Source organism: Hyaena hyaena, unplaced genomic scaffold (assembly GCF_003009895.1).
Source record: "Hyaena hyaena isolate Hyena2069 unplaced genomic scaffold, ASM300989v1 scaffold_580, whole genome shotgun sequence".
In the NCBI taxonomy this organism is placed as follows: Eukaryota; Metazoa; Chordata; class Mammalia; order Carnivora; family Hyaenidae; genus Hyaena; species Hyaena hyaena.
In genome coordinates, this window is record NW_024081213.1 from 1,205,901 (window position 1) to 1,277,989 (window position 72,089).

Here is a 72,089-nt window from a genome sequence, read left to right on the forward strand (position 1 = left end):
GGAGGAGCAGACAGAGAGGGAGACGCAGAATCCGAAGCAGGCTCCAGGCTCCGAGCTGTCAGCCCAGAGCATGACCAGGGCTCGAACTCATGAATCATGAGATCATGACGTGAGCCCAACTTGGACACCTAACTGACTGAGCTGCCCAGGTGGCCCTGCATGTTTTTTCTTCTGATTGGAGATCGCACTGTGCTACTCATGGGCTCCTCTTCACCTGCATGGTAAAACTGCTGTACAAACAATATACAATTTCTTCAGTAAACATTATTACACCGCTAGGTGAGTGTTTCAGAAACTATTGGAAACAGGCCTAACATTTCTTGATTTTTTCCCAAACCTTTAAAAACACAACCAAGGGGGCGCAAGGGTGGCTCAGCTGATTGAGCATCTATCTTTGGCTCAGGTCATGATCTTGAGGTTCATGAGTTGGATCCCCTCCACAGACTGTGCTGACAGCTCGGAGCCTGGAGCCTGCTTCAGATTCTGTCTCCCTCTCTTTCTGCCTCTCCCCTGCTCTCTCTCTCTCTCAAAAATGAATAAACATTAAAAAAAAAAAACACAAGCAAACAAACAAACAAAAAACCCACAATCAAATCCAAGAGAGAGTTCCACAGAGGTTCCCTTCCAGGTGCACTGGGTGTGACCCTTGAGTCACCCAAGAGGTTTGTTATTTCTGTGGTTCTTCAGAGGAAAGGAAAGGTGTCCCCCAAAGCCTCTCAGCAAGCCAGTTCAACAAATAAAGTATCGATTAACCCATTCAACTACCTCACAAACTTTCTGAGACTCAAATAGCTTTTCCTACTCTTTCAGGATGTTTTAAGTAAGCGGATTAACCTCCCTCACATCTGCTTCTCCAGATGATTCTGCAGACACATCATCTGAGAAGAGAATCTGTCTGTACCAAAAGTATACAGACCTGGCTTTCTTACTTTCCCCTGGGGTTTGAGCTCCATGCCTTTTATCATAGACTGGAGAAGAAAAATTAGGCTGGGGTATATCTATAATCACCATTCCTTAGAATTTCTTCTGTTAAATTTGCTAGTGTCAGTTACACACACACACACACACACACACACACATACACACACACACACACACTTCATCATTAGAAAATCCTACTTGCTAAACTCTTTTTTAGTAACTTAATCAGCAATACTCAGAGGCTAAGCTGCATCCAGCCCTTGCTACATCCAAGATTTTGTTACAATCCCTGGACTTGTTAGATTATTTTCTGGTGAGCCCCTATTCTGATTTTAGAAATGATTCAGTAATGTGCATAGCTGTGACCAAGTTTACATAAAAGTTGGCGGATATGCGTGTGTGCATGTGCGCATGCGTGTGTGATATCCTCAGGGTTTCAGTAGACATTAAACCACAACCAGGTGAGGGAGTTTTTGGAAAAAATGAAGGCTTGCCAGAGACTCGGGACTTCCCAACTTTCGAGGTCTCTTCTTTTATGACCCCATATTAACTGTTTGTGTGGCTCAGGTGACAGCAGGCATGAAATGATTAAATACAATCCATCACTGGGGTGTTGCACTTTAGGTGAGTATTGAAGGGCTGTGGCTATCTTAGTCCGTTGGAATTGCTCTAACAGCATACCATAGACTGGATGGCTTACAAACAACAGAAATGTATTTCTCACTGTTCCAGAGGCTGGGAGTCTGAGACCAGGGTTCAAGCATGTCGGGCCCTAGTCTGGGTGGCAGACTTCTCCTCACATGGTGGAAAAAGCAGAGAGAGGAAGCAAGCTCTCTCATGATTCCCAAGGGTTCCATCCTCAGGATCCTATCTCATTCGAATTACCTCCCAAAGGCCTCATCTGCTAATACCATCACATTGAAGGGTAGGGTTTCAACACAGGAATTTGTCTGTAACAGTGGTTTGCTACCCAAGAGCCTTCCCCTCCTTTACACACAAAGTCCATTTCCAGTAGAGAGATTGGTTACTCTCTCAGTTGCCTTATAGGCAGCATAGGCATGTGACCCTATCCTGACCCATAATACTAAGGGGAAACTTGGTAGGGGTATATTTTTGGAAAATATTTCCTTCCATTTTTTTCTTTTTGGTTTTTAAAAGAGAGAACTCTAATGAGATGGGCTTTCTCCCTATCTTCCTTTGAATGCTGTAGTATAAAGACAAAGAATGACTGATAAGTCAATCTGGAATCCGGACAACTTTGTTACTATATCAATCATGCTCAGAAACAGATACCTCCCTGTTTAAGCCAGTAGTTAGTTAGATATTCTGTTTACCGTATCATGTGATTTGATGGACTGTGTGTTACAAAGATAGTTCTATGTCTGTGTCTTTGTAACACTGCAGGAAATCCATATTCATCTGTAGTTTACTCTTCTCTTCACAAACAAAAAGGTGTTTATTCTTCTTTTCCTCATTGCGTGGAAGGCCAAAGAAAGAATACAAGGAGCAGGGCACCAAGACAAAGATAAAGAACATCGAGTGCTGGGTCTGGAAAATCACAGGATCGTCACAAATGGGCTGGCAACTCAACACAATGAATAGCCAGTATTCTGCCATGCATTAGAATGAATCAAGTTCTCCTTTGTAACTGAGAAAGGTTGTGTATAAAAGGAAGATTGGATAAGAGCATAAACAAAGACCAAAGACCCTGAAGATGGTATGAGTCCAGAAGTAAGAAAGCAATCGCCCAGGGGAGACCAGAGTGGGATACGAACAGTGTTGGCTAAGAAGGGGATCAATGGAAGCCAGAAAAAGAGAAACTTGAAGTTGTCTTCTCTCAACTAAGCTCTGTGGGTTTCAGTAATTCTGAAACACATTTTCACTTTTCGTGTAAAGACCCAAGGTGAAGTGCCCCTCACATATTGCTGTAAATAGATACAGGATATGTGTGGGTCTGCTTTGATTGTTGAAATAAAGATTCTGGTGCTCTTTCTTCAGATTTTTCCATCAAGGTGAACATCTTTCTGGAGGTATTGCAATTTAGATGTTTATTAAGCACTTGTGTTAGCTGGTGGTATAATAGCTACCTCCAAAGGTGATTAAACAGACACAGTCAGGGAAGAGAAGGCTGCTCCATCTGTCCACTAATGATGCTGGCAGCCCTGAAAGAGAGGTCCAGGCATCAAGACCAAGGTGCTATACTAGTCCGCTGGCCTCAAAGAATGAGACTCCTTGACCTGAGGTATCTAGAATTAAACCATTTACTTCTCCAAAAAAGAAAAAGTAGATTCATCGATATGGCCTACCCCCTTTGCTCACTTTCGTATGCCGTTTTTTTTTTTTTTAAAGAGAATCTCGAGTTCTTAACAGGAAACAGATCCCAATGCTTCGTAAAAACATCATGTGAAAAAAGAAACAAACAAAAAAAGATGGAAAAAAACAACCTTCAGATCTGTGAATGAATGCATACAAATGTCCTCATAAACTGAAGCCCATGTGAAATATGGCTGATCCAACCCATCAGGGAATAGTGAATCTTCCCACAAGGCCCAGCTTGCTTTAGAGCTAAAGATGGAACTAGAAACTCCAATTCATATCATCTGATTGTGATCAAGGGCAGAGTTTTTTGGCCTTCCTCTCAGCATTGAAAGATGGTGGAATTATTCCCTCGATAGCACACAAATGCTCCATGAGTCGCAGAGTCCCAGTGGGGATGTAAGTCTCTGGTGAAAATGGGAATTTCCATGGAAAATGTGACACAAACACTACCTTTTGGATCTTGAATGAATCAGGTTTTACACCAGAAAGACTTTTCCCATTAAAACTGTACTTTGGGGAAGTGGCTTTCAAAAGCCTGTGGGCTTCCTGTTGGTCCTCTAGGGCCTTCCTGGGGCCCCATGACCTGTTCTGTTCAAGTTTAGAAGGGGGAAACAATGCAGAACAGTGGGAAGAGTGTGGGCTGCGGAGTCAGATCTGGGTTGAAATTTGGAGGCAGCTGCTTCCTCATTGTATGGTATTGGACAAATTAACCAATTTCTCTGAGCACCAACCACATACGGTTGATGTGAGATAATATATGTAACATATCTAAGGCAACACAAAGGATCAGAGTACTAAAGGAGACTCATAAGAATAGAGATATTATCCAGTATCAAGCTTTACTAATAACATCAATGAAGTAAGCAATCGCAAAGCTCAGGTAAAGCAGCCAGGAGTCTGGGACAAATGCAGATCCCCAGGTCTTTCATGCCACATCAAGATACCCTCTCGCCCAGATTAACCGAAAACCTTTAAGTCATGTATGCAGCCACACCACCTACCCAGAAAAGAGCCATCATCAAGTATCTTCACATTATATTCAGATAGTTACATAACTCACTTTGCCTTTTCCCAGGACCCAGGATGCTCAATACATCCATAGCTTCCGGGTTTGCCACAAATGAGCAACCCAGGCAGGCCAGGGCCCTCCTTCTAAAAGCATTTCATAGATAAGAACTCTGCACTAGCCATATCTAATTAGTGTGTTGACATGAAGATTTGACTGTTACCTTCCTTCTTCCTTTCCCATAGGCCTCCCCCTGTTAAAGAGAGAGGTTGGATTGCAGCCTTATTGCTAAACATTTCCTGCCCAGCACCTAACCCCAGACTGGAGTGTGAAGGGTAGTGGCTTTCATCATATTATTTAAAATAATAACTATAATATGATTCTGCCTCTATTTCCATTTCTGCTTGACCTTCCAGGTCTTGCAATAACCCCACCTCTCTATTTCCTGCTACCACGCATCTAGGCTTCCCTTCCCCAGCTAGTGTAATTCTCATCTCAGCCTTTTCGCCTCTTGTTCTATTCCATCGTTCTACCCATTTCTCAGTGGGCCCCTCCCTCCTGGAAAACCTCCGTGCCCACCTGTGTCCTCTGATTCCACCCCTTCTACCATCTATAATCCGTGTTCTAACACTGAACCTGGAGCATCTCATAACACACCGTTCCTTACTTTTGCATGTGTGACAGTGTTCTCTCTCCAAATAGATTATAAATCCCATTAGAGCTGAGAACTCTGACTAACTTCATCTGAGTCACTTATCCCAGGAAGCATTCCTTGATCTACCTTCCCAGCAAGCATGCTCTCTGGCATTGACCTCATCACTTACCATATTATGATGTTATCATAACTTCTTATAATTTCTGATTTCATTGTTGCCTCTCTTTATGAGCAACAGGCTCCAGGAAGACAGGGTCATGTCTCTCTGGCTCACCGTTATATCCCTAGTGCCTGATATAATAGCTGCCAAAGAGTAGATAATTAGTATTTTTTAGAGAAACAGGTTTTCCAGTAGTACAACTAATAGAGCAAGGAGTCCGTTAATTTAGACACTGAACATATTGAACATCTATGTTGGGTACTCGGGATGCACAGACGAACATGATTTCAGTCACCTGATCTCTGGACTGAGCAAGTTTGAGTGAATTTCTTTACTGCCACTCTCTGCGGTCTCCGCATATGTACAAAATAGCTATGCAAATATAATCAAAACCAGATGCCCCCAGTTAAGCCCGATGAGTAAGTGGGATAAAAGGAGGAAACCAAAGACATGTATTTCTGAAGGGGTACTTTCTGGGGTGCTTTCCGGAAGTCTTCCTGCTCCTGCCGGCCCTTCTTCCTCCCCAAATGGCCTTTAAATAAGATTCACCATTGACCCCGGTCCGTGTGAAAACCCCGTAGCAATCCTTAAACTGAGTTTTACTTAGTAGCTAGTAGACCCTTCTCCTGCCCCTCACTTCCCTGTTCCTGTGAGCAGTATTACATTTATGTAGGCATATGCTAGGGCACCTTTCTGGAAACTTATTTTTGACACAATCTGAACAGCATTCCAACTTGATTTTGGCCATGAGCATAACAAATTCAAAGCTATATGCTAATTTACTACAATGTTCAAACTAGATAATATATATTTAATGTTATACATCTTTATTTCACCCTATGTAATAAAAGACAGCATACTGCCGTTGCTTTTCATAAGATAGTACACTTCTCATGGGTTTAAGGCAAGGTCAGTCCATTCCCCCAGTCTTCTGAGAAACAAGGCAAACAATGAATTTGGTGTCTATTATTTGTAACTTATAAGTTTCTCTTAAAGAGAAACTCTGGTGGGTTAATATCTCAACTCTTTCTGGGAAGAGGGGTTGGAATTATGGAATGGAGGCAGACAGACTCATATATGATATTTTCCTAAGCATATAAGGGATTTCCTTTCTTCCTTCCCTCCCTTCCTCTCTCTCTTCCTTCCATCTTTTTGCTCTCCCTTCCTCCCTTCTTTCCTCCCTCCCTCCCTTCTTTCCTTCCTTCCTCCCTCCCTCCCTCCCTTCCTTCCTTCCTTCCTTCCTTCCTTCCTTCCTTCCTTCCTTCCATCCTTTGCCAAATGACTATGTAGTGTAGCTCAAGATGAGAAAGATTCTTCTATTCAGGCTGTCACCTACTGAGGCTTCCTTCCTGGTGCTTGACTAAACTTGTCTGCAGTCTACAGTCACATCACCAGCTGCCTTCATCCATACATCAGAAAAACTGATTCTCTCAAAAACAACCTGCATACTGCTTCTTTTTCCTCATTTCGTCTTTCCTCCCACTAATGCCCCTCTCTTTTTCTTCCCTCCTGGAAGGTCACCGCCATATCCTTTGGTACTCTCTTCAAAGACTTTCTCCATGCTCTGTCCTCCTCTGTGGTCATGTGTTAGGAATGAATTCTCTGCTCTCCCATTAAACAGGAGCTCTTTGAAGCTAGGATCTGTGTCTCATTTGCCTTAGCATCCCCACTGCCTTTAAAAGGGCCTGGAACCTGGTGAGTGTTGAGTAAGTGTTTGGGTTTAATGAATATGTTGAATCAACATTGAATCAAAGAATACTTAGTGTCTGGGAGACACAAAAAGAAGTGAATTTACTGATCCATATTTTAGCACCTCATTCATCTGTGAGAGAGGAATAAATGGCAAGAAATCCTATAGGCCACAACATCATACCCTGTGAAGCCAGAGTTGATGGAGAGGCAGTAACAGCAAAGGACAATAGAAGTTTCAACTGTGCCTTCTGTCATCTCTGAGGACAGTTGGACAACACTGATTTGAAGAAAAGCTTGAGGGGGAAAAAAACCAGACAAAAGAATCCCTTCAACTGCTTTCAATTAAGCCAATGCAACCCCCTTCCTATTAAGAAAAGTCACATTTTCCCCTTCTTTCTACACCATTTAAAACTCTGACCAATGATCCCAGATGGTTCTGTTTTCCCAAATGGATTTATGGATTTTAGTACCATATCCAACGCATGAATTTGGATTGAAAATACAAACAAAGAGAGCTGTATTTGCTTGAGAGGCCTCTTCTCCCCCCTCCCCCACCCGTTCACAGGAGGTCTGCGGCCCAGAAGTCTGCTTGGAGGGGCCAACAGAGGTGTCCTGAGGAATGTAAACAACATTAAGAAACCAGAACCTCAGAGGTGTAGTGAAAGAATAGAGTTTGGGGAGGTCCCTTGCCTTCATGTGCCCATGAGTCAGAGCTAGCTGTACTTCTAAAAGGCCATTATTAGTTAAGGCCTGCTTGAAGTAAAATCTGTCTTGTACTGTAAACTCAGCCCTGCAATTCCTAAAACAGACCAGCCTGGCCTGCTTCCAGACTGCAGAGCCTAAACTACAGAGAGGGCGGGACAGACACAATTATTTTATTAGCGCCCCTTTGTGCACGGTCCTGGCTTCAGGCATCGGGCCATCTCAGACATTCCCTTCGCTCATCCTCAGGACACAGACATTTGCCTGATGGATAAGTCGTTGGCATAAGCACATTAAGTTCCTCAGAGGAAAGAGGCAGTCATATTATTTGACACAAATCATTATGCCTTATACACAGAAATAGGATTGGAAAACTTCAGTGAGTGTGTGCGGTCTGCCTTCGTTCTGATGTGCTCAATTTCTCGTCAGGAGCTTAAAGGGGATTTTCAAACTGCTGTTGGTATCAGCAGTTCCAGATTCTTTCTCTTCTAGAAATGCAGGTATTCTTATTCGATGCAATAGTAATGACAACAGCTGCACTTAATGAATCCCCTTCCGCCTTGTGTCAGGTTCTGTAGCAAAGCCCTTTTGATGAGTTACTTCCGTATTAGTCTACTAGGGTTTCAATAACAAAAGTCACAGCCAGGGTGCCTTAAGCAACAGAAATCAATTTTCTGACTGTTTTGGCAGCTAGAAGTCTAAGACCAAGGTGGCAGAAAAATCCAGTTTCTTGTGAGACCTCTCACTTGTGTCCCCACAGGACACACAAGGAGACAGAAAGATCTGTAGTGTCTGCCTCTTTTTATAGAGAAGACACCAGTCCTACTGGGCTGAGGCTTCGCCCTAGGATTTCATTTTAACTTGGTTACCTCCTTATAGGCCCTGACTTCAAATAGTCAAAAATAGAGTTAGAGCTTCACCCTACAAACTTGGCCGGGGAGGCGGCGGGGAGGGGGCACAATTCAGTTCAAAACAACCCCACTGAGTCCACACTACGAGCTCAGGAAGTCAGGGAGATTCTTTACTTTTTATTGCCTAGTAAACTGAAGGTGAGGTCATTTGTCCAAAGTTTCACTGCCAACAAATAGGTTGTGGGGGTGATGCTGATCTTTTTATAGAAGTGAGAGGGCATATGAAGAACTCGGTGTGAATGTAGGGTTGCTAATAGAAACGTCCAAAAGGAACTAGCAGGTGAAGACGAGAGCAGGGAACTGAATTCACGGCAGTTTTACTCAGTGAGGCAAGTCACTCTGCTGAGCTCTAGGGACACAGACGAGAAGACACGGTCACTGTCTTCCCAGAGCTCTCCATCACAGCAGCAGTGAAGGTAGTCTTCCTTCCCAGGCCCTGATCTGGGTAAAAGTAGGAAACAAGAAAATGTCCCTTTGGGCACCTTCCTTGTCTGGGAGACCCTTCTGGTCCCCCTGGGGCCCACTCTCCTTAGAGGCTCCCCTTTGTGTCCACGTGCGACCCGGTAGCCAGCACCACAGGTTAGGTACGGTCTTCCATCATGGTGAGTCGTTTCTTCATGTTCTTCTGTTACTCCCACCCCTGCCCAGAAATTGTTGTTGTTGTTGTTGTTTAATATTTCTTCCATTAAAATATCTTTGTTCCAAGTCTCATAGTCTAGAGGCAGGTCTCTCAGCCAGGAAAGGACAGGTCATAGCTCATCTGTTAATTCTCTTGGGTAGTGTACTGACCGACATTTGATCGGTGGCTTCCAGAGAACTAGGGTCTTGCAACACAGATTTCAGACACCTTGGCAGGCAGCACAGTGGGAATGTTTTTGAGGGTAGGCAGGTCTGTCCTTGGATCAGTGAGTGAGATATCATCCACCTTGGGCTTTTCACAAATAAAACTATTCCTGCTTCTGCACAGAACTGTGCTAACAGGTGACATGTCACAGATCCTGTCTGTGCTTCACTCATATCGCTTAGACCTCACATTTCAGAATGAGGAAGGCCATGCTGCTTCTGGTTGCCTGCCAAGGACAGCCCTAGGAGTCATCCTCAATCGAGGACTCTCCAGAGATGGAGTATAAATACCTCAGCTCTCTCATCCCTTGGGTGGGAGCATTCTGAGACATGTGTTTTCCTCTGTGACTCACATTTCCCTGTGGAGCTTCAGTCACTCACTGTGGGAAATAGCATAACAACATACCTACGAACGGCTGCCTTCCCTTCTCTGGATCTCTTCTCCACTGCCGAATGGCAAATGATGTTTCCTGTGCTTCACCGTTCAGCTGTTTGCACTAAAATCCTTTTCTCATTGTCAGCATCTGGAGGGGCCCGAACTGAGACAGGAGTGCCATTGGCTAGGGTGCACAGGACTGGCTCTCTCATGATGCCATGTGATTGGCAGCTCTCCACTCTTCCCTCCTCTGTGTGGCTATGGAAAGTGGGTGGAGAGCCCACACCAGCCCTGGTCTGCCTGTGGAGATGTCTGCAGCAGGTAGCCCTGGATTATGGCGTTTCCTTAACCATAGACCCTAATTCTCTGAGTGGGATCTCAACTAGGGTTGGCTCTGCTGGGGCACATACAGGGCCGTGGGAATTGATCTGTTTAACAGAACGCATGGGGTTTGGAGTCAGAAATGCCTTGTTTGGATTCCGTTCTACCACATATGAGCTATGTGGCTAAACCTGCCTTAGTTTCTTCATCTATAAAATGGGATAATAATTACACTCTCAAAAGATTGTTCCAAGGATGACAGTAATAGCTAATCAGGTTCCAGGAGACTTCCATGAAGTTAATGTAACTCAAAATAATCTTAGGAGGGTGTATCACAGTTCTCTTATCCAAAACCCTTGGAGCCAGATGAGTTTTGGAATTCAGAATTCAGATTAATAAAGATAACAGGATGCATGTAACATATATGGCAGAAGCCCCATCAGGGTCTGAGGGAGTCCTCTAGGCTCAAGCACAAAATTTCTGCACCAAAAAATAGGAAGATCTATACTGTGTGGTAATGCACACGAAAACTATGATTTTATAATTGCAGATAAAAGATTATGTCCTGGAGAAGTTAAGCCACTTGCTCAAGATCACACACTAGGATTCAAGCCCCCAAACCTAATGGCAGAGTCCCTGCTCTAACCACTACACGGCACTGCCTCCAGTAAGGAAACCCTCTTATTAGAATGAAGAGAAGAAGAAACTTGTATCTGATTCATAAGGTAAGTGAGAGTTGCTTTTTATTAATATCATAAAAAATTTATATAGATTATTTCTCCCAGAAACAAAAGTAAAGATATGGTCGCATTTGAAACATTAATGCTCTAAAATATCAGCCTACAAAAAAATAATAGTGATCATTTCTTGAAAATCCGCTGAATAATTTATATATATTCATCTCATTTAACCCCCAGAAGAACTCTAGAGTAGGTTTTATTAGGGCCACCAGTTTTATAGATGAGGTTGACTAGCTTACCCAAGGTCCCACTGAAATGAGTGGCAAAGCAGGAGATCCAGTCTGGGTGTGTTGACACCCGTGTTCTTTCCATACACTTGCCCTGCCTCCAATGGGCAGGTGTATGCTTCTGACAATCACTGTGTGATTTGCCTAAGGTCACAGGAAAGCCAGGGTCCAGAGCATCGACCACTTTGGATTTGCTATCTCGGAAGGTCTTGGAGTGATTGACTTCTGCTGTGGGAAGTGCCACAGCTCAATATAATTTTTTTTTTTTTGCTGCCCACTCTTGCCACTCTGAGAAAAGAACAGTACCTAGTGTTCACTAGAAGATGCAAGGGAATTGATTGGAAAGAGAATTTTATCTTATTCCAGTCCTGTCCATAGTGCTGTACCATTCTATATTTAGATAAATGCTCTGCAGAGCCAAAGAGACAATAAAAACAAGCTAAAAAGGTACTAGGCTCATGCCGGGAAACAATAAGAAGCTACAAGTTCTCATTCTTTGCCCGGAGAACAACTATTAGAAAACAAGAGAAAATAAAAACAAGCAATCTCTGTGCTTTAAGGTCTGGGACATCTCATACTCTTGGGGCAGTTGAAGAAGGATGAGGCAAGCTGGGTCCTCTTCTGCCTTTATGGAAATGAGGCTCTAAATAGGGAACCTTTTCAAGTGTCAGCCCAAATGACTTGTAAAGTTTGGGAAGAACATCAGCGGAGAAGTCATGGGCTGGCTGGAGGCGTCCCCTCAATGCTATGACCCCACAGACCAAATCTGAACCTTCATATTTCAAAACTGTTAAAATGAGTTTGAAAGATAACTGAGGTTCATTCATTCGTGGGTCTGAGGATTTGATACCCAAGCCCCTCATTCCCCCATGAGGACCCTACTCTGGGCTCTTCCAAAAGGTTGTAATTCTTCCATTATTTAAAGCAGCATGGTGCAATCATTAACTGTCTTCCACCACAGTTATTTGTACATGTCTTATTTTTTTGTTTTTTATTTTTTAGTAAATTACAGACTCTTTGAGGGTAGAGAACAATCCCTAGTTATTTTATCACCTCTCTGGAAGCTAACATGGCATCTACTAAACTGAGATTTTTAAGAGGACTTCTGTTGCTCAAAGCCTTTTTCAAGCATATCTTCGACTAACTGGGGTCAATAAGTAGTTTTTTTTTTCCAGTCCCAGAAAAGCATCACGTTTCTGGGGTCTATCTTGTCCCTTCCCATTTCATTCTCAAACAAACCAAATCTTGCCTGAGCATATCGGTCTCACTAAACACAATAAGTGACAATCAGCATCTGGAGACAGAAAGCTTGTCTGGCACCTGGCCTACCTTTCATATTATCACCAGCAACAGATTTACCAAATTCTTTGCCCTCTCTTCTATGGGTCTCCATCTTCCCAGCCTTCCACATCAGTGTCTAAGCCACCCACCATCCAACTACAGTCAATGCAACGTATTTTAGGGTTCTCTGCCACTAACCCCTCACCCCAAAGTGCCAATTTCTAAATTGTAATTAACACTAGCTTGATATACTAAATAAACCCTAGGTTGTCAGGGACCTAACACAAAATAAGCTTGTTTCTTCCAAATTAGGTGCTGCTGGTGACAGAGATGGTGGAGAAGGCACATACCCTCTTCTAAAATTCTCCAGGAGTGACACACAGCAGTTATATTCCATTGTTTCCATGTCACATGTCCACACCTAGATGCAAGAACAGGCTTATAGCTGTTATTGCCACCAGAGTCTAATAATCATCATAGCTAGAATACATTATGCATCTTCATTTTGCAAATTATGTACTTTAATTATCTCATCTAATATGTACAACAACGCTAAAAAAGTAGGAATTATCATCACTATTTTAGAGATGAAAAAAATAAACCACTAAGCCTTAGTGACTATATATAGTCACTATATATATGATATATATATATATCATACTATATATATAAGGGTCCAAAAAGGATAAATAACTTGCTCAAAGTCACATAGCAAGTGGCAGGTCAAGATGTGAACCCAGACTTGTATGACACTCAAGCTCCTTTCCCTTCTTTTGTATCATGTAGCAAGAAATATATAGATTGCTTTGAGACAGGTTTTTGGAAAGGATTAGGGACAATTACCCAAGCTGGACCTTGAACAGTAAGCATTTGACTAGCCAGAGAGGTACTAAGACTGGACTATGGCATTCCTGGGTGAAGCAATAATATCTGCAAAGGTACTGAGGCCTGAATGAGCATGGTAGGCCTATGAGAGACTTATCTTAGAAATAATTATGATGTTTAGATGGTATTTACCCAAGGTCCTAGAAATACCCAAATCATGTCCTCAACCTTAGCTACCCCTCTTCAAAATGTCACTGAGGAAGCTATCTACTTTTAGAACAACTGTAAAGAAAAGCAAAGTAAGTCCTGTTCTCAGCTGAAGTTGGGCTTCTATGCCTTTTATCCACCCACCTATTGATGCAGAGCCTTTGTAAGCTGGGCTGGGGCAAGTACGCAAGCAAGCCTGAAAGCTCAGAGCAGGAACATCTTTTCTCCCCATAAGCCCAAACCCAACTTTAGGATTTTACCACATCTCGTCTGCCATCAATGGAACTAAAAAAACCAAACAGACGAAAATGCTTGATGATGCAAGGTGAGAGCCAGAGGCTAGCTGGACATGACCCAAGTCAAAAGGCCCTGACGTTCTCTCCATTTATGCCATGCAGAATCAGAGAGGTGAGCTACATCTAGTAACTGTTTCCATAGCACAGGTGAGAAAGGGACGGGAGAACAGCAGAGAGAACTATACCTTTGTACATGACCTTTATGTTTAAATCAACTGTATTGAGGTATAATTCACATAAAATAATATACACTTGCTTTAAGTGTGAGTTTTGAAACATATAACCACACATGTAACCTCCACTGCAATCAGGATACAGATCTTTTCTATCACCCAACTCCACCAAAAACTCCTTCATGCTTTTTTTGTATTCCATGGCCCCCACCCCAAGCCCCAAGCAATCACAGATATATTTTCCATCACCATAGATTAGATTTGCCTCTTTTAGGGTTTCATATAGATTAAGTCACAGGAGGTCCCGGCGTGGCTCAGTCAGTTAAGTGTCCCTCAATTTTGACTCAGATCATGATCTCACAGACGTGAAATTGAGCCCTGCATTGGGCTCCATGCCCTCTCTCCTTCTCTCTTTCTACCCCTCCCCTGCTATTCTCTCTAAACAAACAAACATTAAAAGAATTAAAAAAAAATTTTTTTTATGTTTTTTATTTATTTCTAGGAGAGAGAGAGACAGCGTGAGCAGGGTAGGGTCAGAGAGAGAGGGAGTCACAGACTCTGAAACAGGCTCCAGGCTCTGAACTGGCAGTCAGCACAGAGCCCAAAGTGGGGTTCGAACCCCCCACGAACCGCGAGATCATGACCTAAGCAAAAGTTGGACGCTTAACTGACTAAGCCACCCAGACGCCCCTAAAAGAATTTTTTAATTTTATCATATAATATGAACTCTTTGGGCTCTGACTTCTGTTTAACAGAACATTTCATGAGTCATTCATGTTGTTGTGTGTATCATAATCGTTGCTCCTTATTCCTGAGTAGTATTCCATTGCATGGGTATACTATTGCTCAGTTATCCATTCACCTACTGATGGACATTCAAGTTGTTTCCGGGCTTTGGCTATTATGAATAAAACTGCTATTCGCACTTGTGTATAAGTCTTTATGCAGACATTGTGCACAATCTTTTAATGAGGAGTACATGATCTTTTAATGGACCTCCTGGGAAACGTGTTCCAGTGACCTAGAATATCACCAATCTATAGTTACTCTGTCCATAGGTAGGAAAGAGGGAGGAGGAATAAGAAGCATGATGAGAGAGCATCCCCTCTCTTCTACAAACTCAAGGCACATAGCTCCATAATATCTACGGGTAATGCATATTACATCCATTTTATCCCATGTATTTCTCTCCCATTTTCCCTCACTTGTTTTCTTCTTGTACTTTCTATTTCACCTCATTTTTCCTTCAATTTTTAAAAATAAATGTTTAGTAAAAAAAAATAAAAAAAAAATAAAAAAAAAATAAATAAATGTTTAGTTTTGAGCCCTGGAAAAATAACATATTCTCATCACAAGACCTACTACCCTCATAAATGACTTTGATGTCTCATTTTGTTATTAAATATGGATCTGCTTTAAATAATCTTCAGTTTATTAGAAGAGTCACCGAGAAAACATGGCCAATTGTGTCTTTAGCCACTCCTCTCCTACCCCAGTTGTGAGGCCTGAATCTGTCAGGGGAGTATCTCATTTTCCATATGGTCTGCGGTTTTAAGTCCTAAAAGAATAAAAGTTCTCAGGGGCGCCTAGGTGGCTCAGTTGGTTAAGCGTCCGACTTTGGCTCAGGTCATGATCTCACGGTCTGTGGGTTCAAGCCCTGCATCGGGGTCTGTGCTGACAGACAGCTCAGAGCCTGGAGACTGTTTCAGATTCTGTATCTCCCTCTCTGACCCTCCCCTGCTCATGCTGCCTCCCCCCCCACTCAGAAATAAGTAATAAAAAAATTTTTTTAAAAAGAGTAAAAGTTCTCAGTACCTCCTGTAGCTCTGTCCACCTTCCAAATATGAAATTAATCAACAAATAGGGTCTGATCCATTATAGAAGGGGAATAAAAACAAGCAGGCAAACAAGCAAACAGAAACAGCCCATATGAACAATGTCGGTTATCACAGGAAACATAAGCAAGAAAAATACAAACAAGTATGATATATAATGACATGAATAAAGCATTCAGACTGATGTCAAAAACCAGTGGATTATGGGCCGATTAGAGCTCACAGACATATTTTGTTTGGTTTGCAGTGCTTAAATAAAATTCATCCAATATTTGAAAGTCTGAAAACGTCACCAAAAAAATCTGCATGCACAAAAAGTCAAAATATCCGGCAAGTGGGCTCCCATTGCCGCTTCGTGAAAATCTCCTGGAGCCGAGCCACAGCTGCTCCCATCGGCCAAGCACAGTGTGCGCTCTGCATCACGTCACTCCTGCAGGTGATCTGCTCGGCCCCTGTAGGCATTTCAGTCTGCAACTCCTGAGTTCAGGCACCATCTCTAGTCACGAAGAGGAAGAGGTTGGTCACAGTTCAATCACAGGACAGGTACTATCAGAGGCGGAGACCACATTCCCGGACAGGAGTTCTTACTTCTCCAGACACTTTCGCTTCCTCACTCCTCCTCAACGACGCAGCACAGTGTTCAGGCCCAGGGGCTCCTGCCTCCCTCTAAGATGACTACTCGGCGTAGCTCCCATAGCATCTCTCCTTCTCCCAAGCAACCAGATCACTGGGTGAGGAAAGCAGGGCCCCCAGCCTGGTGCCCACTGCTCAGAGGCCTTATACATGAGCTGGCTCTGCTCCTTCCTCTCAGCTAAGTCTGCCTTCCACAGCAGGCAACTGAGAGCCTGGGACTCTCCAAACTGCTCTGTAATTCATAGTGATTTTACATAGAAGGTTCTAAGAAGTTCTGTAATGATTCTACTTGAAGCTTGGTTTTGTTTCTTTTTCTGGTGAGCTCCAGGTGAACCCATCCAGTTGTCCGTGAGATATCTCTACCTCTCACCTGCACAATGATTTCAATCAAAACTTTTCCAAATCTACATTTGTAATCTTCCCTTGCCTACTTCCCAGGACAAAATGTGGTGTGTCCTGTGTTTCCTTTTTATATCTTGTCAACCACTCAAGCCTTGGAATCATTCTAGGCTTCTTTCTCTTCTGACCCCCTACTTCTCCACATCCAAGCAATCACTGAACCAATTACAAACCACCTCCTTGCTGTCTGTCTTCTATCTTCTCCATCTTCACTGTAACCAGCCTCATCCAAGTTCTCATACAGAATATTCCAGGAGTTTCTTAGGCCAGTCACGCCTATTCTATCCCGCCAGGTCCTAAACACAGGCAGTCAGAGTGATTTCTATAACAGAAGGAAGTCTGACCATATTACTCTTCAGCTTACGTCCTTTATTGGGCCCACAATTTGCATAATGGATTCTGCCCAAGGTTCTTTCTCAGCAACCTGTTCCTGGCCTGGCTCTCAAGACTTAAATTGTCCAATATGGTGACCGCTAACCACACGTTGCTGTTGAGCACTTGAAACAGTGCTAATCCAAATTGAGGGGAGCTATAAATATAAAATACATATCAGGGGGCACCTGGGTGGCTTAGTCAGTTAAGCGTCCGACTTTTGCTTAGGTCATGATCTCGCGGTTCGTGGGTTCGAGCCCCGCGTCCGGCTCTGTGCAGACTGCCAGCTCAGGGCCTGGAGCCAGTTTCAGAGTCTGTGTCTCCCTCTCTCTCTGACCCTTCCCTGCTCACGCTGTCTCTCTCTCTCTCTCCTAGAAATAAATAAAACATTAAAAAAAATACATATCAGATTTCAAAGGGCTCATAAGAGACAAAAGGATATAAAACATCTCAATAACTTTTATATTGATTACATGTAAAAGGAGAATATTTTGCATATATTGAGTTAACATATTATTAAAATTAACTGTATCTGTTTCTTTTGTTATTTTTCAGTGCGGCTACTAGAAAACCTAGTTACATTGTGGCTCACATCATCTTCTAGATGTTTTCCTCACCACGTCTTTCTACGCTTCATCGTTTCCGCCAGGTACTCTGCTAAACATCAGGCATGCCAAATGACTAACAAAGCAGGCCAGAGAATTCTATGATCTTATACAGTTCACATTAAATGAAAATTAGAATGCCCTTGAACTGTCACAGCCCATTCCACCTGCGGTGGTTTAAAAATATATGCACAGTCACCTTTCAAAAGGTAGACTCTAATTTTCCTCCCCTGCATTTTGGACTGTACTTAGTGACATGCTTCTATGAATGAATAGAATAAAGCCCGAGTGTCACGTGTGTTATAAAAGGCATTCTCTTTCCTCCATTCCCTCTCTCTCTCCCTCTCTCTCTCACAGCATTCACTCTGAGTGCAGCCAGCTGCCACATCTCTTTATAGAGAATCATGCAGGCCTATGGAGAGCTCCACATGACGAGGTGCTGAGGCCCCCTGCCAAACATCTTGGATCCTGTGGCCAGCCCTAGTCAAGCCTTCAGAGGACGACAGTTCCAGCCAATGTCTTCATGATAATTTCATGAGAGATCCTGAGCCAGAGCCACCCAGCCAAGCAGGTCCCAAATTTCCAAATCACAGAAACTGTAAGATAATAAATGTGAGCTGTTTTAAGCAGATGAGTTTTGGAACAATTTGTTACACAGCAATAAATAACTAATACATGACTTGCACCCCCCCCACACACACCCCACTCCCACATTAGGAAAGGAAAATAAGAAGTTGTTAAAAGCTCAAACTTATGTTTCACGCTTACTTAGTTATCAAGATTCGATTCAGAATCATCCCCTCTGTGAACAGTTTCCTAACAAACCCCAGCCAACTCTCATATGCCTATACTAATTTTTTTAATTTAGAAAATTTTGTGTACATTTTGAAATCATAGGTTTAACTAAAGATATATTTCATATTTTTAATTTAAAAATAAAATTTTTCCAGGGGTGCCTGAGTGGCTCAGTTGGTTAAGCATCTGATTTTGGCCTAGGTCACGATCTCGCCATTCTGAGTTTGAGCCCCATGTTGGGCTCTGTGCTGACAGCTCAGAGCCTGGAGCCTGTGTCAGATTCTGTGTCTCCTCTCTCTCTCTCCATCCCTCCCCCACTCACGATCTGTCTCTCTCTCAAAAATAAACATTAAAAACATTTTTTAAAATAAAAAATAAATAAAATAAGAATAAGCATAAATAAATAAATAACTTTTTTTTTCTCAGGGTGCCTTGGTCAGTTGAGCGACCGACCCTTGGTTTTGGCTCTGGTCATGATCCCAGGGTCATGGCATCAAGTCCCAGGTCAGGATCTGCACTCAGCATGGATACTGCTTGGGATTCTCTCTCTCTCTCTCTCTCTCTCTGTGTCTCTCTTTCTCTCTCCTTCTGCACCTCTCCCTTGCTCACCTCTCCCTCTTTCTAAAAAAATTTTATTTATTTATTTTGAAAGAGAGAGAAAGAGAGAAAGTGGGGTAGAGAGAGAGTAAAGAGAGAATCCCAAGCAGGCTCTGCACTGTCAGCACAGAGCCTGATGTGGGGCACAATCTCACAAACCACAAGATCATGACCTGAGCCAAAATCAAGAGTTGGACACAAAATCAACTGAGCCAAAGCATCCCCAAAATAAATTTTTTTCTGAATATAAAAGTGATACATACAAATGGTAGAAATTTTGCAATGGTCTAACATGAAGAGAATTTAAATGATCTAAAATGTGATCTCATTGAGAAAACACTAATAATATTTTTAATATCCATTTTTGCGTATATTTTTTTTATCTAAGTAGGGTTATTCTGTATATGCAGTTTTTCATCCTCTCTTTCTCATGCAGTGACCTCGTTTCTCAGTTCCATGACCTCCTCACATTAGCTACTGACTCCATGGTCAAGCTGTAGTTCGAGTACTTGCTACTGAAAGTGTGGTTCATGGACCAGCTACACTGGCAACAACGGAGGGCTTATTAGAAATGCAAACTCCATCATGCTCTCACTTCAGGACATTTGCACATGCTTTTCCCTTTGTCTATGAGGCTAAACCCCCAGATACTTGCTTGGCTCACTCCTTCCCTGCATTCTGGTCTCCACCCTGATGTCATCTGCAGAGAAAAGCCACTCCCGACCCGGAGTTGCATTCTGGTTGCACTGTTCCCTTATTCTGCTTTACTTTCTATGAGTTTTACCATCACTTGATGTTATTTTATATGTATTCATTTTTTATTTCTTGCCACAAATATTTTTGGAACCCCCTACTATGTGTCAGTCACGTCCTCAGCTCTGGGAACACAAAAGAAAACAAAATACAACCTACATCCTCCACTCTAACGTAAGCGTGCTATACAGGTATGTTGTTAGTTACTGGTTCTTTACTGATTCATTCCTTCCAGAAGAGGCCTAATACTCACCATCAACAGAAGGCCCCATGCCAGGTCTCATGACTTAAACCCACCCTGAACAGTACAGCTTCTCTTTAGAGGGAATTTTTCAATGTGCTTTTGTGCTGTGTTGAGCTAAGTTTAACTTGGTTGTTTTGATCTTCATGAATTGTCCCAATGCTGCGTCTCTGCAGTGGAAATTTCCCTTACTTGTTATAAGCCTCCAGCTACCTAGCTAGTCTTATTCCTTAAGAATAAGGAACTTATCTAAGTTCAAAGGGTTTCTCAATGGGACCAAAAAGTTTTATCATCATCATCATAGTCTTCATTGTCATCATCATCATCATCATCATCATCATCACCAGCAGCAGCTACAGTAGCAGCAGGGTTAGGCCTGATAAAATTTTCAAAGGACAGAGTTTATCTTTGGTGTCTTCTTACTTTGTCTGGTACCTCCTTCCTACCCTCCTGCACGTCTAGGTTCCAATTCTTGGAGGCCTGGCTCTCCGCTGGTTATCATATATTCCCTCCTGGCTCACAGCCGATTATCATATATTCTCTCCTAAGGTGGCAACGCATACATCATGGGAAGTGCTTGGAGACCACAAAGGGGAGGGGTGTGGGAAACGCTGATAGCTTATTAGGCACCAGGCTCCATTTACTCCCACACAATCTTTCCATATGTGAGGAAAACACAACGTAGAAGGACATGCTCTGTCCACCATTTTCCAGATGAGAAAACTGAGGCTCAAGGAGGTTACATAACCCTGCCACATCACCGTCTCCCACTGGATGGTCTGAAGTCAAAGGTCTGCCTTCCAATCCTCCTGAGCCTCAAAAATTCAAAGGAGCACATTTCTGATGATGGGCTATCTAAAGCCCAGGATGGAGGGAGTTTTTTAAAAACAAAAACAAAAACAGGTGGAGGTGGGAGAGAGTGCTGTAGATGTTGATGACAAGGGAGGGTCTGTGCAGCCAGACCTTTCAATTGCAGGTGCACCAAAATTCAGAGACAGACTGTGTCTTGGGTAGCACCTGCACTAATGCCTTCATTTGGCAGAAGTGCAATGGCAAGGCCCAAAGCAGATGAATTATACTCAGTTAAGCCTGAAGGATTATTATGAGAACCCACAGTCCAGGAAAAGCACACCTACGTGATTATATTTACAGGAACCAGATTTTCTAATAGGGGACCAGAGAAGAGGTGACCAGTTTTTTGCTCCTTTATAAAATCACACTATCCCCATCTGAAATCATCAACAGAAGTATAATCACCATAATTTTATAGTTGAGTAGGAAATTACCATTTCTAAGAGGAATTTCTAAATTTAGCAGTGTTCGCATGCCTCCGTTCCCCTCCAAAATGGTTAGATAAATAAAAATGAACAGCGTTAGCACAGAACAGAATGTGTAATAAAATATTAAGTAAGCTTTCCGGGCAGATATATTTTGTTTAGAAATCCCTGTCTTGATCCTTAAAATTAACTAAGGCAAAGGATCAAAATATAATGGATCTCATAGCATAAGCATGTTTACAATGCATACGCATACAGCATGCGATGAGATCTCTGATGGCCCAAGGATCTTAGGCTCCTCTCTCTACATGGGGTTGACAGGGTGGAGAGGCGTCCAATCCGTTTTCTATCATTAGAATGGGTAAGAATAGGACTGGAGGAGGAGCAGTCCCTCTGTGAACATTTGAATGTGATCAGATAAAACATTTATTGAGCTCCTACTCTGTGCCAAGTACCACACTACTGATAGGTAGGATGTAGTTCGATGGGTAAATGTACGCTCAAAATTAAATAGTTCTTGTGAGCCTAAATATGCGTGTTAATGATAATTAACACCTTCTGTTTGTGAATGTCACAGGATAATATTTTGATATATTAAATGATATGTTTTCCCTTCTCAATAATTTTTGTTACCTGTGAACCTTTTCCCATACAGGGTTTCTTGGCACATTGCCTCAGGGATGGGATTAGACTACAGAACAAAAGAGGCAAATTCTTGCCTTTTGAATTTCAAAGCCTGAAATCTTGGCAAAAACAAGATGTTTGGATGAAAAATAGATCTGGAAATGGTTATAGTTTTTTTCTAACCCTAAGATAAGACTGAACTAGGCGGGGGGGGGGGGGGGGGGGGATGGCTGGGAGAGTAAAAGGAGAAAAGGTAGACACTTGAATGGGTCACGAAGCCGAGGCTTACGTTTGTCTCCTCTGCCCTGACCCCACTGGACTGAGTTCGCAGTGCAGAGGAGACACAATAGATAGTCCAGGAAGCTGGGCAAATCCCTCATCTGTGTGAGGACAATCTGTGGCCAGCACCCAGCCTCTCATTTCTGGCTGCTGCCTCCAGGCTCAGGTAAAGCCTCACAGACCCCAGGCCCTTAGGGTCACTTACCCCACTGTTTGGGGACACGGCAGAGATCACCTGGCTGAGAAAGTGTATTTAGATGAAGAGGACCCAAGACAGCCTGGAAGTTACCCCATTTGCCCATGGGGTTCAGGGACAGAACGAAATACTTTCCCAGTGCCCAAGAGGCATAGCTGAGACAGACTCAGAGCTGAAAGATCTTGCGGCCCTGGGCTGGGAGGACACAGTGGTGACTTGTGTGGAACGGGATCACTGCAGCGTGATGTGAGCTGCTCAGCAGATCCCAGCATGGACTGATAAAAACCCCTAAGGACTGGCATCCACCCCATATCCCATGCTAATGCACCGACAGCTCCCTAGATCTATACAAACACTTCAGGTTCATGATCCCGCTTGATAATTATCCATTCCAGAAAAGAAGCTCCCTGGGTTCTTTCTCACAAACCCAGCCCCATCTATACCCCCACGCTTAACCAGCTTCCTTCGGAAATATTTTTACAGGGCTCAACTATGCTCCCGACACTAGGCACAATTTTTTTTCATTCTCAGGAAGTAAAGACTAGGCAACATATCCTGTGTAACAGCCCATGAGACTTTGGAAGAGAAGAGCAGGTCTACAATGATCCTAGGTTCCTGATACCCACAATATCTCCCTTCTTAGTTCAGATTCTAACTCTAGAACCTGCGCAGAAAAGTGGGGCAAAGTTTGTTTTCCAAGGTCTCCTCTCATCAGCCTCCAATTTGCCCCGTTTTCCACTTTTGTGATGCCTGGTGCCCTGTGCTTCTTGCAATGTCCCCCATCTTCCCACTGTAACCTGAAACTCATTCACATCTGGGTCAAGGAACTTAGAACACCTTGAGGTTTAACTCCTCCTCCTCCCCTGTTTCCACAGCTAATTAGTTGTTAAACCCACCTTGCTGCTATTTCTCCTCCCCTTTCTGTTACATGGAAATGCTGTTCTCTATTTCTTCTCCTTGGTCCAGGAACATGGCAGAATTGCACTTCGTCTCATTCTTGAGGCTGATCTTGGCCAGCCATATGACGCTTTGGCCAATAAAAGATGGGCAGGGGTGACATATGTTGCTTTGGGTGGAAGAATGTAATTGCAATATACAACACTAAAACACTTTTTTCCTGCCACTGGAACCGACAACATTCCAGATGGCAGAGGCTCTGTTGACCTGATTCTCAGAGTAAGGACTCCAAGTCTGTGTACAATGGATGTGTAATGTGAGGAAGAAATAAACATTTGTTAACTAATTCACTGGTTATTACTGCATGTCATCAAGAGGACATGACCGCTGGTTGACTCAAGAGCTGGACCAGGTAATCAGAGGTTCCTCACCCCCTCCCCTATCCTTGGCATGAATACTCTACCCACCATTCCCACCATGGGAACCATTTTCAAGGATGTGGGCTTGACAAAGCAGTGTGTTGTTGAAACCATCTGAACAGTATATGTGACTGAACCCAGTTAGGCCTCTATATAAACGTTTAAGATTCTCGCAGAGTGGGAGAGGAGATCTACTCATCTTATGGCCACCTGAGATAAGCCTTGGATTTAAGTTCCCTTGCTTATTAAAACTTCCATCTACCAGTCTGGAGTGGTCTGCCTTTCTTTGTTCTCTCTCTGCCCAGTCTGTACATTTCACCCTGGGAAATTCTTGGGATGTGAACCAACACCATCATAATCTAGCTCATCCTGACTAATACACTCGGATTACTGTTGAGCTTCAGGCTCTCATCACTTCTCACCTGAGCTCTAACACATGCTACTCAAAGTGTAGTTTGTACATGGTATCCACAAAATATGGCCAGTTTTTAATGAGGTAAGGACAGATACTGAGAATAAACATTTAGAAATTCTTATAGCAAGTTATCTGATTAATTTTATCTGTTGAATCTAATAATAAAATATTTGGGCTTACAGTCTCTCCAAATCTTAGCACTGTGCCTTACTCATGGGGTACTAGAATAGTGTTTGTCAAATAGGATCAAAGCTTCATGATTACGAAGTAGAATTACAGTAGGCTTTCAAGCAACAGCAAGCAGACCTGGGGGATATTTAAGGTGCAAGACTCATTTCTTTAAATGAGTGTGAAACCGTCATTTAAAGGTTCCTAGAGTCTACTTTTGCCAACACAAAAGTTAGCTCCAGCAAGCAGAGAACCTTCCTGAGCTCTTTCTCAACTAACATTAAATACTGTTTTAAGTTTGCCTACAAAAAAGCATGGACATGAATGTATTTATTCTTAGGAATAAAACTTTGTAAATATATTGCCTTTGAATAGTTTTCCAAATTATCCACAAATGGCTTGACATTTTGACACATTTAAGAGTACACGAAGTTAATATAACTGATCCCTAAATCACTTCCCAACTCCCTCCAGGACTAACTAGAGTTATTTTTCTCTCCAGAGGTTGGTTGGTTGGTTGTTTTTGACATTAATACATCTCTCTGCACCAAACAAGAAGCAGGCAGCATGGTCGCCTGAAAAGAACAGTGAGCTGCGTGTAGGACACCTGGTCCTAGCCCTCACTGCCCACTTGCTTGCTACTACTAAATGAAGCCATTGCTTAACTACTTGGTGCGCTACTTTCTCCACCTAGTAAATGAGGATAGGAAGTTAATAATAATGAGTACATAGCATCAGCTTTGCTGAGAGAATCAAAATAAAGTGTACTGAAGCACTTGGTAGTAAATAAAATGCTATGCAATTGGAACTTGGCCTTTATATAGAATACTGCCTTGGAATGCGCTCAAATGATCTCATGCACATAGATTTTCTCCTCTCTAGCCAGATAGTAAGTCCTTAGAGGTGCACTGTGTCACATCTCTTTGTACGCTATCCCAAGTTCAGTCCTCTGGGACAAATAATATACATATAATGATTGTTTGAAAACTGTTTAATTTACCAAAAGTTGTTGAACCCCATCACCATCAAGTCACATGCATAAACTTCATACACTGCATGATGGGTATTTTTCTCTCGCACTGACATCCTTGTAGAGTTTTGGCTAAGGAGGGTTGTCACTGGTTATCTGAGTTCCTTGGGGGCACAGCTCATGTCATTAGCCTTTGTATCCTACATTTACCTTAGTTTTGCTGGCACACAGAAGGAGCCCAGCTGATGTCTGAAGCTAAATTAATAAATGCATGAAGTGAACTTTAATGAAATACTTCCTAATATTACCTCCATTCAGTCATCCCAGAACCTAAAAAGCCAACCTTTGTTTGATTTTGGTTAAACTGGTTTTTAATTTCACATTTTAAACCCAACATTTTAAAAGTCCACCTGCCCAGTAAGTCTCATGATTTTTCCATCTTCTGTCCTTAGCAAGCACAAGCAGTTCTTACTCAAAGATCATTAAAAGGATTAGGCTGCAGGGGTGAGGGTGGTGAGGACCAGAACAGCTATCAGGCTGAAAGAAAGGAAAATTGTACTAACTGTTCAGATACAACACTGTTCTGCACAGTAAACAGAGTGCGGCGGAGGAAGAAAGGGCTTCTCTATAGAGGAGCTATAAGCTCTGGCAGGTACCACTGGGCTGCACTAGTGAAGAGCTTCCTGCTGGGGCTGCAATGGAAAATGTGACCTCACAGACCAGGGACCCCAAGAACAAAGGCCAAGACAGCGCTGGAGAGGAGTCAGCAATGCCCTTTCCCTGTTCCTTCTCCCACGTAGGGAGGGATCCTCTTATAAGAAAGTCTATGTTTGTTACGGCAGCACTTTAAGTCTTTTACCAACACTAGTTAGCCAGTTCAGTGAGTGTTTCAGAGCCAGGGTCTCTTGCTATGTGATGGGATCCTGAAGTTTATTTAATAAATTGGGCTTTTGTAAGGAAAACATGAAATGTGTCATTTCATATGGTTATGAATAAAACCTTAGTCTAGGAAAAACACCCACCCCACCCACCCTTGCCCCAAACAAGCTTTTATTTTTCAATAAAGATCTACATTTTGAGTGAAGCATGAATCAAGTCACATATTTAATTTTACAGGCAGGCCAGAAAGGAAAACTTACTTATATTTTTGAGCACAGAAAACTTATTTATATTTTTATTTATGCCTACTTCCCACAGATTGAGAAGAAATTTTCAAGAGCACCACTTCTGAAGCTAACCAACTCCTAGAGTCTGAAAATTCGGTGCTTATTTCGCACTGCCCTCTGGTGTCCACATGGATCACTTTAGTTTGCCTTGAGGCAAAAAGTAAGCATCTATGTAATTAAACAAATCTACAATCTGCATTCATTCTTTCACTAAATATTTAGGAGAGCCTCGTATGTGCGAGTTTTTGAAAGGAGACAAGATACAGAGACATAAAAAAACAAAAACAAAAAACATGGTTCCTTGCTGTTCTTAAGGGGCCCAGAATCTAACGAGAGTCAAAAGTAACTGTAATCACACAATTTGATCATGCAAAAGAAATCCCTTTACCTAGTTTACCAGTCAAATGAGACTGACACATCTGGGTTGTCACCCTTTCCAAACTGTTCTCCACCATTATTCATGTTAGTATATATTTGGCAGGCTTTGGATAGAACAGTCTTTGGTGAAGAACATTCTCTGTACTCCTTTGGTGAAGGGGCATTCTGAAATAGAGGAGCCATCCCAGCACACACAATGAGATTGAGGCCTAGATTTTTTTTTTTAATGTTTTATTTATTTCTGAGAGAGAGAGAGAGAGAGATAGAGACAGAGACAGCATGAACAGGGGAGGGTCAGAGAGAGAGGGAGATACAGAATCCGAAACAGGCTCCAGGCTCTGAGCTGTCAGCACAGAGCCCGATACGGGGCCCAAACCCACGAACCGTGAGATCCTGACCTGAGCCGAAGTCAAGACACTTAACCAACTGAGCCACCCAGAAGCCCCGAGGCCTAGTTTTAAAAGTTTCTGTGGGAATGCACCTTTTGAGTTAACCCCAGAAGATACTTCTGGTCTTGTACTAAGAGCTCACTGGTTACCAGATCGGACATAGGAATCTAATATTCATTAAGCCTCACATTTCTTTCTGAAGATGCAGACTGTTTTTCTAGCACTGTGATGAGAAGCCTCGAAGGAATCTAGTGGTAGAGACCCTAAGAGCAGATCATAAACTGTTTTAGGATCCTTAGATATGCAAATTGCTAACCGGAGTCGCAGAAACACACATTATTTTGGACGGGTGCATTTTCAGAACTTCCAGGGAAGCAGAGGGAGTTTGAAGGAGTTGTCAAGACTTTCCATCGAGAACAAAAGTGAAAATTCAAATATCATCAAAGGAAAGTAGTCAGGAACGACTACAGACTAAGAATGATGCTTTACGCTATTTTATAATGTTCCTCCTTTTTGCCATTTTTGCATTCTTGTTCCTGTTGTCTTCTAGAATAGCTAGCCGGGGACCTGCTTCCCACCATTAGCATATGCAAAGGTGACAGGCTTTTGGGCATACGATTCCGATTCCGATTCCGATATCCACCTTGCTGAGACTTTCTCCCTCGCTGGCTTTGAGGAAGCACCCAGCCTTGTGGGCAAGGCCCGTGTGGCAAAGAGCTGAGGGTGGCCTCTTGCCAGCAGCCCACTAGGGACTGAGACCATCAGTCCGGCAGCTCCCAGGGAACCAAAAGCTGCTAACAAGGAAGGAAGGAAGGAGGGAAGCAGACCTTGGCCCGGTCAAGCCTCAGATGAGACTGGCCTGACTGCAGCCTTACAAGGACCCAACTGTGAGATATTAAATGTGTGTTGCTGTAAGTTGCTAAGTGTGTGGTACTATTTTTATGCAATGACAGATAACTAATAAAGATCTCAAAGTACTTTATTTTAAAACAGTTATTATAAAAGTGATACAAAAAAACCAGAAGACACAGTCATCCATTTATCACTCTGCCACCCTATTAAAAGTACAGCTAGTAATTTGTCACCCTTTTATTAGATGCTTGGTGTATTACTTACATCCATGATCCTACCCATTCATACACTTTCATATCTTGCTTTATTAATTATATATTTTCTCATGTTTTTCATTATACTCATTACTAATTTGTATGAGTATATAATGTACCATTTATTGGATATATTGGCTATCTGCATCTGTTTATTGACTATTTCCCTATACCAGGGGTTGGCAAACTATGGCTCTGCATTTGTAAATAAAGTTTTATTGGAACAGAGTCATACCCACTTATTTATATTTGGCTATAGTTATTTATGTACTAGAAATAGCAAATTTGAGAAGTTTTAAGAGAGACTATATGGTTTGCAAAGCCTAAAATATTTCCCTTCTGGCCATTTACAGAAAAAGTTTGTTGACTTAAACTTTTAAGTGGTTTACAATTTGTGCTATTACAACTAATGCCACTTAGAATATCTTTGTGCATATAATTTGTTATACTCTAGGCAACATAATTGGGAGGTATTAACAAAAGTGAAATAACTGGGTCTACTTAACAAAGATGTTTTTAAGGCTGACACTGTCCCTCACTATCTAATATTCTAGCTAGAATAAGAATGGACAGCAAGGTCCTGTACTCTCATAGGTGGCACTTCTCTGGTCCCTATTAATCAAGACATATATGTAATTTTATAGTTGGAATGAGCATATTTTTACTTTTGACTTAAGTCAGCAGTAACTGTCACACAAATACCAACTGAAAGAAAACTTCTACTTTCTACTGGGGATTTAAAAACAAACTGAGTAAACTCTCCAGGTGTCAAGGTGTCCATGAAAGGCCATTCCAGGCTAGTTGTAGTGGCCAAAAGGCACTAAGTAGGATGAATAAGAAAAAGCTGACAGTCTCAGTAATGTATAAGCAGTGGTGGCAATGAACAGTGAGGCAGCTATGAGTTGGGGGACAGAAGTGCTTGACCCCTGTGAATACATCCTAAGCATAAATCTGTATATAACTATCATTAAACTGTATCCAGATAAGAGTTCTAGGGCAACTACCCTATACTTAGGAATAAAAAAAAAAATTCTATCTGGGAAAGTTTTATTCCTCAAAAAGAAAAATGGAATGGGGCCAGCTAAGTCAACCCTAACTATCTTTGAGATAAAGGATGAACCAGGCTGACGGATCTCAAATCCAATCCCAAAGTAAGCATCAGGAAGTATAGGTGTCATCTTCTAAGGGAAATATTCTGCAATAAAAAAAAAAAAGAAAAAGATCAGGATGGACCTTTTCCCCAATATAGAAGGTAGTTTAAAAGCAAAATCAGACAGATATTTAATGTAATTATCCTAATTACACCACCAAAGTATATAAAGAAACTATATATTACATATTTATTTTATTAAGATGTTCCTGTCAAAATGTCAACTCATTTAACATTTTCTAAAGAAGTGTTCTTTTGGGTAAAACTGTTATAAGCCTTTACATTCCACCTTAATTATCAAATAACATCATGACTTTATAAAGTACTCTAGGAAATGATGAAATTCTCCAAAGAGTAAATAAATCTAATTACTTTTCTGAAACTATGAACATATTACTTTAAACAAAACAGCCAGTTTTCTGAGGTGTGAAAATCAGGTCATTCTTTCCTTGAACTTTCATATTGCAAAGGAAGTTGAATGGCTTGATTCACACTTCAAATCATGTCATAATTTTCTTCTTTTTTCACTGTTTACTGATAGTTGCCTCAAAACTGACCTGAGGGTCTGGTAGCATAAATCCATCAGTAAGTTTATAATAGACTATTGTGGAATCGGACTCCACTATGGCCAAAGTAAAAGACATTGGCAAATCTGGATCACCTTGCAATTTTCGAGATGCCTTCAAGATCTCCCTTATCCTGAAAATAAAGCCACAATACATTTAGGATTCAGAGTCACTCAATTAATAAGATCAAACCTGGAAAATCTTGGGGAAGAGGGAGTCAATAACATTATAGCCACAGTGCTGACTCAGCAAATGTCTGAAGGCTCAAATATAGACATCTAAAGTTGTCGTCTCATACAGAAAATCCTGCAAATCAGTCATCTGCTGAAAGCCATCTTTCAGTCCCTTTTGTATTTTCCCATCTCTCCTGATCATCATACATAAGAGAATCTACTGCATTCTGGAACCTATAGAATAAGGCACTAACAGTGTTCAGTGAGCCCACATCGCCTAGGGATCCTGGGCATTCACTGTCCAATTTTCCAACTTGGTATCATATGGTAGAACAATGTAGTATTCAGGTTTGCTTTAAAGAAAAAAAAAAGCTTTTAATAAACATTTCCATGTTTCTATACGGTGTTTATCATTTCTACCTTTAAATGGCTACATAGTATCTATTGACTCAAAATTTACCCTATTTCTGTAAAGTTCTTGCAGGCCTTTTATGGGGAGGAGGGTACTAACAAAGATGTTGTCATGAAGGAAGTTGTTTCTATTGGGTCTTTCCAAGGATTGGAATTATTATATATGAATATAGATATTTTTATGGTTCTCAATATGTATTCTGATACTTAATAGAAGCTAAGAGAAAAATATAGAGAGAAATAAAACTTTTTTCTTATCAAGTTATATATCAAGCATCAATGTTATAAAGGATTTCAGTTTGCTTGCTATGGAAAACAATCTACAAATTGAATATCTAGATCTTCAAAGTGCTATTAGCTTTTGTTTACCACAAACTAAAAATCCTTATTACCTACTCAATAAAGCCTGTGTTCAATAATTCAGTAATATGTAACCTCCGGAGGAGCTTTCTTAAACAGGCAAATAAAAAATAATCAGTTGTCTTTTTCATTAAGCTAACCAATTCTCCAGAAATTGGAAAAAGATTTACTGGCATATTAACATGCTACAACTGAATACATAAATAACCCAAACTCTTGTTCTCTTTAGCAGAAGTGTAATTTACCCACTTAAGTTCTATTCCCATCCCTAAGAAAAAATTTTATGCTCACTCTTCACTCATCCTATTAGTTATTAAATCTATAAACAATCTAAAAAGAAAAGTCACTGCTTTGAAGCATTCTTACTACAATAATTACAATGCTTTAAAAAAAAAATCCATAGTAGAGACTGGAGAATTTAGTGATTTAAAAACAGCAATAAATTTCTGGAAAGCTGAAACTAAATTATTATTGCTAAAATATCACTTAATCACTTTATGACATGTCACGCAGTGATAAGTGGCTTATTAAAACAGTTGCTAAAGCCTGCTTACCTACTACCTCTCATTTAAGTGTTCACAGGTATGTAATGATATAAAGAAAGAATGCATTTCTAAGTTTCTTTCCTCAGAGTCAAGCCATTTCTAAAATGACCTGAGCGAGTCAAGTCAACAATATGGTAATACTTCAGTTGTTAAGCATAATTGTCAGGCAACATTTATTGGGTATATAAAATCTGTCTACCTGGTGAAATCTTAATTCCTTTTCAGGAGTTAGCAAGGCATCAGCTCCTCTCTGAAGTCTTCCCTGTCACCTTTCCCCATAACCTCTAGGCAAAGTTATGTATCTTACCCTACGGAAGCACCTTGTGCAAACCTACATTACTGTAATTGCTACCTTGTATTTATACCTCTCAGTGTCTGTTCTCTACTGGATTGTACCCATTTTCAATGCCAAAGACAAAAACATTAGCCCGATATGCCTAATACTGTAGTAAAATACCTGGGCAGAATGATTGAATGAGGCTTTTGAACAAAGATTTCATATGGCTAAATATATTTCTGACAGATACTTTTCTAAAGTTTATTATGCAATTCTATTATACTAAATAAAACTTTACCTTGTCATGAAAGATCACAATCATCATTTTGATAATTACTACTGTAGATATCGTGGTAGATGGTGTATCAAAGAACTCCCTAGAATTTCTTAAAAGTATCTGCTATTTGCTTGCTTTTTATCCATCAAAACATTCTAATTATCTTATCCCTTGTCTCTGTACCAGAACTTGGCCAACTATAGTCATCTGTTTTTTCATGGCCTGTGAGCTAGGAATGATCTCTATGTCTTTATTTATATTTTTAAATTTTCTTTAATATTTACTTTTGAGAGAGAGAGAGAGACAGAGACAGAGACAGAGCACGAACAGGGGAGGGGCAGAGAGAGAGGGAGACACAGAATCCGAAGCAGGCTCCAGGCTTCCGAGCTGTCAGCAGAGAGCCTGATGCAGGGCTCAAACTCACAAACCATGAGATCATGACCTGAGCCGAAGTCAAACACTTAACCGACTGAGCCACCCAGGCGCTCCTCTATGTCTTTAAATGGTACATTTTAAATGGTCATATAAGTACCTACATAATAGCTACAATTTTGCTACTTTGTCCACAAAGCCTAAGTATTTCTTACTTGGCCCTTTCAGAAAAGGTTTGCTGACCCCTACTGTATACTATGAAAAAGGTTAAAAACAAAAACTGTAAGAAACAACCATCAGGGCGGTGTATTCTTTTCCAATACTATTTATTCAAAAGGAAGAGTAGGAGGAGATTCCACTTCTAATTAGAATGCAGAAGACCTCGAAGACTGCCATTCTTACCATAACAAAGAAAAAACACCTGAATTGTTTTAAAATATTACATTTTTATTTGAAGACATAAAAGAAATGTGAACACAAAGAAATATAGAGGAGATACATTTTAATGAGAACTGAGCCCTTCCCAGGTAAGTAGAGAACATGAGATAAGCCACTTTCATCCCTAAGGGGAATTGCTAAGCGTGGGCACAGTGACTAGAAGAGGAAACCAGTCACAGGCAAACAACCTCACTGTGACAAAGAGAAGCCATCAATACCTGTAAGAGCCACATGTGACCTAGCATGGTGGACTGAAATCTGTAGACACACCAGTCCCTCCAGCTCACCAATTCTCCTTTAGGGGACTAATGCTGCATTTAGGGGACAGCATGCTGGAAAAAAGCAAGCAAGCTCTAATCACAAAGGCCTCATGAAGAGAGAGATTTGGTCCTATTCTCAAGATGTGAGAAACTAGAAGAGAATGGAGATAACTAAAATTGCAGTTCGGCCATGACTAATCTTGACTTCTGACTACATTGACTAAATCAGGCCTTGACTCTACTTGCCAGAAAGGATAAGCTCCTTTGGGGCATGGAGTAGTCAACATCAGTCTCTTATTTATACACAATGTCCAGATATAGTGAACAATTCTAAGCTATGCGAAGAAGCAAGAAAATGTGTCTAATGGGGGTGCCCGGGTGGTTCAGTCGGTTAAGTGTCCAACTCAGGCCATGATCTCGCAGTTCGTGAGTTCGAGCCCTGTGTCAGGCTCTGTGCTGACAGCTCAGAGCCTGGAGCCTGCTTCTGATTCTGTGTTCCTCTCTCTGCCCCTCCCCTGCTCGCATTCTCTCTCACAAAAATAAACATTAAAAAACTTTAAAAAAAAAAAAATTAAAACAGAAAATGTATCTAAAAATCAAGAGCAAAAAGTCAATATAAGACAACCTTCAGAAAAACTAAGGTTGTTGAAAAACTCAGATGTGGTTGGAATAAATAGCTAAAGACTTAAAATAACCATTATAAAAATATTATAATATTGAGAGGGAAAACAGACAAAAAGGGTAAGATAAAAAAAATTTAAGTAGAATAATGAAAATTCTAAAGGAAACAGACATCTTAAAATTAAAATATATATATATTTTTGAAGTGTCGACTAGGCTTAATGGTAGACTACACTTGGCTAATGAAAGGATTTAGTAAAGCTGAAAACAGGTCACAAGAAACTAAATTAAAGTACAAAGAGAGACAAGAATTTAAAAAAAAATACATCAGAGGCCTTTGGTACAATATCGGTTTAACATATGTGTAAATGGAATTACAGAAGGAAAGAGAATGGTATATGCCTTAACCCATTCAAGCTACTGTAACAACAAATCACACATTAGGTAGCTTATAAAGAACAGAAATTCATTTCTCACAGTTCTGGAGGCTGGAAAGATCAAGGAGCCAGCATGGTCTTTTTTTCTGGGCCAAGAGATCTTCACCAATTCTCGAAATGTTTCAGCTATTTCCTCTACACTGCTAGAGTCTAAATGTGTCCCCCAGATTTCATATGAGGGAATCCTAACCCAAAGCTGATGATATTAGGAGGTGGGATCCTTGGGAGGTCAAGCCACAAGGGTAGAGCCCTCATAAAGGAATTAGAAGATCCCTTGCCCTTTTCACCATGTGAGGACACAGTGAGATGATGCTGGCTTTGACACAGGAAGAGGACCCCCACCAGAACAAGACCATGCCGGTACCTTGAAATAACACAAGAAACAACAGGTGTCAGCAAGGATGTGAGGAAAAAGGAACACTCGTGCACTGTTGTTGGGAATGCAAACTGGTGCAGCCACTGAGGAATACAGTATGGAGGGTCTTCAAAAAGTTAAAAATAGAACTACCTTATGATCTAGCAATCATACAAGTGGGTATCTACCCAAAGAAGACAAAGACACTAACTCAAAGGGATACATGCACTTTGTTTATCATACTATGTTTATCATAGCATTATTTACAGTAGCCAAGACATGGAAGCAGCTGACGTGTCCATGGACTGTCAGCTAGATAAATACAATGTAGTATATGTTCCACGGACTGAGGATTAGATAATTACAATGTGGTATATATATATACAATGAAATAACATTCAGCCATAAAAAAGAATGACATCTTGCCATCTGCAATAAATACATGGATGGTGCTAGAGAGTATAATGCTAAGCGAAATAAGTCAGAGAAGGCAAATATCATATGATTTCACTCATATGTGGAATTTAAGAAACAAAACAAACAAGCAAAGAGAAAAAAAGAGAAAGAGAGACAGAGAGAGAGAGACTAAAAAAAAAAAAAAAAACCCTAGAAACAGACTCCTAACTCTAGAGAACACACTGGTGGTTATGAGAGGGAAGGAGAAGAGGAAGATGGGTCAACAGGTGGTGGGGAGTAAGGTGAGCACTTGTGATGAGCACAGGGAGATGTGTGGAAGTGCTGAATCACTATATTTACACCTGAAACTAATACATGTTAGCTAACTGGAACGAAAATACAAACAAAGCAATTAATTCTCTTTAAATATTCTTAAGTGGCAGAGTATGACAGGACGGGACACAGATGGAAGGGGAGGAAAAACCTCAAAGCCTATTAAGGCGATTTTTAAGGCACAGTTTCCATTTCTTAAGATATGGTATTGCTTACGCCAGAAACATACGTGCATACATGTACACGTGCACGTATGCGTGGGGCTTTTTCCTAAGGTGAACTGTCTGGGAATTCTAGCCCATATACTACACTTTAGGATAGAAATTTCCATCTCATTCATATTTGTTTCCAGAGTTCTTTAATACAAACAGCAACACATTTTCAAATTTCCTCAAAACACCTATGTGGGAAACCTAACATTGGAAAACTAGCTCAGAGTTGTAAAAGGGGTTTTGTCTTCAGAGTTGAGGGAAATCACTGTCAAAAATGAAATGGAAGTTCCCATCTCAGAGCTCTGTTTATCCTACTTGTATGCGTGTGGGGGGAAAACTACCAGTAAGTTTTTTCAGAAATAACAGAATAAAACAGTTTATCTGCTGTTACTAAAAGCATTGGAGGGAAGGGGAGCCTGGGTGGCTTAGTCGGTTAAGCGTCCGACTTTAGCTTAGGTCATGATCTCGCGGTTCGTGGGTTCGAGCCCCGCGTCGGGCTCTGTGCTGACTGCCAGCTCAGAGCCTGGAGCCTCTTTCGGTCTGTGGCTCCCTCTCTCTCTGACCCTCCCCTGCTCACGCTGTCTCTCTCTCTCCTAGAAATAAATAAAACATAAAAAAAAGTTAAAAAAAAAAAATAAAAGCATTGGAGGGAAGACTTAACAAAGATTCTTGTTCAGAATCTCTTCTGGTCTATTTTTAACAAAGGTTTAAAGTAAAGCCATCATCTTTCCCTACTGGAGATTTTTTTTGTTTGTTTCCTTGATGGGACACCAATAAACTCCTAAAAATGTTACTTTGCCTTTAAGTCAACAGACTGCACTTTCTCAGTATAACAGCAACAATATAACAAAAGGTTCCAAAGTTCTACTTCAAAAACCACACACAGTTGTAAAGATGCTGAGAACCATGAAGCCCCACTATAATACTATAATCTCACTTAACTTCTAACAAGCTTACAGCCTGAAATCTTAATTCAGAAAGCTCAGGACAAAATTTCCTATATGTAAAACGTTTTAAAACTCAGTTCTTTGGAAATATATTGGGGAGATGTTTCATTATACAAATCTAAAATAATTTAGATAAGAAAATTATTTACAGTTCATATTTGATACAAATCCATATATGAAAAATAAAATCTATGTATTCATAATAAGTTCCCAGTCTCAAGTTCATTATATTTCAAAGGAAAAAATCTAAGGAAAGAAATCAGTAATAAGTTGTTGATCAACAGTAACAGAAGCTGATGTTTACAAGAGGTTTTCCTTCCCATAACTTCAGAGAGAAGCTCAACATACTGAACACAGAGTAATTCTGAAGTTTAACAAAGCTCACTTGAAAAAGTCTGAGGTGAACACAAAGGTAACATTATCTGGCTACTGGCCTTCCTCCAAAATATGTAAATATCTTCCATAAATCTTAGCATTCATTTTTCTGTGATGATTCTATAATAGAGACTAAGCAATTTCTGAAGATTTGTACACAGGAAAGCAAGTTGAAAACACTTTTAACTCAAATGGAATAAAATGGAATGCATAATGGCTTAAAATTTATTATTAATTTCAATCCGCAGAAATCCTGTCTTCTTCAAGGTTGCCAAACTGGTACATACTGTAGCCATATCAAAGAGCTACTCCTTGATCTGCCTCATTATGATCCACTGGAACAACACATCATAATGCAACTGTGAAACAACACAAAATTAAATTGTTGCTCAAGGTACCAAAGAATATTCATTCACAGGCTCAACCTTGATGAACAGTTTCAAGGATAACAGACCACTTCCTTGGGAATCATGCTAATGTCTTCCTAGTTTAAAAAAAAAAAAAAGTCAAGGCAGCTAAAGTCCCAAGGTTGGATTATTGAATAATTAAGTTCCTGTGTGGCCATTCATCCCAGTGGGAAGTCATTCTGCTAAAATAAACTGCAAGATTTTTTTTGTTTTTGTTTTTGTTTTTGCGGCTAAGAGCAAAAAATGCTGTGTCAGTTGAAAGACCCTGCTGGAATTGGGGGTTTCAACCAGCAACAGATTCCAGCAGAGGTAGCATGAGGACACACATTTTGATACGCAGGGAACCAAATGACAGAAATTATTTTACCAGTTATTAGACTTCAGGCCTCAAATAAAATAATGGTCATTAAATGCATTTGTAATGAAGTATATACTTTTGAAGAGAAGAAATATTTTTTGATTATAGGGAAATAATGGAATATCCTTCAAGAAAATATGTAGCACTTCAGGATTAAATCTTATAACTAAGAACATCTTTTAAAATGTCCTACAAATACCATATGTTTGCACGTATAGGAGGATTAGGAGGAACTTGACGGAGGAACAAGGGGGAGAAGAAGAGGGGAAATAGTGGGGGAAAAGGAGAGAGGCAAACCATGAGAGACTCTTGAATGCTGACAAAAACTGAGGACTGATGGATGTGGGGGGGAGGAGGGATGGGCATGGAGGAGGGCACTTGTGGGGATGAGCACTGAGTGTTATGTGGAAACTAATTTGACAATAAACTATTTGTAAAAAAATAAAATAAAATAAAATAAAATAAAAAGGATAAAAAAAATAAAGCATTAAAAAAAAATAAAAAAATAAAATAAAATAAAATGTCCTAAAAAAAGGAACTCAATAATTTTTAGTAACTCTTTAGTTCCCCATTAATGTAAGTCCTTTCCTCAAGACACTAAAGTCAAAGAAGGGTTGGAAGGTGGTTGGTGGGAGATGTGATGAGGATATAGATGAAAAAGAATTTGACTAAAAAGTAAGGCGGCTCTTCAGAGCACTGGCAGAATTCCTCTTCAGACCTGTGAGTGTTCTCTGTCTGCAGATGCATATTACAGGTACAGCGTAAAGTGTGGGAAACAGTGATAAACCTTGCAAGTGGATGGATTTTGCAGACATTCTAATTTTCTTTGGAAACTCTGGGAAGGTTGCTTGTAACATATCTTTATGTTCTTTACAATATTATTTAGCAAGTCTGTGCTGCGGGAACTGACTAGTCTGAGAATTCATTCATTCATTCATTCATTCATTCATTCAACAAATACTTAATTAAAACACTGGGGCAACAGCAATAGAAAAAGCAAACTTCCTGCTTTTATGGATGTTACTTTCTAGTGGAGGAAGGAAGATAGGAAACAATCAAAGACAACCAAATATATAATATATTGAGTAGCAATAAATGTGTTATAAAGGAGAACTACTTCATAGGTTGCAATTATAGAGTACAGCGATGAGAAATGATGAGAAAAGTGATAAGAAATGACAGATTTGGGATATACTTTTAAGAAAGGACTGCCAGAATTTGTTGATGTATTAATTTGGGGTATGAAAACTGGGTGGACTAAAACTAGTAAGAGATTATAGCCAGGTTACAGGATACAAAGTTAATATAGAAAAGTCAAGTGCTTTTTTATATACCAGCAATGAACAACTATAATTTGAAATTAAAAAGACAACACCATTTATATTTGCATAAAATAAGCATAAACCTAACAAAAATATGTACAGGATCTAATAAGGAAAACTATAAAACTCTGATGAAAGAAATCAAAGGAAATCTAAATAGAAAGAAAATGAAGCTAGACATGCTCCTTATACTTTTCACCAAAATTAACTCAAGGATGATCATAGATCTAAATGGAGAACACCAAACCATAAAACTTGTATGTAGAAGACAATATAGGAGAGAATCAAAGTGACCTTGGGTTTGGCAACGAGTTTTTTCTAATTTTTTTTAAATTTATTTTTAGTTATTTTGAGAGAGAGACAGAGAGCAAGAAGGGGAGGGACAGAGAGAGAAGGAGATAGAATCCCAGGCAGGCTCTGCACTAATAGTACAGTGACTGATGTGGGGCTCGAACTTACGAACCATGAGATCATGACCTGAACCAAAATTAAAAGCCAACCACACCAACTGAGCCCCTAGTGATGAGTTTTTAGAATACCAAAAGTGTGATCCACAAAAGGAAAAAATGACTTAGTTGGGCTCTGTTAAAATTAAAAACTTCTGTTCTGCAAAAGATACCATTAAAAGAATGACAAAACAAGCCACAGAGTGGGAGAAAATATTTGCAAAACATGTGTTTGATAAAAGGACTTATATCCAAAATACATAAACCCTTAAAACTCAACAAAAAGAAAAACAACCAGCCCAAATAAAAAAAGTGGGTACAAGATCTGAGCAGGCATCTCACCAAAACAGATATACAGGTAGCACATAAACATATGAAAGATGCTCAACATCATATGTCATTGGGAAACTGCAAATTAAAAACAAACCAGATACTACTTATGCACCTATGAGCATACCTAAAACTCAAAAAACAAAAAGTGCCTTGGTGGCAAGGATGCTATTGCTAAGTGAAAGAAGCCAGTATGAAAAGGCTACATACTGAATAATTTCAACGATATAGCATTCTGGAAGAGGCAAAACTACAGAGAAAGTTCAAAGTCCAGGGGTTGCCAGGGGTTCAAGGTAGGGGCAAAGGGGATGAATACATGGAACGCAGGGGATTTGTAGGGTGGTGAAACCATTCATGCGATGGTGGACACATGGCACTATGAATTTAGAACTGTTCAATAAAAGGAATGAACCTTGATGTAAACTATGAGCTTTAGTTAAAATAATGTATCAATATTGGGTCATTAATTATAACAAATGTACCACATTCATGCAAGATGTTAAAAATAACACTAATAAAAACCATGTTGGGCTGGGACTTATATGGGAAACCTCTGTACTATCTGCTCAATTGTTCTGTAAGTCCATCTATACAGAAAAGGACTCCAAGGGTCTTGGCCTGAGCTTCAGAATGAACAGAGTTGCCTTTGGCCGACTTGTGAAAACTGCAGAAGGACCCGTCTAGGTGGCAACTTGAGTTCTTCGTGGACATTTTAATTTCAGGTACCTTTTAGATCACAGTGGTGACATCAAACAGGCAGTCAAATGTGGGTCTCAGGTTCAAGAAGAGGTTGAATTGGAGACCTAAATTTGGGAGTCCTCAGTATATCGATGATATTTAAAACTGTGGACCCAGATGAGGTTTTCTAGGGAGTAAGTATGAAGAAGAGAGAAGCTCAGAGATCTAGGCCTTAGAGCATTTTCACATGTAGAGGCTAGAAACCTAAAAAAGTTCAGCAAAGGAGGCGAAGAAATGGCAAGTGATGGAGAGTTACTGACCTCCTCAAATCCCCAAGTTACACTCTGCACTAACAGCCAAGCATTTCCTGTCTCTTCAGATTTGTGTATTTTAATTGGAGTCTTCAGAGAGAATGGAAACAAGCATTATAATTCCTAATATTCTCAAATAATTTCCCCACCTTTGTTTCAGGATATACCCGTGTCTCTCAAAGACCTCAAAGTGGCAAAACCCTTGCTCTAACTTTCTCTTACTTTTGGATTCTTTAATCCATTCTGCCCCTCTTGATCTACTACTGCTTACCTGAAGGGTGGTTACTTTTCTCATATTCTGTCTGTCTCTCCTTCTGCCCCTTCTTTCTCATTCTTCCATTCCTCATTTCTCTCACATCACACACACACACACACACACACACACATGCACACACACCCTCGTCCTAGGGCTTTCACCAGGTGCAGACAGGCACTCCCTCTGCCATTACTAATACCCAGTCGTGCTGAACGACTTGGAATTTCCAGGCTCTCGGCATTCAATATCTTGCTCATGATGTTACTTCTGTCAGGAACTTACTTCCATTCCCATCCCCATTCCATATGACACTGTCATATTTCAAACAACTTGTCTTACAGGAGGCGTTCTCAGACTCCCCCACCTCCCACACCAGCAGCCTGAGGTGGGGTCTCCTCCCTCTGTAGTCGGCCTCAGTGCCAGGTACCTGTTTCTCATTAACCTCTATCACACTGGATATAAACGCCTGTCCGTCTCAGCTCTAGACTGTGAGCATTATGAGGGCAAGGTCTGTGATGTTATGTACCCCTTAAGTCCAAAACATAACAGGCACCCAACAAATTAATGGGAAATGTAGAGAATACTGGTGTAATCTGCATTTTGCCTTTTTATGTACCTCTAAAACCAAAACATGCTTCTTCTTTGCTCTAGACTATAATTATATTTATACTTATTATATTTAATGTTAAATAAAAATATAATTATATACATTTTAACTAAAAGATATATTATTTTGGTATAAGAACAATAAAATATTAATTTTTCCTTACACATCTCAGTGTTTTAAAATATGGGCTCTTTTTCTTCTCCCAATAAAAACACTGATATAACATATTTAAAGATAAACGACTGGTCTATTTGTATTATCTGGGTTACTGCTGTGAAAACACATAAACAGCTTATATTTTAAAAGTAATCATGTTCTTTAAAAAGCGAAAATTACTATTAATAGTTTTTAAACAGAATTATTTTAAAGCTACATTAATTCTAACAAAGAAAAAAGAATGCAGCTTTTCTGATTCAACGTAGGAAGAAGGCTGAGTGTATTCTTTTGAAAACAATGTTGTAGGGGCACCTGGGTGGCTCGGTCAGTTTAGCGTCCGACTTTAGCTTAGGTCATGATCCCTTGGTCGTGAGTTCAAGCCCCGCATCCGGCTCTGTGCTGACAGCTCAGAGCCTGGAGCCTGCTTCAGATTCTGTGTCTCCCTTTCTCTCTGCCCCTCCTCTGCCTGTGCTTGGCCTCTCTCAGAAATGAATAAACATTTTTTAAAAAGATACTTTCACATTTACAGCTACCTAAAATACTACTACAGAAACCTGTCATACCATTATCCTAACCTTGTTATAATATACTTCTCCCATTTGGGGACATTAAACAAATATCAGCGGCCAAAGAGAAGCTAATCAAACTATCTGAATATAAATTTGACTTCATTTGATACCCTAGCACTGAAATAAGGTCTCTGCTTTCATTAGGAGCCCTCTGGTTACCTCATCTTTAAATTCATCAGATCTTTTTGACCTCAATGAATTCATTAATATGATTTTATACCATTGCTGGGTCTGGGGAAACTGTACTCATAACATTTGCAGTCATTTACCAAACTTGCTACATGGATTCCTAGATTCACTTTAGTAAGAAATAACATAGAGCACTTTCATTTGCATATACCATCTGAATATATAACTTAATATAGTATTTTAAAACATAAGCTAAAAAGCATTTTACATTAGCTTTAAGAGGTATTTTTAGATGAGAGAAAAAGGAGATGTGTCCTTCCCTGCAAGAGACACAAACTACCTCCTACTCCATCAGCATAATTTTCCCACTAGATAGTCAGAGGCGGGCACTTTACCAATTCTAATCTCCCACTGGAGATAAGCAATTAGTATTGAGTTGATGTTTTCACAAGGGACAATTACACACAAGACCTTCTGAGACATGAAATATATGTCAAAAGTGTTTTAACTATGGACATATATCATGTATAACTGCTTTGCAGAAATCACCAGTTGCAAAGTGTACTTTTGCTCAAAGTAATGCATTACTCACTTTCATTCAAATACACATTCGCTCTTGCCAGAAACTGTACAAATTAAATCATGTCCAAAGCCTGGGAAAACAATTAGGAAATGGATACAAAAACTGTTTAGGCATTCTTATAAATTCACACAGATAAAACGTTAGATATTGACTAGAACCATTGCCTTTTAAGGAGTCAGTAAATACATGTACCGCAAAAATAAATCATGGAAAGAATGAGCCATGCAAGCACACATGCGACTCTGCACTCGGTGGTGAGGGAGCACGGCGGGTACCGCAGGGACTTGAAGCGATACGGTAAGACTGTTTACTGCCATGACTGCGGAGATGTCACGCGTATAACTAAGTTGTGGTTACCTACAGAAATGATAGAGTTTGGGCCAGTTTTACAAACAACAGACTCCAAAATTTAGGATGTAAATAAAGGAGATAGATTATCATGCCTTCTATGCTATATGTCATTTGTAAATAGCAGGGGCTTACACCTCCAGCAAATTATGACCTCCTCTGGCTTTCATGCTTTGTGTACCACCCAGATTCCCCAGTAATAACAACATGACTTAATGTTTCTGAGGCAGAGTGCGGATACATACACACATGCACGCATGCACGCGTACCATTCGTCAAGCAGCTAAGCAGCCTAGTCTAGGATAGTGATTTACAATTGGGTGTATTCAGGTTGATTGTGCAGTGTATGACAAGTAATTTGTTTCTCACAATAAAGTACCAAAGTTGGTAGGTTATTGATTCAATATAAAATGAAAATTCCCTATAATCGATCATCATTCTCATCCATTTACATTCCACCATGCTTTCCTGAGTAAGTCAAAGGGAGAAGTCGGCTTCAAAAGGTCCTGGGAACAATACAGGACCCAAGCCTATAATACTAATACTATATATCTATGCAGCAGTCCAACAAAAGCGAACTGGAATTCTGAGTCAGAACAACAATAAAAACAAAGGTTAAAAGCAACAGTAAAAGCTAAGTACTAAGTATCGATAGTTACTAAGATCACACAAAGAGAGGTAACCAGACATTATATGCCTACTGATGATGGAACAGACCACCAGCTCTACTGTCTTACTAATGTGATCAGATTAAATCTATCAACCCGCTGGCTGCAGCTGCCAATTTGCAGCAAACACAGAGGACAAGGAAACGCGTTGCAATGCACCATGAGTGAGCAATCGGCAAACCCAGACTATGGGAAAGTACAAAGGTCCAACCGCCCAGGGTCTTCAACAGGAAAATTGTTAAGAAAAGAAAGGGATAGAGGCAGAACCCATACATCGGGGGTTACTAAGCTACAGTCTGTGAGCCAAATCTGGACTTCCTTCTTTGTTTTGTAAATAAAGTTATAAGAACACAGCCACACCCATTTGTTTATGTATTGTCCATGGCTGCTTTTGCACTAACATGGCAGAGCTGAGGACTTGTGACAGAGACAAAAGAGTCTGTGAAACTAAAAGCCTCTGCTATCCAGAGCTTTATGCAAAAATTTGCCAATCTCCACTACAGATTAATGGAGATTTATAAGATATAACAAAAAATTTAGTGGGCAAAATTCTTGAGACACAACTCTACAAATTTATTTGCAAAGATATGGTTGATTTTAAATTTTATATGGAAAATAAAAGGACTAGTATGAACAAAGTTGGAAGACTTTACCTGATTTCAAGTCTTCCTATAAAGCTACAGTAATCAGGACAGTGTGTCACTGACATAAGGACAGACACACAGAGCAAAAGCACAGACTAGAGAGTCCAGAAAGGGATGCACACAAATGCTCAAGTGAGTTTCAACACAAGTGTCCCAGTAATTAAATTACACTGGAATAACTGGACAAGCATTTGCAAAAACAAGAAAAGAAAAAAGAATCTTGACTCTTAGCTCATAACACAAATAAAATTCAACTCAAAATTAATCACAGACCTAAAAGTAAAAACTAAAACTGTAAAATTCCAAAAAGAAAACAGTTGAAAATTTTATGACTGTGCATTAATAAGCACACATTGCTTACACAGAACCCCAAAACTACAACCTTTAAAAGAAAAAAAAAAGGTTGAATTGAACATCAATCAAAATTAAAACCTTCCATTCCTCTAGAGAAATTAAGAAAATTCATAGACTAAAAGAAAATATTTTCAAAAAAAAAAAACACTTGATAAAGGAATTGCATTTAGAACACATACAGAACTCTTATAATTTATGAAGAACACAATACAACCTTTAAAATTTAAACAACAGATTTGAGTTGATACTTGACAAAGAAGAGGCCCGGGTGGCAAATATGTACATGAAAAGATGCTTAGCATCATTACTCATCAGGGAAATACAAATTTAAAGCCACAATGAGATATCACTAGTTAAGTGAGTGGCTAGAATTAAATAAACTGATCATCCAAAAATGATCAGTCAACTGGAACTTTTATACTTTGCTGGTGGGTACAGAAAAGAACACAGTCACTTTGGAACACAGTTTGACAGCTTCTCATAAAGTTAAAAATATATTTACCATACGAACTAGTTAGTAATTCAATGCCTAACTCCAAAGAACTGAAAATATATGTCTACACAAAGACCCATATGAGATTGTGGCAGTGTTTTCATCCATAAAAGCCAAAAACTGGAAACAATCCAAATGTCCAACAACTGGTGACTGGATAAACAAACTGTGGTGCATCCACATAATGGAATACTACTGAGCAACACGAGGGGGCACACTGGTGTGCTCAGCCACACCAAGGGGTGCACTGCTGAGCAACACGAGGGGGCACATGACTGAGCTCAGCCACACGAAGGGGCACACTGCTGAGCAACATGAGGGGGCACACTACTAAGCTGAGCAACACGAGGGGACACACTACTGAGCTCAGCCACATGAAGGGGCACACTGCTGTGCAACATGAGGGGGCACACTACTGAGCTCAGCCACACAAAGGAGTGCACTACTAAGCTCAGCAACACGAGGGAGCACACTACTGAGCTTAGCAACACCAGGGGGCGCACTGCTGAGCTCAGCAACATGAAGGGGCGCACTACTGAGCAACACGAGGGCACACTGCTATGCTCAGCCACACAAAGGGACGCACTACTGTGCTCAGCAACACGAGGGGGCGCACTACTGAGCTCAGCATCACGAGGGAGCACACTACTGAGCTAAGTCACATGAAGGGGCACACTACTGAGCAACACGAGGGGGCGCACTACTGTGCTCAGCCACACGAAGGAGTGCACTACTGAGCTCAGCCACACAAAGGGGTGCACTACTGAGCAAAAGGCGGGGGGGGGCGCACTGCTGTGCTCAGCCACACAAGGGGGCACACTACTGAGCACCACACAAAGGGACGCACTACTGTGCTCAGCAACACGAGGGGGCGCACTACTGAGCTCAGCATCACGAGGGAGCACACTACTGAGCTAAGTCACATGAAGGGGCACACTACTGAGCAACACGAGGGGGCGCACTACTGTGCTCAGCCACACGAAGGAGTGCACTACTGAGCTCAGCCACACAAAGGGGTGCACTACTGAGCAAAAGGCGGGGGGGGGGGCGCACTGCTGTGCTCAGCCACACAAGGGGGCACACTACTGAGCAACACAAGGGGGCGCACTGCTGTGCTCAGCCACACGTGGGGGCGCACTACTATAGGCAACCGCACGGAAGAATCTGCAAAGCATTATGCTAAGGGATGGAAGCAGGACACAAAGGTTAGGATTCTATTGATAGGACACTCTGGAAAAGACAAAACTATAGGGATTGATGACAGAGAAACACGAGAGGAGTCTGGGAGGAACTGTGTATTGGTTACGTGACTATACACTTGTTAAAAACTAACAGGTCTCTTTCCCTAAAATGAGTGATTTTTACTGTATATAAATTTTACCTCAATAAGACTGACTTTAAAAAAAAACAGGCACAACTAAACTACAGGGAAACACAAGAAAATTATTACTATAAAAGTATAAATAACAGTTACTTTTGTGGGAAGGAGAGGGTTATGCTTGGGACAAAGCACGTGGTAGGGGTTTAGGGATGGCCGAGAAAAGTTCTATTTCTTTGCTTGATGGTGGTTCCAAGGATTCAAGATGTCTGCTATATAACTCAATGTATACATTTTTATTGTATAGTTTTCTGTATCTGGTTTTATTTTACAATAAGAGATCTAAGACAAGAAACAATGTGTTGGAAGGGATATGGAGAAAAGGGAACACTTATGCACTGTTGGGGGGAATGTAAGTTGGTGCCGCCAGTATGGAAGACAGTATGGAGGTTCCTCAAAAAATTAAAAATAAAAATACCATATGACCCAGTAATTCCACTACTGGATGTTACCCAAAGAAAATGAAAATACTAATTCAAAAACATATATGCACCCCTATGTTTACTGCAGCATTATTTACAAGAGCTCAGATATGCAGGCAACCCAAGGGTCCAACAATAGATGAATGGATAAAGATGTGGGGCGGGGGGGTGTATGTGTGTGTATACATACATCATATATCTGTAATATATATGATGGAACATTACTCAGCCATAAAAAAGAATGAAATTTTGGCATTCACAACAACACGGATGAACCTAGAAGATATTATGCTAAATGAAGTCAGAAAAAGATAAATACCATATGATTTCACTTAAATGTGGAATTTAAAAAACAAAACAAACAAACATAAACCCAGAAATAGACTCATAAGTAGAGAACAAACTGGTGGTTGCCAGAGAGAGATGGATGGGGGGCAGGCAAAATAGGTGAAAGGGATTAAGAGGTACAAATTTCTGTAATAAAGTAAGTAAGTCATGAGGATGAAAAGTATACCATAGAGAATACAGTCAATAATTATAATAACTTTATATACGGTGACACATGGTTAACTATACTTACTGTGGTGAACATTTTATAATATACATAACAGTCAAATCACGATGTTATACTAACATAATACTGTATGTTAACTATACTTCAATAAAAAAAAATCAATAAAATAGAAAGAATTCTAATAGCTATGAGACTTCATTATCTACTATGAGACCTTGGTACAATTCACCTAATCCTTCATTATCTTTTGGAAACAGCAGAGTATAAATAAAAATACATTTTAACCTCAGTTTTTTATATGTGAAACTGGCATAAAATAAGTGCTCTATATATACTATTCAGAATTTTAGTGCTGATGAAATGAGAGTATACTTAGGAATATACTTTTAAATATTATAATGTTATCTATAAATGCAAACCACTCTTACAACCACAAGGAATAATCTACAGCACCGCTCTCCTGCTTAAAGCCCTTCAGTGACACCATCCATCTAGCAGCAATTTTTACAGTGTTCTTTGTAGAACCGAGGACTCAACAGACATGCTTCAGGGTCAGGGACCTGTGTATATTGTACAGTTTGTGCCTTGCACAAGAATGCCTGGTGCAAGCAGGTTTGAAATCCAGTTTATGCTGCTTGCTAAGCCTTCAATCCTGGTGAAGAGACTTTTTTTTTTTTTTCAGTCCAAGAGGAGTATCTCTTTCTAATTCACTCAAATGCACTCTTTGAGCTAGTTGTAGCCCTATTCAAAGACTCCCCCATAAGCTGATGCCTTCTTTTTTGTCAAACAATAACAACGTACACTGTCTGAAAAGTTATTGCATAGTTAAGACCAACCTCGAATGAGCACATCTTGGATTTCTCTTTCCCTGGTTACGAATGGACCTGAGCCATTTGAGTTCCTTTTCTGTGACTTGTCTGTTTCTGTCCATGATTTTTGTGGGGTTGTTTTCCCTGGAGTCACAGAAGCTGTTTATATACTATGGATTTGTCAGTTATGTGTCAGTAAATCTCTTCTACTTACATATTGCGAGACTATAAACCCAGAACCTTTTGGAGAGCAATTTATTAACAACCAGTAAAAGGGAAGATGTAAATGCTAGAAGTCCCAGCCATTCTACCTCTAGACTTCCACCTTAGAGAAACTCTCATACATGACAACAAAGATATACAAGGCTCTTCGTTACAGTACAAATTTTAATAGCGAAAAATTGAAATCAGTGATTGCTTTCATGATCTAGGTAAGCTTTTCCATCTCATTTCCCATCTTTCCTACTTTCTCATGAGTTGTATTTACTCATTTATTCATCCGCTGCCTTACCCAACATTATTAAGCACCTACTCTGAACCAGACACCGTGTGTACAGCCAGGCAATCATGCTTAACTACTGGCAGTTGTCCTGCTAAAACATGGTCTCTCACCACCTTCAGGAGGTTTTTCCTGTCCTTCCTTTGGGTCCTGCTACAACCTTCTATAAAGTACTTCTCCATACTCCATTATCCTTGTTATTCAATTACCTAACAACAAAATAAGTGGAGGCAGTCCCAAATTACACAGTTAATGAAATCTCAGAATAAAGGAGAATTGTTTTTATTAGATTCCATCCAACAATTAGCAAAAAAAAAAAAAAAAGAAATAAAATTTATTTTCCAAGTCAACATTTAGTGCTAGAACACTACTTTCAAGGGGATGTCTTAAGTACCATCTGATCTCATTTACATGTGGGATCTTAAAAAACAAAACAAAACAAAGTTCCTAGATACAGAGAACAGACTGGTGGTTGTCAAAGGCAGGGAGTGGGGAGTGGACAAAATGGGTTAAGGGAGTCAAAAGGTACAGAGTTCCAGTTATAAATAAAATACACAAACTATGGGGATTATATAATGTACAGCATGGCAACCACAATTTATAATACTATACTGCATATCTGAAAGTGGCTAAGAGAGTAGATCTTAAAAGTTCTGATCACAAGAAAACAAATTCTGTAACTACATAAGGTAACATATCTTGACTAGGCTTATTGTGATGATCATTTCACAGTATATACAAATACCAAATCATTATACTGTACACCTGAAACTTAAGATAATGTATGTGACTTATACCAAAAAAGGGGTTTGTCTTGAATAATGTGGTATTCCCAGCACTTAGATCACTGCCTGACACATAACACTCAATAAATATTTGGTAAGTGAAGACTAAAAAGCCTCAGCAATATTATATGACAAATAATGACATTTAAAAGTAAACACAGTGATTTATTTTTGTAGATGATTTATTACTGAATGAAGTAAGAGCTGTTAGCTCTCATATATATTTCTATGGTGAGTTACCCTCCCAAGGTCCAACCCAAATGCTTTCAGGACATATCTCAATGAATTTCTTCCCTATGGACAGCTGCCAAAGATTCAAAGTCAACAATTCTCTTCTCTATGTTACTAATGAAAGAAAATTCCTACATTAACCACAAATGTCTGAAATCACAGCATTACTGTTAGATATATAACATTTTATATATAAGGTATTCATGAAAGTAAAAATAGATAAAAGTATGCCTGTGACCTAAAATATCATTCCTGTTAAGGACTGACGAACGAAATCAAACACACACACTCTCATTCACACACACAAATCTTTATTTGTTAAAAAGTTATTTGCATATTTAGAGTTGAGAAAATTTTATACCATAAAAGGCGTAATAAATCTAGTAGGTGCTGAGCCTTGTTTATGCTATTTTCTATATTATTATTCTAGTGCATAACATAATTATGAATATTTATATAAAAACCAAGATACAAAGACTTAAGCCCTCTGAGTTATTAAATGCAAAAGTGTAAAAATGGTTTACTAAGTTATCCTTCCAACTAATTCTAATTAAAGAAGAAAACAAGCTTTATGTAATAAAGCTGGAAAATCAATAATCATCAGTTGGAAAAATGTAGAATAGGACTCAAATTTGTACCTCTAGACTTATGAAATCATTTTGATTCAAATAGACTACGGTTTTATTTTTTAAGATTAAGTTCAGGTTAATTACAAATGGTAGTTCCTTGTCCAAACAATAATATAACAATAATACTAGCTAGCATAATTTGTTGCAGTAACTAAAAGACACAAAGGGATAGTTTTAAGGAATGAGTTATTAAGTCTCTTAGAAACAGAAAGGCTTGGAAATCATGCTAGTGAAAAACAGAAAGTATTAGTGATCAAATTTGATGTCAACTCTATCAGCTATTTGTGATTCCCAAACACACAGAAAAATCTCAAAATAAAGGGCCTCTCAGAGAAAGGTGTGAATAGCCTGACATATCAAAACACAATTCTCATAATGAATTATACAAAGTCATACAAAAATATTAATAGAAATCTAAAAATTAGCTTAATACAGTTTTATGGAATATAACAATGAAAATAACCAATTATAGTAGCTTTGATTTCGAAGGGATCTGACAATTTAAATCCCTCAATAAAGGACAAAGAAACTGAAACCCAGAGAAACTAAGTATGTCATCAATCATCAAACAAAATATTAAGTGTCAGTGCCAAGACCAGAACCCAGGTGTTAAGGCTTCAGTCCAGTGCTGTTTTTACTTCAATCACGATGAACTAGAAAAAACAGGTATTCATCAAAGCCCTTCACGTTGGAATTTAAGGCGCTCTCCTCTCTTCCATACTTATATACCTAGCCAAATATAGCTATGTTTTCATCTGTTCTTTCTTCCTGACCCACAAGCTCAGAAGCTGGGATCCTCCTCCTTTAGCTCAATATTAATTTCAACTATTTTCTTGAATCCATCCCTCCCCATCTCTCAAGAATCTCACTCCATCAGGGGCACCTAGGTTTGGCTCAGTCAGTAAAGTGTCCAAGTTCAGCTAAGTTCATGACCTCATGGTTCGTGGGTTCCAGCCCCATGTTGGGCTCTGTGCTGATAGCTCAAAGGCTGGAGCCTGCTTTGGATTCTGTGTCTCGTTGCCCCTGACCCTCCCCATCTCACACCCTGTCTCTCTCTCTCTCTTTTTTTCTCAAAAACAAACATTAAAAAAAAATTTTAAGAGAATAAGAATCTTGCTCCATCAGTAATTACTTTTACTCCTCTATTTTCAGCCTTTCTGAATGATAGTTCACAGGGCAGCTGGCTTCCTTCAGAACAAGAAAGAGAGAGAGAGTGCACAAGATAGAAGCCACAGTCTTTTGTAATGTCTTAGAAGTAACAACCCATCATTTCTGTCTCATTTGACTTCTTACAAGCAAGTCAATAAGCACAGAGCACACTCAAGGACAGGGAATTACACAAAGGTGTGACTACGCAGTACAAGAAGCCAGGTTAGAGGCTGACTGCTACAGCTTCTAAAGGAAAAAAGCAGGAAGGGAAACTTGATAACCAGATACCAGGACTTCTTCTGAAGCAAGAATTACAAAAATATGGCAGTGGCAGAAGCATAGATATACTGACTATTATAATAGAGTATAAAGAGAGCCCAGAAACAAGTCAGTGCATAGATGGAGCTTTGGAAAATGACAGAGGTGATATGTCAGATAATGAGGAAAGAAGCAACTCTTCAGAAAATGCAAGTAGAAAAAAATGATTATCCACATGAAAACAAAGTCCTTAACCTTCTCTCACACCATTAAAAAAACAACAACTTGACAACCTGAAAATATAGGTGAATTTTTTAGACTTTAGATAGGAAATGTTTCTTAACCTAGACACAAAGACATTGATTATTAAAAATATATAAATATAATTATATTCAAATTAAGAACTGTTATTCATCAAAAAATATCTGAAAACAGATTTAAAAACTGGGAAACACAACCAAAAGGATTATTGTCAAGAATATAAAAGAACTCCAACAAATCAATGAGAAAACTACAAACAATCCAATAGGCAAAGTATATGAACAATAAATATATTCGAGAGGAAACAATAAATATAAATCTTCATTATCAGAGATCAGAAAAATGCAAATGAACACCATCATGAGATAACCCATTCAACTGGCAAAAATCTTAAAGTCTGACAATACTCAGTGTCAGAGACAATACTCCTCCAAAAGATCTTGTTTACACTGCAGGCAGAAAGTGAAGTGGGGCAACCACTTTGGAAAATAGTTTGAAATTACACCTTAAATTTGAACGTTAGCAACACTCCATCATCAGGAGGGTGCATGGGAAAACTATGGTACCATCACGTGATGGAATATAATATACATACATAACATGGGGTGAATTTCAGCGGTATAATGCAGAGTGCATAAAGTTGGCCTCAAAAAGATTCTATGCCCTTTATAAAGTTAAAAAGATGTACAATTTAAAAATTCCCAATGAATAAGGGATTCAGGAGGAGTTAACCTTGGGACAGTGGAAACAGGGAAGGAGGGGACCCACATAAAGTTAGATGTAAGTTACTGCCAAGAATCTACTTTTGTTTTGGGAGGTTGACTGAAGAATATGTCATGAAATAAAGATATGTTTCCCAACTCTGTGAAACTAAGATTTTTTAAAAAGCTCCCATGAACTGCATGATACTTTCTTTGACTTCAACTTGCAGGTTAATCACACTCTTCCCCAACATCTAAAGCATATATGATCTGTATCAATTATTATGGTACATCTTTAAGTAGCTGTGTTTCCACTGTAATGGTCTTGACTCCTTATAAGAATTTAAACATCGTCTGTTTCCTTAAGGATAGTACTTCTAACATATATATTCCTTTTCTGAAAAAGAACTGACCATACAAGAAGTGCTAAATATTTGTTAAAAGTTTATATTTAAGTCATTCCTCAAATAACCCAGAGTAAAGCTATGACCTCTGTACCCTAAAGTCCTTTACAAATATTTACTACCTGAATTTAATGACTGCTGGTGGAAAGGAACCAAGGTGTTAAAGACCAAAATCCCCCGCACACCTGTTATGGCTGAGGGACGCACTGATGGGTGTAGGCAACACAGTCTGTAATCCTTCTCCTTCTACCTCAGTCCCGACAAGGCAGATGAGCTGCAGATCTGGTAAGCCCACACAATTGACTTCATGCCAACTTTTACCTGAAAGTACATCATTGAATGGACACTAATGTTAATCAAAAAGATAAAATTCTAAACTCCTACCTAATACTCCGCTGAGCAAACATTACCCATACTATTATCTTCTCTTTATTTTCTAATATTCTCTGTTACCCAGTAATTCCCAAAGGAATGATGAAATTACAAAACTGACAAAGTGAACAGCAAATGCATAAATGCCACATCCCAACCCAACTCCCCATCCCCCCACCACAGCCCCAACAACAAAACAATAAAACAAAAAACTTACTCTCCATCAGGTCGAGGTAAACCAAGAATGCTATGTAAACTTGGCTGGCATCTCCTATATCTAATTCCATCATTTCTAAATACTGGAAATGAAAATGTAATTGTCAGAGAAGGGAGAATCTCTTAATATTTTCTTTCACTTGATCAACTGCTCATTATACACAAATAAAAAAGTAGAAGACTTTCTTCTAGGTGTAGTGGGAGTTAGAAGGCAATTAATATCTGATCCCCATCTCTAAAAAGCTTAGAAACTGTTAAGGCAAACACATGCACACTTGCAATTGTTAGGCAAATAAGAACCCATGACAGTAAGTGATGCAAAATCCAGTGTGTAGAATAAAATGTGACACAAGTCAGAGCTCTACTCTGGGTGGATCAGTTGGTGAATATTTCATGTCAGAGGCAGATACCAGTTGGGCCCTGAAGGGCAGATATGATTTGAGGAAATAGAGAAGCCAAAGTAAAAGTGTGAATAATCACACACAGGTGGGGATAAGTCACACATACTCAAGGGCCTATCTGCCAAGAATAGAGACTTTTTAAAAAAATTTTTTAAATGTTTATTTTGAGAGAGAAAGAGTGTGCGTGCATGCGTGTGTGAGTGTGTGGAGGAGGGGCAGAGAGAGAGGGAAACAGAATCCCAAACACGGTCCACTCTGTTAGAGCAGAGCTTGATGTGGGGCTTGAGCTCATGAACCATGAGATCATGACCTGAGCCAAACTCCAGAGTGAGACCACCCAGGTGCCCTGAGATACTTTTTAAATAGGATTTCTGTTGCAGCATGGTTGTGGGGGCCACTATTTCCACGGTCTCTGATTGACTGCCTGTGAAGAAAGTCTGCTGGACAGCGCTGGGGGAACGTTCTTCAGTGGGCTACCCCTGCAAGGGAAGCCTGAGGTTTTCCAACGGTCCCAGTGACTCAGTGGGTAAGCAGGCCTAAAGTAGAGATGAGGCATCGGCAGACCCGCATGGGTACGACCTTCGGTCCTTTCTCTGACTAGCTTTGCCATAGTATGTACAGGTACAGGAGAGCAGGGGTTTTATTAATTGTCCCCCTCACACCTCAGGCATGCTTGAAAATGACAACGAAAAGGTGACTGGAGACCAGGTTGCCAGGGTCTTGAAGTTTACCCATAAAGAAACACTGAGGACTTCTAAGCATGAGACCAATATAATGAAATTGATGTTGCATACTATATATATTTTATATATATTACATAGTACTTACTAATGTTCAGTGCTTTACATTAATTGATTTATTTCTGGAACGACCCTCTAAAGCAAGTACTATTACTATCCCCCATTTTACAGATGAGGAAACTGAGGAACAATGAGATTTGAAAACTTCCCCCCGGGACCCCCTCCCCCGCAAATCACAAAGCTGGTGGTGACATAACAGGTTTTCAAAGTCAGGCAGTCTACTCGATGTCTCAGGCAGAGAACTATTGGGTTCCTACTCCTCAATGGTGTTATGGTTCTTTTTTTTTTTTTTTAATATAATTTGTCAAGTTGGCTAACAAATAGTGTGTACAGTGTGCTCTTGGTTTTGGGGTGGATTCTCATGATTCATCTCATTATTCTCATGATACATACAACACCCACTGCACATCCCAACAAGCTCCTTCCTCAGTGCCCAGCACCCATTTCCTCCTCTCCCCCACCCTCCCATCAACCCTCAGTTTGTTCTCTGTATCTAAGAGTCTCTTATGGTTTGGCTTCCTCCCTCTCTACTTGTAACTATTTTTCCCCTTCCCTTCCCCCACGGTCTTCTGTTCAGTTTCTCAAGTTCCACATAAAAGCAAAAACATATGATATGATATCTGTTTCTTTTTATGGCACCAAGTAACACCTCCATGTTTGTTTTTCTCACCTTGACCAGGAATAAGGGGACAGAGGAGGAGGACAAAATCAAGAAAGAGAACATGGAAAAGGGTGAACTCTTTTCAGATTCCTATTCTTCGAAAATGTTTCTTTCCTGGACTGTTTTTAGATAATTATCTATGACATACTGCTCCCCTAGACCAGAGACGCCTACAAAACCCCCATCTCCATTCATTGTCCATTCACTGTCCGGGACACTACTGGTCCAAGACAGCAATCTGCCAAGCAGAAGCAAGCAAGAAACTCTTATCTTCTTCCCTGCTTTCCAAAAAAAAAAAAAAAAATACACCCACAATGCCGAGCAGTTCTGCTTTGGAGAAGAATGTATTCAAATTTTACAAGCTATTAGAAAAAGTAGGAATTCGCACTTCGGCAAAATCACAAGGCACGCTCCGGGCTCAAGGCGAAAGGGCAAACGTGGCTGTGCCTAAACCTTTATCTTTGTATTCATCCAAGGCTCGCAGACTGTTTGTGCTGTGGTTCTGGGGTTACTGCGAGGATTAAATGAGACCCTTCCCAGAAGGAGCCCTAGGTTATTACTGGACTCTGGCTTGAGAGGCGCCGGATTTCATGTCTTGCCCTCGAATGGGAGAGCATGTGTGTGTGTTTGTGTGTGCCGGGATAGGGTGTCCCAGCAATAGTTCAAACTCGTGACAGTGTGCACGCGGGTCCCCCTCCGCGAGCTTCGCGCGCAAACTCGGCGCCCAGGCCCCCGCGGGAGAGTCGGGGGTCGAAGGGGCTGCGCGGCCTTCCACCTGGGGTAGGGGCCCGGTCCGGCGCCCCGATCCTCTCGCGCCTTCTGACCTTAGGGTGGGTGCCCATCCACGCGTCCTCCGGGGCCCACGAGTGGGCGCCGCCGCCGCCGCCGCCGCCCGGGCCCAGGCCGCTGCAGCCCGGCGTGGGCTCGGGGCCGCTTGGGTCCTCCATGCCAGGCTCGGCTGTGAGCCGCTGGTGCACCGCGCCCCGCGCCCGGCCGGAAGCAGCGGCGCGCGCGGCTGAGTTCCGCTTCCCGGCGCGCGCTGCCTCCTGGCGGAGCGGGCACAGATCCTTGGAGGAGGAAAGTTCCATGTGCTCCTCCGTCAGGCCCACGGAGCCAGAGCCCGGTCCAAGGCGCTCTAGTTTCCCTCAGCGCTCTTTCAAATCTGGACAGATGCTTGGGGGAAGAGAGTTCAAGAATACCCTTAACCCAGAAGCCCTTAATTCTCCTTACAGCAGTGTTATTTGCGGCCCCGTTGAGAAAGTGGGGAACACTTAAGGCCTCTTTGCCTTCAGCATTGGCTGCAGGTCTCCTCCGGAGAAAAGGAGAAGCCTCATTCATTGCCCTGTCATGTTAAGTTTAAAGTGTAGAAGTCAATGAGGTCTCTGTAGAAGAAAGTAGAAAGAAGAAAGACCAGACTGCCAGGAAGCATGTTTTTAAGCTGGACCCACCTTTCAGGATTAGAGGAACAAAGACTGAAGCATAGACTTGTTGAATGAGCAGTCAGAAAAGTATGATGCAAAGCACTGTGAGCATGTGACTTGGAAGCCAAAGATGAGGAGTTTCGGATAGGCAGAGTAGGACATTTTAAGCATTTATGGTTTTACTGTGAGTGAAATGGGGAGACACTGGAAGTTCCTGTTACGTTTTAACAGGATCCCTCCTGAGAATAGACCTAAGAGGGCAAGAGTAGAAATAGGAGGCTATGGGATTAACCAAGGCAACAAGTTCAAAGTCCCAGGAAGGGATAAGATTCTGTTTTCACATGTGACAGACTAAAACCCTACTAGACAATCACCCAGCAGAAAACATCTATAAAACTTGTACAAAATACTAAAAGCAACTACCTAAATATACTGGAATATGAACAGAAGCATACTGACTCTGGTAGGAAGGGCAAGTTCACTGGGAGAAGGGCAGATGAGGATCTATATATAAGGAAGTTCCCCTTTCCTTGGCATTCAACTTGAAGCTAAGTGCAGTCCAGGAGTCAGGCTCAGCAGCATCAGAGGTACATGCAGAAAACCTCTGAGTTTTGTTTTGCTTTGTCTGGTGAACCAGAAGAATGAAGCCAGGAAACTGAATGATGAAAAGACTAGAAAATCCTGGAAGGGAATAAGCCAGAGAGGGGGATCCTCTAATTCTGCTCACATCTCTGACAGATCCTGAACAACCAGAAACAGAATCAGCAGTTCGGTTCAACATAAAATGTCTGAACTGAGACCAGAGTTGCCCCCAAGAGACAAAATTTACAGTTCAAATCCATCCAAGAAAATTACCTACAAAGAAAATAACTTTCATCATAGAAAAATAATAGAATCCAGAACCTCTACATTCTGTCCTTCATAAAACCCAAGTTATGAGTAAAAATTATTGACATAGGAAACTTAAAATGGATCACATTATTTAGTTTGACTCTGGGATGAATCACATGTTGAAACTGATAGATAAGGATTTTAAAATTACTCTCCTCAATAAAGTAAAACAAAACGTGTTTTCAGTAAATAAAATCTCAGGAGACAAAAATCTCATGAGAGAGAGAGAAAAAAGAACCAAATGGAAATTCTGAAAATCAAAATTTCACATATATAAAATTTCACTGGGTAGATTTAACAGCCAAATAGAAATTACAGAGGCAAAACTAAGGGAACTTGAAGGTAATCATCCAAGAAATCGTTCAAGATGAACAACAAACAAAAATCATTTTAAAAAATGTAACAGAGCCTCAGAGACCCGCTACATGACATCAAACAATCCAGCATACACGTAAATGGAATACCAGAAGGAGAAAAGAAAGAGAATGAGGCAGTACAACAATTGAAGAAATTAAAAACTTGCCCTAAATTTGATGAAAGAGAAATTTGCAAGTACAAAATGCTATGTGAATAACAAGTAAAATAAACATGGCGAAGTCCACACTGAAGTGAAACTTTAAAAGCCACATGAAACACTTGAGTGTATTAGAGAAAGATGGAGGGAGAGGAAGAGAAGGGAGGGAGGGAGAAAGAAAGAGTGAAAGAAGAAAAGAAAAAGATAAAAGAAAGCAGTGCCTTCCATACAGGAAAAAGAAGAGCATCTATTCCTGACATGAAGGAAAACCACACATCAGATTCATAAATTGCCCCAGATGTACTGCATTTAAACGAAGCCATTAACCTTTATTTCCACAAAGCAGCTGCTAAGCCCCAAAGAAGCAAATGACACTGAAATTAGTAGGTTCCCTGAAGCACTGAACAGAGACACTAATTCAAGTAATTAGAAGTAAATAAACCTCTGACTCCTAAAGATCCCAATCAGTTCCAATGATGGTATTTATAGAAGCATTAACAACACTTTGTTCCTAATAAGTGTAGAGGGGAAATTTCGTAAATCAGTAAGGAGATCCAGTGGAATTAGGTACTATTTGAACAAGCCTCAAACAACTTCAGGGGGAGATTTTCAGCTTAAGCTTAAGAAAAAAAAAGGGGGGGGGGAGTTAAGGAATCCATAAGGATGCAGAAAGAACCACAGACAAAAAGCAATAGGCTAATGTTATCCTTTGGCAAAAAGAAGTTCCATACCTTAGAAAAAACATGACACTTAAACATGAATATTAAACGCTTCTAACTTTTTTAGAGACAATGAGAGAGAGAGTGCTCACAAACTGAGAAGAGGGGCAGAGAGAGAGAGAGAGAAGAGAGAATCTTAAGGAGACTCCACGCTGAGCACGAAGCCCAACACAGAGCTTGATTCCGTGACCCCGGGATCGTGACCTGAGCAGAAATCAAGAGTTCGACAATCAACTGAGTCACCCAGATTCCCCTAAATGCTTCTAATTTTTAATGTCACTGTCCAGTACAAAGAGTTGAAAACTGAAAATGGATTGGCTTCTATATTAAACAATAAAAACATAAGTAATTCTTGGTGGTTGGGAATAACCAAGACAGAAAACAAAGAATTTGGGGAGACTTAAACTTAGTGTTTAAAGCACACAAGCAAAGAGACTATGGTGGCCATCTAGAGTGAAATTCACCAGAGGATTGGTTGGAGTTTCAGCTTCTCACGGACTGAAGAATACCTCCTTTTACAAATGCTTCAATAGCTCACTACATTAGAGAACCAAAATGGCTAGGAAAAAAGCTAGGTAAGTAACAACAAATAAAATTCTCTTTGAGTATTCTGGATGTAATCAAATTTAATGTAATCTGGCACTTGCTCTACCGATTTTCCATTTTGATATCTGAGCCAGACCATTTTTATTCTTATCAAAAAAAAAATCTGCAATGTCTGGACAGAGATATATTAATTCAGTTAGAGTCTCAAGGGGAAAAAAAGTGAACTTTGAATTGTGATGTGAATTTTTAGCACTTAAGAAAAAGCTTTTTATGCAGTATTACTAAGACAATGATCTCAAGCTGAAAAGTGGAGGCTAGCATTCTGGATCAGCTTTTAATACATTGGTTGTAAGAATGCTCATGTATATCTTGTCCTTTCTTTTGTACATGAAGCATACAATTTCCCATTCTCTGTATCTCAAGGAAAACAGGTGAGATGTTTATACTTTTAGTAAAATATTTAGATGTTATGCTATATTGCCATGCATGTGAATGAGCATATGTGAAGACCTCTATTATATACAAAAGCAACACTTTTTAGATTATGTTATTCAAGATCATTAGAGAAGGCCTAAATAAATGGACAGACATATTATGCTTCTGGAGAGAAAGAGTCAGTATTGCAAAGGTGTCAATTTTCCCCAAATTGATCTATCAATTCTAGCAACTCTAATCAGAACCCCAATGGAGATTTTCTTAATATCTGGTAAGCTGACTCTGAAATGTGGACACAAAAGGACCAATAATAACCAAGACCCTTCTGATGAACAAGCAGAGGGACGTTATTATAAAGGTCTGTAATTAAGAGTATATGCTACTGGTGCATGTATGTATGTTGTAGATAAACAAACCAATGGAACCAAGTATAGTGTCATACACATATGGACAGAAATGATGTTGTAGATGTGGGGAGGAATCAAAGCAATTTTATATACAAATATATAAACATATGTATATTTATAGAAAAGAAATTGGATTCCTAATTGCACTATAAATAAAATCAATTCCAGATAGATTAAAGACTTAAAGTGAAATGCAAATATGTAAAGATTTTATGACCCCCAAGACAGAAAAGGATTTCCTAAGCAAAACACAAAAAGTACCACCATTTTAAAAAAGTTTGATAAATTTCATTATATTTCAATTAAGAATTTCCGACACAAACATAGTGGGGGAAAGAAGCCATGGACTTGGAGAAGGCATCTGTAACACATAATTGAAAGAAAAGATTCAGATCCAGATGCAGATCCAGAAAATATACAGAACTTCTAAAAACCAATTAAGAAATGAAAGTAGGGTGCATAGGTGGCTCAGTTGGTTAAGCATCTGACTCTTAATTTCAGCTCAGGTCATGATCTCATGTTTTGTGAGATCAAACCCCACATCAGGCTTTGCACTGAAAGTGTGAGGTCAGCTTGGGATTCTCTGTCTCCTTCTCTCTCTGCCCCTCCCCCACTTGTACTCTCTCTGTCTCTCTTAAAGTAAAAAGAAAGAAACTCTTAAAATATGTTTAAAAAAAGAATTGAAACAAAACATTCTGTAGGAAAAAATAGGAATAAAGAGGAAAAAGAGACATAAGTGACTAGCAAACATGAACTGGTACTCAACTACATTGGTAGAGTGAGAGAAAATGTAAATTGAGACAAAAAGATATCATAAAATACCTGTGAGATTGATAACAAAAGCCAAGAGTTGGCTGAAAAGTAGAGCACAGGAAAGATGCATAAAACCTATGGTTGAGCAACCCTACTCTCTATATAGCCTAGACCAGTATTTTTCAAATGGAGGGCTAGACTTCTTAGATGTTATGAAATAAATTGAGTGGCCTGTAAAGTTTAAAACTTCAGTTTTTAAAACTGAATTATTTAAAATAGAATAGAAAGTATCAGTGTGCATTGGATGTGGTTAGAGTAACTAAGTATTGCTTTATGTACATTTTGTTTCAGCTATAATTTGTACTATAGCATGATATCAAGTGGATTTCTCACTGAAGGTTATGGTAAGAAAGAAAAAGAAAAGAAAAGAGGAAAGAAAGAAAGAAAGAAAGAAAGAAAGAAAGAAAGAAAGAAAGAAAGAAAGAAAGAAAGAAAGGAAAGAAAGAAAGAAAGAAAGAAAGAAAGAAAGAAAGAAAGAAAGAAAGAAAGAAAGAAAGAACGAACTCTGTGGACCAGGAGACATGACCAAGAATATTTATGGAAGTATGGGTTGGAATAGAATAAACTACAACAATTCAAATATCTATCAGTAGTAGACTGAATATGCTATTATCATATAATCCTATAACATTACTATGTGAAAATAATGAACTATAGCTTCAATCAACAACTTGAATGAATCTCAAAAAAACCTAGTATACAGTCAAAAATATTAGTCACAGAATATACGTAAAACATTTTTTTTACATAAGATTCAAATACAGCTTGTACATGGATGCATACAGTCAAATATATTAGTCACAGAATAATACATAAAATATGATTTGATTTACATTAAGTTCAAATACAGCTTGTATTTGTAATAGATGTTCACAGAAGTGTTATTCACAATAGCCAAAAGGAGAAACATCTCAAATGTCCCTTATTTGATGAATGTAGTTTGTTCAAACAATGGAATATCATTCAGCCACAAAAAGGAATGAAGTACTGATATACATGTTACAACATGGACAGACCTTGAAAGCATTATGCTAAGGGATAGAAGACAGTGACAAATGACGACATTGTATAATTCCATTCATATGAAATGTCTAGAATAGGCGGATCTATAGGGACAGAATAGATGAGCTGTTCCTAGAGTTAGAGTGAGCTGTTCCTTGGTCTAGGAGTGGGGATTTATATGAGATTTCTTTTGGGGGTGATGAAAATGTTCTAAAATTGACTGTGGTGATGTTGCGTCACTCTGCAAATACACTAAAAGCCATTGCACTGCCTGCTTTAAGTTGGCAGATTGTATGATATGTGGGGAAAATATTCAAAGGTAGACAACACTAGTCAACGTTAGTCAGAGTTTTCCAGAGAAAGAGAACCAATAGGATGTGTGTGCATGTGCACGCACGCGTGCACACACACACATGCACACTCAGAAAGAGAGAGAGAGAGATTGAGGGACTGGATCATGCATTTGTGGGGGCTGGCAATTCCAAAATTTGCAGGGCAGGCTGCTGGCAGGCTTGAAAGGTAATCTGTTCTACTCAAAGTTTACCGATTGCATTGTTAATCAAATGAAAACAAAACAAAGCAGAACAAAAACCTCACAGCAACATCTAGACTGGTTTGGCTTAACTGCTGGGTACCTTAGCCTAGCCAAGTTGGCACATAAAATTATCCATCACTGGAAGTAAAGTTTTAAGTAAAATTAAGAGACTAATTAATAGAAAATTCAGGCTAGTGCTCGTCTCTGGGGAGTAGAGCAAAGTATTGCAACAGGAAGGCACACCCACAGTGTGTCAAAGTTGATGATTAATGTTCTGTTTCTCCAGGTGGGTGCTGGGTATATGGACTTTCAGTTTATTTGTAGTATTTTAATATATAATATATTAAATAATGTATATATTCCATGTTTATTAAATATATTAAGCTTTTTCCAAGAATTAGAGTAAAAGGGATAGGTTGGTAATTTCTGTTTATAAAATACATAAACAGATGCATATATGCAGTCTTAAGTAAAACTGGGCTTTGGAAATGTGAGAAGGCATCACATGAAATTTACAGTGCAAAAAACATGTCATCTGTTTCTAGATATATATTCACATTTGCTACCAACAGGAGTGTCGAATTTCACCGGGAGGAGTGAGTACACACTCACAATGAAAACACCACATTGAAAATGCCATATTAGAATTATCCCAAAATGTTTAATGGTGGTTTTGGTGGGGTAGTAGATTCATAGTAGTTTTTCTTTCTTTTTCCATTTTCAACATGTCTTTTATCCTGTAGTAAAATAGACTTCAATAAATCATTGTATTTCGAGCCATTGGCAGAGGACTAAATCCACCCTACACATTCATGTTAAAATATCTTCGACAACATACTCAGCTTGTTTTAAATGTCCCTTCTTTCTTTCCTTCCATCCCTCCTTCTATTCATGCCTTCTTCTCTCTCCCTTCCTCTCTCCCCCACTCACTCCCTTCATCCATGTTGTCACAAATGAAAGGATTTCCTTCTTTTTTTATGGCTGAAATATATATATTGTAGATAATGCTGCGATGAACATGTGGGTGCAGATATATCTTTCAGATAGTCATTTCATTTCCTTCACATCTAAAACCAGAAGTAGAATTGCTGGATCATATGGTAGTTCTATTTTAAATTTTCTGAGAAACCTCCATACTGTTTTCTTTCTATAGTGGCTGTCTCAATTTACATTCTCACCAACAGTGTACTAATTGTTCCCTTTTCTCCACATCATTGACAGCATTCGTTATCTATTATCTTTTCAATAATAGTCCTTCTAACACGTGTGAGGTGATATGCTATTGTGATTTTGATTTCCATTTCCCTGATGATTGGTGATGCTGAACATTTTTTCACGTACCTGTAGGCCAGTTTTACATCTTTTTGGGCAAAAGTCTATTCAGGCCTTTTGCCCATTTAAAAAAATATGATTATTGGGGTACCTGGGTGACTCAGTGAGTTAAGTATCTGACTTTGGCCCAGGTCATGATCCGACAGTTCGGAAGTTCAAGCCCCATGTCGGACTCTGTGCTGGCAGCTCAGAGCCTGGAGCCTGCTTTAGATTCTGTGTCTCCTTCCCTCTCTCTCTGGCCTTCCCCTGCTCACACTTTGTCTCTTTGTCTCAAAACAATAAACATTAAAAAGCTTTTAAAAATAGGATTATTTGTGTGCTATTGAGTTGCATGAGTTTCCTATACATTTTGTATAATTAATGCCTTATCAGATACATGATTTGAAACCATTTTTCTCTATTCAATAAACCTACAGAAGCATTTTAGTTTGCTGTAGTCCCACTTGTTTATCTTTCCTTTTATTGCCTGTGCTTTGGTGTCATATTGAAAAAGCTCATTGCCAAGACCAATGTCAAGGAGCTTTTCCCTGTGCTTTCTTGTGGGAATTTACAGCGTGGGATCTTACATTTAAGTCTTTAACCCTGTTTCAAGTTAATTTTTCAAGTGGTGTAAGGGTCCAGTTTCAGTCTTTTGCATGCAAATATCTAGTTTTCCCAATATCATTTGTTGAAAAGGCTATCTTTTCCCCACTGAGCATTCATGGCTCCCTTGTCAAATACTCATTGAGCATATATGCATGGATTTATTTCTGGCCTATCAATTCTGTTGGTTTATGTGTTTGTTTTTATGCCAGTATCTTACTGTTTAAACTATTATAGCATTGTAATATAGCTTGGAATTAGGAAGTGTGATGTCTCTGGCTTTGTTCTTTCTCAAGATTACTTTGGTTATCCAGGGTCTTTTGTTGTTCCACTTGAATTTTAGGATTTTTTTTCTATTTCTCTAAACTTGTCCCTAAAATCTTGATAGGAATTGCATGGAATCTATAGATGGCTTTGAGTAGTATGGACAGTTTAACAATATTAAAGTCTCCCAATCCATGAACATGGGATATATTTCCACTTGTTTTTGTCATCTCCAATTTCTTTCATCAATGTTTTCAGTATATAGATCTTTCACTTTTTTATTAAATTTATTCCTAAATATTTTAGTGTTGTTGATGCAGCAGTCAATTGGGTTATTATATTTCATTTTTTAGGTAATTTGTTGTTATTGTATATAAAGGCAAGTTTATTTTTGTGTATTGATTTTGTATCTTGTAACTTTACTGAATTCATTTATTTGTTACCCCAATGGGTAATAGGGTCTTCAAAGTTTATGTAATCTATTGTGAAATCTACTTCTGCACCAAGCTTCGTCTGCAGACCAAATAAACTGTACTACATTTAACATGTATAAACTACAATTTTTTTGTATATGTTGTCATGATTAATAAAATACACATTCTGTTAATGTGTATTTTATGAAAATGGCATGGTCAGGGAAAAATCCCATTTTCTTTGCCAGGCAATAAGTGATTAACACGTTCTTTTTGTAATCAGCAAGAACATTAAGAAAACTAAATACACCCTGCAATGCGAGGCTCCAGGAATGCCGGCAACCTCCCATCTATACCATCTGACCCCAGGGAAAGGACAGCGAACATCTAAGTCCCTGTGGCCTATATGCAGAATGACAATGGCAGTTTCTGAAGAATGAAGGAGAGGGAAATGTTTGTAGGCCACTGGATATAAAAGTATAAATGTTAGAGAAGAGGTTAGAGCAGGAGACATAGTACATTGTGAAGGGGAACCCAGGGAAGAGGCTCAAACATAAGTACAAAGAGGTCCAAGAAATTGAGAACCGTAAAGAGGTCACTGAATCTTCTGTGCTGAGGTCAACCGTAGCTTTGCCAGAACAACCTCTGTAAGGAAGCAGGAAACCACATGGCACTCTGGTGGGAGAGGTGGGGGTGAAGAAGTGGAAATGCAAGTGTAGACCCCTCTTGCAAGAAGCTTGACCAAGAGAGGAGGGATTGCAAGAAGGAAACACAGCAGTAAAACAAAATACTTTTTTTCAAAGAGAGGAGAGGACTAAGTTTCTAGCTGGAGGGGGAGGAGCTGATGACAAAGGATATGCTGATGACAGTTGAAGATTTGGTAGAGAGTGAAGATACATGATGGAGCAAAGCAAAGTCATGGATGAGAAGGGAGAGGATGTGGCCAAAGACCATCAGGAATAGGCACCTGCAAGTAAGGAGGGTACTGATAGGGATATTGGAGACTGTTGAAGGGGTTCTGTAAAGGAGGTGATACTTGTCTGAGGAAGTGAGGGGTTGGGAGAAGAGAGATGAAGACTTCTAAGAGTTGCAGAGAAGAAGGGACACACGTAAAAATCTGGGGGGACAGGGCTGAGGGGGAATTGGAGTTGGCGGTCATGAATGTGCAGTGGTACCAACCCATCCCGCACACGGATAGATCACAGTCTCCACAATCCCACAAAGAAGGAATTCCAGATTTCACTACCAGCTCTCCTATGTTGTGTTCAAGAGTCAATACCCTTTGGCAGTGTACCCTAGCGACTTCGTTCTGTGTACGAACTGTGTTCTTCCTTCAGCCCTCTCCTCTTTCTTGTCTCTCTCGCTCTCGCTCTCTCCTCTACTCCATGTATGGATAGATTTTTCTTGTCTTTGTTACTCTTTGCTAGTTTGGGCCATTGAGGGAAAAGAAAACCATTTAAGGCAAAACTTCTTTTATGCCATCCTGTCCGAAAACTCAGGACCCTGGGAGGGAAAGAAAGAGGAGAGCGGCTTCACAACAGTGGCCCACCAGGGGATTCCCTTCAATTGCAAGCGTTCAATCTGGCTCTAAACTTCTCCAAGACTTCAACCTTGGTGTAATCGAGGGTCTACTCAGTCGAGGATGAACTTCAAAAGAAACTGAGAATTGAGTGTGTAGGGAAATGCCTTGGTGGAAGTTAAAAAATTGTTTACCGTAGTAATGGACAGCCGGGTGACTTTCCACTTTAGAACTCTACCCGTCTAGTCAATAGGTGCATTATGCAAAACTGGGTACATTGCATCACTGTGAAGGACTTTAGACTGCGGTTTGCAAAAGCAGAATAAATTTTCTCGGAGTCGCACCGTTATGTACACACACACACACACACACACACACGCCCGTTGGCAGCGACGGCCACACCTCACAGCTCTGGGAGAACACAGACCTCAGCCGTACAAGCTGAGCCGGGACCAGAAGAACTTTCTGCGGGACCGGGGACGCACAGCCCCCCGCCCCCCGAAACACCCCTACCCCCGCACGCGGCCGTCGGCGAGTCTGACCCCCAGCGAGCGCTACGCCGCGGGCAGGTCCGCGGTGCGCCCCCGCGTCAGGGCCTGGGCGGTGCGGCGGCGGCGGGAGGCTCCCGGGCTGCAGGGCCCGCCGCCAGTGCGCGCGCGCCAGCGGGTCGGGGCGGCCGCGTCCCCCCGTCCGGCCCTCGCAGCCCCGCCTGGGCGCCCTCGGGCCGCCGGTCTCCCGCCGCCCGCCCGCCCGCCGCGGCCCCGAACATGGCTGCGCGCCGCGCCGCCACCCTCGCCTGCTCGCTGCTGCTCCTGTCCGCCGCTCTGCTCCGCCGCGGCTGCCGGGCGCGCTTTGCCGCCGAGCCCGACGCCGAGCCCGACGAAGAGGAGGCGGAGGTGTTCCCCGAGTCGCCGGTGCAGAGACCCACGGTGCTCGTGGCCGTGCTCGCCCGCAACGCTGCGCACGCGCTGCCGCTCTTCCTCGGCTGCCTGGAGCGGCTGGACTACCCCAAGAGCAGGATGGCCATCTGGTGAGCGCGCGGCGCTGCGGCGCGGGGCCCGGGACCGTGGGGCACGCGGGACGCCGTGCGCACACCGCCCGCCGCCCGCGCCGCTCCCGGCCGGATCGCATCCGGAGGTCGCGTTGGGGAAGGACGCGCGCGGCCGTGCGTGCGCCTGGGGTGTCAGTGGGGGCCGCCGACCCGGCCGTGCGCGGGGCTGTGGATCGCGGCGGCCTCGTCCCTTTCCCGGACAAGGACCTGGGGCAACCCCGCGAGAGGGCTAGCTGAGCCCCCCCTCCCACCTCGCGAGGCTGCCTATTTCCCGGTCGCAGCCCTCTGGCCCTGGAAAGAGGGAATAAGGATGCGAGTCGCCGCCGAGTCTTCCAGACGCTACGTGAAGCTTAACCGCGGCCGGCAAGGGGGCCCCCGGAATGGCTGGGAGGCGAACCGTGCGCCGCCCCGGCTTCCCGGTGCCCGGCTCCTGCCCCCGCCTCAGAGGCGAGAATAGTGGCCCCTGGGTCTCCAGGGGAGGGTGAGCTGGGGGTGGGGGCAGAGGGGGTACGGACTCAGAGTTTGAGGTTAGGTGGGGGCCACCGTGTCTTCCCAGCCGCCCCACCACGGCGGGCCCTGTCGCCTCCGCCTGCGCCGGGCTGTCCGCGCCAGTGCATCCTCCTGGGGCTCATTCCTCGCCGCTGATGCAGACCGCGCCGGACACCCCGGGGTACGGTGTCCCCGGGACCGAGCTGCCCCGGGGAGGGCAGACGGCCACGTTATGTTGCCCCAGGCGAGAGCCCCGCGCCTGGAACGGTGTTTGTTGCGGGGAGGGCCAGGGCATCGGTGCGCGCACCAACTTTTAGAACTCGGTCTAGTCCCGCACCTTTTAGAGACGCAGGTACTGGAGGGCGAGAAGTTGGGGGTCCGGGGAGCCGCCGGAAGGCCTGTGGAGGAGGAGCTGGACACCGGTCGGGGGAGACAGGCAGCTAGGTACGTGGCCAGGGGGACTCTGAAGAAGACAGAGCCCGGGTCACTGCAGAGCACTTTCTCTCCCGCGTTGATAAAGGGAGCTGTCGAGACGCAGCCTTAAAGCTGCGGTTGGGCAGGAAGAGAGGAAGAAGGAACAGGCAGTAGCTGGAATTGGCAACCTGAGGGTACCTGGTGGGAGAGGTGCAGAGGTGAGAAAGCAAACACGACACAGAGTGCCGCCCTGTGCTATACACTGCCTCACTATATACCCCGTTATACGTGACTGCGGCCACGGACAAGGGCACGTTATGTGGAAAGTGAGAACAGTGGTGCAGCCAGGTTTTCAACCAGAAAGAAGGCTTTTTTTTTTTTTAACCACTTCAATACCAAAGAAAATTTCACAAATGTCAGTTCTCAGATGCTTTCTTCAAGAGAGATGTTTTATAAGGTAGTCTTGGTCTTTATGCATTTGTTTGGTTTAAAGAACATTGCAATAGTTACTCTAGGAAGTTAGTGAAGGGTGAAGCAGGTACTGGGCACAGGCTGTGATGGACACACATTACCTCTTCCATCATAGGGTGAACTTTTAAAAGAGACACCAGGATCCCTGATTTACAAACAGAGCAACTGCAACTACAATCATTTCAATAGCTCAAAGTCATAGAATTAGTACATGGTAACACTGCATTTGGAACCCAGTTTTGTCCCTAAAGTCCACCCTAAAAAGATAGTGGTGGGAACATCGTACAAACTACATTTATATACACCCATAGGGTACAATTAAGGAGGCAAGCTGTTTGGCGCCCTTGATACGTGGCTCTGGGCCAGTTGCCTGGGATCCATAGAGATCATGTTTCCTCATCAGTAAAATGAAGGAATTGGAATGAATGACTTCACAAGTTCTTTCCAGCTCTTGAATCCGTGGCTTTTGTGATATGATCAGAATCAAGTAGCAATGATTGTGCATCCGAAGGCCTCTGGATGTTTCGGATTCTGTGGATGTTGATGTTCTTTTCAGATGGCTAGTATCACATATCTGCACTGACTTTTGGGATCTCTTTTCCCTTACCCTTGTTAATAGTCCATGTAACTGTGCCTTGTCCCTTATGGCCAGTGTTGGAAAGTTGGGGGGGGGGGAAATCCAAGGCTTGTGTCGGTTTTGGGCAACCACAGCGTTAGCCACTAACGACTCTTCTTTCTGGTGTAGAAACCTTAGATCATTTATTAGGTAATAACAACCAAAATGGCAGTTTAAAAATAGTCCTTAGAGCTTTCAAGAGTATTTTCATTATGTCATCTTATTTGATCCTTGGTACCATTCTGTAAGGAAATATAATTATCTCCAATTCATAAAAGAAGCCAGTATATCTAGAGTAATTGATTTAAGATTACATTTATTTATTAATTTCACAACGGCTTAATAAGAGTTCACAATGATTCGAAACACTTTACATTCACTACCAAGCATGTACTGTGATTCTACCCTTTTCCAGATGAGAAAACTGAGGCACAAAGAAGCTGTGCAAGCACACACTCAAAATGACCATCTTTTGTGAGATCAAGGCACTGTGCCAGGCTCCAGCTGAAAAAAAGTTGAGTAAGATGTAGCTTCTCACACACAAGTATGGCTCTTTTTACTGGGCAGCATAAGATGATCTGAATGGCATTTATATGGTTTCGGGGAGTGACAAAGGACTTCTAAATCAGATTGGGGCAGTTATGGGGTCATGGAAACCTTCCTGAGGAGAGTGGACACTTGGAACTCAGGTTTGGAAGACAAATAGGAATCCACTAAAACCTGGGAGGTAACGAGGGTTCCAGAAAGAGGGAACGGCATGGGAGGAAAAAAAAGACACTGGAACATTTACCAGAGTTTCTCGTCAGGGCTGACAAAGCAGGTGGCAGGCTGATTGCAAATCTCCCAACTCATTGCCCCGTACCACTGGAGCTGCTAACTGTGAGACTGGCACTAGAGGAGTATTTGGCCGTGAAGGTTATGGGACATTACCCTCCAGGAGGAAGCGGTAACTTGGGTTAGGATGCTACAGCATTGAGGAGCTCCTGCCAATTACTGACTTCTAGTCTCTCAGTTTCAAGCTCTGCTCAACTCTGAGATGCCCATGGGGCTGGCATCCGCTCCGCAAAGCCAGCATACACTGATGTCAGAAATGGCCAATGCCAAAAATGGCGTTAGCTACCTGGAACTTTACACAGCAGAACCAGGGGGAATACAGAGTCTGGGCTGCCAGCTTCCATTTAATCTTAGATCTGGAGCCCCATGCACACTCGCCCTTCTCATTCATCTGCTCAGCTCTAACACGAGAGGAGCATCTGATAAGACTTTCCTATATGCGTGGCAGGTGTGGTTCACTTGAGCACATTCAGACTTCCCGATGCTGTAATATTTTTCTCACCGGAAGTTCTGGACCATATTCACAGTCGGTACCAGTAAATAGCCCTGAAAACATTTGCCGTCGGACAGTGAGTGCCATTATCTCAGTTAGCATTAAGTTTCCCTGGATGAGATTGAATTAAGGAAAGGTTATGTTTCTAGAGATACTTTGTACCAGGCAAAAGGAAAACCTGTCCCATTTACCTGTCTGACCTCAAAACCCCACCAATGAAGCGCATTATTTTCCTTCAAATATCATAACTGTGCTAAGGAACCACGAAGTTCCTTATGTTCTTATTAAAACCTGCACTGTGTTCATGGGAATCACTGCTGTGCTGAGATGCGGGGAACTGTGTGGCATGTGGCACGTGGCGTGCGCACTGAGGCAGGCGCTCCTCAATGGAGCCACGAACAGTGGTCTTCGCAACAGCGGAAGGCTGACTTCATCCCTCTTCCCAAACCTATGATTAAGGGGAGGAGTGCCAAGTACCATGATAATGAAAATGGAGCAGGGCACA

At 40.9% G+C, this 72,089-nt stretch overlaps 1 protein-coding gene across 1 annotated transcript; it reads right to left on the reverse strand.

Annotated features, from left to right (window-relative positions):
* Positions 1-28,137: 28,137 nt before the first annotated feature.
* TSEN15 (tRNA splicing endonuclease subunit 15) lies at positions 28,138-56,810 on the reverse strand. The gene is made up of 5 exons (XM_039256626.1): positions 56,648-56,810; positions 53,963-54,044; positions 53,559-53,694; positions 29,877-30,018; positions 28,138-29,364 (listed from the first exon to the last, which is right to left on the reverse strand). Exons 1-5 carry the CDS (start codon positions 56,768-56,770, stop codon positions 29,344-29,346), a joined length of 504 nt encoding a protein of 167 aa, XP_039112557.1. The 5' UTR covers positions 56,771-56,810; the 3' UTR covers positions 28,138-29,343.
* Between the last annotated feature and the right edge of the window lie 15,279 nt (positions 56,811-72,089).

Excerpts from the sequence above, each read along its gene's own strand:
- TSEN15 (XM_039256626.1), bottom strand. The coding sequence starts at position 56,770 with ATGGAGGACCCAAGCGGCCCCGAGCCCACGCCGGGCTGCAGCGGCCTG. Across the intron at positions 54,045-56,647 it reads GGATGGGCACCCACCCTAAG|TATTTAGAAATGATGGAATT; the intron begins GTCAGAAGGCGC and ends TTTCATTTCCAG. Across the intron at positions 29,365-29,876 it reads TTATGCTACCAGACCCTCAG|AATATTTCCCTTAGAAGATG; the intron begins GTCAGTTTTGAG and ends TTTTTATTGCAG.